This window comes from Macrotis lagotis, chromosome 5 (genome assembly GCF_037893015.1).
Source record: "Macrotis lagotis isolate mMagLag1 chromosome 5, bilby.v1.9.chrom.fasta, whole genome shotgun sequence".
Classification (NCBI taxonomy): Eukaryota; Metazoa; Chordata; class Mammalia; order Peramelemorphia; family Peramelidae; genus Macrotis; species Macrotis lagotis.
This window is the reverse complement of record NC_133662.1, coordinates 181,727,212-181,799,300: the sequence shown is the minus strand read 5'-3', so window position 1 is coordinate 181,799,300 and position 72,089 is coordinate 181,727,212. Positions and strand designations below refer to the sequence as shown.

The 72,089-nt window shown below is 34.5% G+C and overlaps 1 pseudogene; it reads left to right on the top strand.

The window, feature by feature from the left end:
• Nucleotides 1-19,084: 19,084 nt before the first annotated feature.
• LOC141489427 (small ribosomal subunit protein uS12-like) lies at nt 19,085-66,831 on the top strand (annotated as a pseudogene).
• Nucleotides 66,832-72,089: the final 5,258 nt, after the last annotated feature.

The following is a 72,089-nucleotide window of genomic DNA, read 5'->3' as shown; positions in this document are numbered from 1 at the left end:
TGCCCCTGTGCGCAGCCCACATTGTTCAAGGATAAAATTATCCAACAGCTTCACCTACCCTGTCCAGGCCTAGGGAGAGGGCCTCAAATCAAGGTCAAAGACAATCCAGAGAAAGCAACCAGCACTCCCTACTGGCCAGTCCACATGGATTTACTAAATCCAGTGAGCAAAGCTTCCAGGGTCTTCAACACCTAACCTTTATGAACCAGCCCCTCCCCAACACAAGATCTTAGGAAAATGAAGAAAGGCCAGAAGAAGGGGGGCGGTGTCCATGGAAAAAAGCCTAGAAGGAAAAACCCTAACTCAGAGAGATCTAGAACTTCTAGGGGAATATGATTTGGTCTCCAGCCCAGAAAGACTTCCTTGAAGAAAACAGTAAGGAGTTTAAAAATCAATTGAAAGATTTGGGGAAAGAAAACCAAGAAAAAAATTAACACCTTGCAAAAAGAAAACAAATCCTTGGAAAATACAATTGGACAAATAAAAAAAGAAAATAATTATCTCAAAACTTCAATTGGACAAATGGAAAATTCCTTCAAAAATAAAATTGACCAATTGCAAAAGTATCTGCAAAAGGTAAATGAAGAAATTCTTCTCTTAAAAAACCCAAAAAAGAATGGAGTCTGTGGAAACTAATGACTCCATGAGAAAGCAAGATTCTTTTAAAACCAAAAATAAAAATAGAAGAAAATGTGAAATATGTCATTAGCAAACCACTGACGTTGAGAAGATATCCAGAAGAGAAAACTTGAGAATCATTGACCTCCCTGAAATATTAAAGAGAGAAAAAAAGCCTGGGCTTAATATTACAGGATTTACTGATGGAAAATTGTCCTGGCTTCATGAAACCAGAGGGCAAAATAGTTACTGAAAGAATATATTTATCCCCTCTGGAAAGGGATCCCAAAATGAAAACACCAAGGAATGCTGTGACCAAATTCCAGAACTATCAGATAAAAGAGAAAATCCTGCAAACAGAAACAATTTAGATACCAAGGAACCACAGTAAGTATTATACAGGACTTGGCTTTATCAACATTAAGGGATTGAAGGGCCTGGAATAAGATATTCTATAGAGCAAGGGAGCTTGGAAGGCAGCCAAGAATTCACTATCCAGAAAAACCAAGCCTTCTCTTCTAGGGGAAAAGATGAACATGTAATGAAATAAGAGACTTCCAACTTTTCCTGATGGAAAGACCAGAGCTAAATAGATATTGTGGACTTCAAACAGGAGACTCAAGAGACACATGAAAAGGTAAAAGGGGGGGCAAAGAAAAAAAAAAACTGCTATCCAATAAGATGAAACTGGCTATATCCTGACCTAGGATAAAGTCTCTTATAAAGCCTGAGAATTGTAACTCTATTAGAGAGAATATACCTAGTCATAAATAATGAATAATCATGACTTAACTGTGACTATGATAGAATGATTGAAAACCAATATCTCCTTAAAAGGGAGGACAGTAAAGAGATGGGAGGATGGAAGAGATGGAATGGGCATAAATCACGTTACATAAAGAGGTACAAAGGACATATTGCAATAGAGGAGAAGAAGGAAGGAAATGAGAAAAAAACCTGAATCGTACTCTCAGGAGATTTGGCTTAAAATTAACATACACACACTCAGTTAGGTAAAGAAACTTGTGTTACCTTTCAAGTATTAAAAAGGGAAAAGGGGAGAAGGCAGAAAGAGGAATTAACAGAAGGAACGGAATGAAGAAGGGGCAAAAAGAGAAAGGGGAAAGAAAGGAGAGGGGGTTGGATATAAGGGAGTAAACACACTGAAGGTGGTGGTATTCATAAAACTGGGGAATATGGATAAAGTGGAAAAAGGGGGAAATTACAACAGAAGGAAGATAGCATGGGAGTCAATAAATAGTTAGTGATTATAACTTTGAATGTGAATGGGATGAACTCTCCCTTAAAATGTAAGCAAATAGCAGAGCGGATTAAAAAACAAATCCGACAATATGCTGCTTATAAGAAACTCATTTGAAGCAGAGAGATGCATATAGAGTAAAAGGAAAAGGTTGGAGAAAAATAAGTTTTGCTTCAACTGAAGTGAAAAAAGCAGTGGTGGCAATACTAATATCAGAAAAAAACAGCTCCAAAAATAGATCTCATTGAAAGAGACAAGGAAGGAAACTCTATCTTCCTAGAAAGTAACATAGACAAGGAAGCAATGTCAATACTAAATATGGATGTACCAAGTGGTATAGCATCCAAATTCATAAAAGAGAAGTTGAAGGAATGATAGGAAGACACAAACAGCAAAATTCCACTGGTGGGAGACCTCAACCTCCCACTCTCAGATTTATATATAGCTTATCATAAAATAAACAAGAAGGAAGTTAAGGAGGTAAATAGACTGTTAGAAATCTCAGGCATGATAGCTTTGGAGAAAAGTGAATGGTGATAAAAAGAAATATATATTTTTTCTGCAGTACATGGCACTTTCACAAAAATTGACCATATACTAGGGCATAAAAACATAAAAATCAAATGCAGAAAGGCAGAAATAGTGAATACATCCTTCTCAAATGACATGCAATTAATGGGCCAGGGAGAAATAGACCTAAAACTAATTGGAAACTAAAATAAAACCTCACTTTAAAGATGAATGGATCAAACAACAAATTGTCAAAATAATTAATTATTTCATCCTAGATAATGACAATAACAAAACAACATACCAAAATTTGTGGGATACAACCAATGCAGTTTTCAGAGGATATATTATATCTTTAATTGCTTATATGAATAAATTAGGGAAAGAGGAAGTCAACAAACTAAACATGCAACAAAAAAATTTAGAGAAAGAACAAATTAAAACCCCCAATTAAATATCAAATTATAAATTCTAAAAGTTAAAGCAGAAATTAATAAAATCAAAAGTAAGAAAACTATTGAACTAATAAATAAAAGTGTGGGTTTTATGAAAACTAAAATAAAATTTATAATCCTCTGGTTAATTTGATTAAAAAAAGAAATAAGAAAACCAAATTGCTACGATCATAAATAAAAACAGTGAACTCTCCACTAATGGGGAAATAATCTACTAAAATGGATGAATGTTTCCAAAAATAGAGGTTATTCAGGTTAAATGAAGAGGAAATCAAATACCTAAATTACCCTATCTCAGGAAAAGAAATTCAAAAAGATATCATTGAACTCCTAAGAAAAATTCTCCTTAGTCATATGGATTCATAGGTGAATTCTATAAAACATTTAAGGAACAATTGGTTCTAATTCTATATACACTCTTTGGAAAAAATAGGTAAAATGGAACTCTGCTTAACTCTTTCTATGTCACCAATATGGTGCTGATACCTAAACCAGGAAGAGTCAAAATAGAGAAAGAAAATTATAGACTTATAACCCTGATGAACATAGTTGAAAAAATCTTAAATCTTAAGAACATAATTACAGTAAGTTACAACTAGGATAACACACTATGACCAAGTAGGATTTATCCCAGGAATGCAGGGTTAGTTCAATATTAGGAAAACTGTTAGTATAATTCATTATATCAATAACAAACCTGTCAGAAATCATTATATCAATTACATCAATAGATGCTGAAAAAGCCTTTGACAAAAAAATAGCACTCATTCCTACAAAAAAAAAAACACTAGTGAGCATAGGCATAAATGGACTGTTCCTTAGAATAATAGACATTATCTATATGAAGCAATCAACAAAAATTATTTGCAATGCGCATAAGCTAGAGGCATTTCCAGTAAGATCATGGTAAAACAAGGATGCCCATTATCACCACTACTATTCAATATTGTATTAGAAATGTTAGCTTCAGCAATAAAAGAAGGAAAAGAAATGGAAAGAATTAGAATTGGGAAGGAAGAAACAAACCACTTACTCTTTGCAGATGACATGATGTTATACTTAGAGAATCCAAAAAACTCATCTAAAAATACTAGAAACAAATCCTCATAAATCTTCCATATTTCTATATATGACTAGTAAGATGCAGCAGAGAGAGCTAAAAGAGAAATCCCATTCAAAGTAACTTCAGACAATATCAAATACTTGGGAGTCTACCTGCCAAGGCAGACTAAGAAACTTTATGAACACAATTACAAAACACTTCTCACAAAAATAATATCAGATTTAAATAACTGGACAAATATCAACTGCTTATGGATAAACCAAGCTAATATAATAAAAATGGCAATTTTACCTAAATTAAACTACTTATTTAGTGCCCTACCAATCAAAATTCCAAAAAATTATTTTAATGAGTTAGAAAAAATTGTAAGTAAATTCATGTGGAGAAATAAATAAGTCAAGAATTTCCAAGGATTCAATGAAAAAAGGACAAAAGAAGCTGGCTTGGCCCTACCAGTTCAAAAATTATATTATAAAGCATCAGTCATCTAAACTCTCTGGTATTGGCTAAGAAATAGAGTGGTGAACTAGTGGAATAGACTTAGTGCAAAAGAGATAATTGGAAATGATTATAGTAATCTGCTGTTTGATAAACACAAAGAGTCAGCTTTGGGGATAAAAACTCTCTCTTTGACAAAAACTGTTGGGAAAATTGGAAGCTAGCATGGCAGAAATTTTGATCAGATCAACACCTTACACCCTATCCCAAGATAAGATCAAAATGGATACAGGATTTAGACATAAAAAACAATATTATAAGCAAACTAGGAGATCAAGAAATAGTTTACCTGTCAGATCTATGGAAAGGGAAGCAGTTTATGACCAAGGAAGAGATGGAGAACATCATTAAAAACAAACTAGATAATTTTGATTACATTAAATTAAAAAAAGCTTTTGCACAGACAAAACCAATGTTAACCAAGACCAAAAGAAATGTAGTAAATTGGGAAATATTTTTTACAACTAGTACATCTGACAAAGGACTCATGACTAAAACATATAGAGAACAAAGTCAAATTTATAAAAAAACAAGCCATTTCCCAATTAACAAATGGTCAAAGGATATGCAGAGGCAATTAACAGATAAGGAAACCAAAGTGATCCATATTCATATGAAAAAATGCTCTAAATCATTACTTATTAGAGAAATGCAAATTAAAGTATTTATAAGATACCATGTCACATATCTCAAACTGGCAAATATGACCAGAAAGGACAATGATCAATGTTGGCAGGGATACAGGAAATCAGGAAAACTAATACGTTGTTTTGGGGGTTTTTTTTAGGTTTTTGCAAGGCAAATGGGGTTAAGTGGCTTGCCCAAGGCCACACAGCTAGGTAATTATTAAGTATCGGAGACCAGATTTGAACCCAGGTACTCCTAACTCCAAGGCCGGTGCTTTATCCACTATACCACCTAGCCACCCCACACTAATACATTGTTGGTGGAGCTGTGAACTCATCCAACCTTTCTGGAGAGTAGTCTAGTATGTCCAAAGGGCAATAAAAATGTGCATACCCTTTGATCCAGCAGTAGAACTACTGGGTCTTTACCCTGAAGAGATCATGAAAAAGGGTAAAAACATCACTTGTACAAAATATTCATAGCAGCTTTGGTTGTGGTGGCAAAGAATTGGAAATTGAGTGAATGTCCATCAATTGGGTAATGATTGAACAAAGTGTGGCATATGTATGTTATGAAAAACTATTGTTCTATTAGAAACCAGAATTGGGACTATTCCAATTGGGAATTCAGGGAAGCCTAGAGGGATTTTCATGACCTGATGCTGAGTGAGATGAGTAGAACCAGATGAACATTATACACCATCAATATACAGGGGTTTGATGATCAATCTTAATGGACTTGTACATTCCATCAGTGCAACAATCAGGGATAATTTTGAGGTATCTGCGATGGAGAATACCATCTGTATCCAGAGAAAGAATTGTTGAGTTTGAACAAAGACCAAAGACTATTACTTTTAATTTTAAAAAAAATTTCTCATATAATTTGGCTCTCATATTTTTTTTTCCTTAAGAATTTGATTTCCCTCTCAAAACACATTCAACTTCGATGAAAGTGTAGCATTGAAGCAATGTAAAGACTAGCAGACTGCCTTCTGTGGAGGTTGGGGGGAGGGAAGCAAGATTAGAGAAAACATAGTAAAATTCAAAATTAAATAAACAATTTTTAAAAAAATCTCATTCATTATAATTATTTTCAGTTCTTTTGCCTTTTATTTCTTTTATTCATATTATAATTATTTTTGTACATTGTTCTCCTAGTTTTGCTTTCATCTCTCTATATACATCCCCCTATTCTCTGAAATCTTCATAATTTTCATTTCTTATGGTACAATAATGAGGCATTAAGAAAAAAAAGGTTTCCTCATCTCTGAGTTCTCTAAATCAATAGAATCATGTCTATTCCCTGTTTCCTTATGCATAATGATATTTTATTTTATATTCCCATTTATGCAGTCATTCTCCAATTGATGTTTCTTCATTTCTAGAGTTTAATATCTCAAAAAGTGGTGTTACACACACACACACACACACACACACACACACACACACACACATATATATATATAAAACATAAACCTGTAGTAGAATAAAAAGAGGAACTTTTCAGATTTATAGTTAGAAGAAAAAAATCACATAGGATAGATTACATATACAATTTTTTTAAATTCATGAAAAATAATAAGCATGGAAAAAGAAATTGTGGTCTGATTAGGAAAACATATTTATATCAAACATCTCTGGTAATGTCTCATATTCAAGATGCATAGTGAATTGACATAAATGTAGAAGACCAAGAGTCATTTCCCAGTCTAGAAGTGGTCAAAGGATATTTCAATAGAATTAATGCAAACTATCCAGAATATTCCAAATTACAAATAATTTTTAAAATGTACATTAGAGAAACTCAATGGAATCACTTCATATATCAATGCAAAAATGAAAATAAATTTATTAAGTACCAGGTGCTAAGTATTAAGGATACAAAGAAAAACAAGCAAGAGAATCATTTCATGCAAAATACAAAGATAGGGAGGGAGGGGAGGGAGGGAGGGAGGGAGGGAGGGAGGGAGGGAGGAAGGAAGGAAGGAAGGAAGGAAGGAAGGAAGGAAGGGAGGGAGGGAGGGAGGGAGGGAGGGAGGGAGGGAGGGAGGAAGGAAGGAAGGAAGGAAGGAAGGAAGGAAGGAAGGAAGGAAGGAAGGAAGGAAGGAAGGAAGGAAGGAAGGAAGGAAGGAAGAAGGAGAAAGCAAAAAAGGGATGGAGGAAATAAATATTTATTGTTGCTGTCAAGTCACTGAAGTCATGTCCAACTCTATGATCCAAAGCATTTATTAGCTGCCTATTATTTTCCAGGCACTGTGTTAAATGCTCCCAACAACTCTAAGAGGTACGTGCTAGTAAAATCCACATATTACAGTTGAGGAAATTGAGGGAGCGAGAAATTTAAGTCATTTGCTAAGTAGGCATCTGAGATTGGATTTGAATCTATGTTTTTTTGACTCTAGTTCCAACACTCTATTTACAATGTTACTAAGCTGTCTCTGGTCAAAGAAACTTCAGGGATGGCAATTAAAAATCATAGGGAATAACTGACACATAATTCCCAAGAACCACAACATGATTTTATAACCATTTTCTAAATTGGGGGTAATTATAGTTATGAATTGCTTCAATTTTGCCAGATGTTTTACTTATCAATTTTGGTTCAACATATGATAAAGGGATAGTGACGAGGACATACAAAGAATGAGAAGGAATGAAGAGAGTCAGAAAATAAAATTTTGTTTCTCAATCAAAGCTAGATTTGATCAAGATTTACTTTGAAATGTCCAAAGTCTCAGGACAGGAATTGAAGTTTGAGGTCAGAAACAGTTCACTGAAGGAAAATGGCGAAAGTGGGGCAAATTAGAGAAAATGATTTTTAAAATGACCAAAGTTGGAGGCATAATGGGAAGCTAGGAATGATACTACATTCTTGGTGAGAGTAGGTTTAATCACTCCAGAAAACAATTTGGAGAAAGAAATACTATGAAATTATTTGTTGTTTTAACACCTATCACTACTGGATTTACCCTCTAAGAATCATAGAGGGAAAGTATTTATGTTTACATATGCATGTATATGTAAATATATGCATATATATATTTAGCAGCATTTTTTGACAGAATCCTAGATATGAAGCTGTCACAGCAATTAGGAGATGACTGAATAAATATGAAAATAATGGAACATTGCAGTGTTAAGGGACAAAAATAAGGTACTATACCTATTATTTAATTAGTTTAGGAAACAAACTGAGGGAAATTCTTCTAATAGCACTCATTATTTTACCTTAAGAAATGAAAAATCAGGAAGAATTCAGAAAAACAAAAAAGAATATATGCAAAGAAAAAATGTAGAATTGAGGGGACAATATACAAATTAAATGAACACAACAGTACAAGGCATCCGATAGAGTGATTGAAATAAACAATCAAAGTTCAAATAAATAACATACTTCCTCATGTTAAAGAAGTGAGTGGTTAGGGAAGCTTCAGCTGTGGAAAGTTTCATTATTGTCAGATTTTGGTAGCTTTGTTTAGCAGTTTTGTTCAAATATATGGATATATGGAAGAGACTGTAGGGGCAAGTCTTCAGTGGGAAATATTTTAAGGAGGTTCAAGGCTTCCCCTCCCTTTTTATTATTTTATTTATATATTTTCATCCATATGCACATGTATATTTTTAAGTTATGAAATTTCCTTCCACCCTCCCTTCCTACCCCCCTCTCCTCAAGGGTGAAAAGTCAGGTTAGCATTGTATATACATACTTTGATAAACATGCTTACAAATTATTAATTTTCAGCATGAGGAATTAGGATTAAGGGAAAGAGATACAAAGATAATTTTTATAAAATGTTGCTCAGATTCATAAGGGTTTTTTGTGTGTTTGTGTGTGTGTGTGTTGTCTTGTTTGGTTTTGTTTTTCTTCCTCTGGATGGGGATAATATAATCCATAACCAACCAAATACAGTTGTCCTAGCTCTCTGGACTGCTTAGAGGAGCTTCTTCCATCGAGGTTGTTCATCTGATAATGTTGTTGTTGATGCGTTCCCTTGGTTCTACTCTCTTTGCTCATCATCAGATCTCATAAGTCATTCCATACTTTTCTACAGTCTGATCATTTATGGTTTCTTATAGAACAATAGTATTCATGTAACCAACTTGTTTAGCCATTCCCCAATTGATGGGCATTCCCTCAATTTCCGATTCTTTGCCACTACAAAAAGAACTGCTATGAATATTCTGGAACCTGTAGGACTTTTCTCATTTTTTCTAATTTCTTCTGGATATAGTTCTACATTTGAAATTGCTGAGTCAAAGGGTATGAACAGTTTTATTGATCTTTGGGCAAAGATCCATATTGCTCTCTGTTAACAACTCTTTTTTTTCAAATAACTTCATAAGGCAGAAAGGCACAGTGGATAGAGAGCTGACTTTGAAGACAAGAAAATATAGTCTATCTACTCTGTGAAAGTCACTTGATCTCTCATTACTATCTACGGAGTCATTGGTTACAGAGAAAATGAATACTTATATTGATAGAAAGAATTCCTTTTATCAGAGAATTCATAGATCTGGTCCTTTATCCAACCCTTATCTTTTTAAAACAATAATCCTTTCTATTGAACTGCCTGTATTCTCTCAGCATTTACATCTTCAATTTTATGCTAGATAATATATTGTGTATAGATGTTTTCCAAAATATTTCTCCCATATGTTGCCTGTATAAGTAATATGTCTTCTCACTTCTCTGCCTACATCTCCTAAATACATAGAGAATAAGTAAGTTCCTTACCAATGACAATGATTTCTACTTATTTTGCCTCCTCATAATTCCCAGAAGAACTACAAATAATAGGCATCAAGTAAATTGTAAACTAGTTTAAAATAAGTGTTAGATATAATGCCTAAGGCAAATATTAGCCCCTCATCCTCATGTCTATTATAATAATTCAATTGAAGAAAATGAGAGTGAATGATTTCACAGTATTTCTAGTTTAATTAAGTTTTTTTTTTCATACAGCCCTTTAATTTGTTTGCATGCCCTACTGATGGTTGGTAAGTAGCATTATGATTATTATGTGAATGATGGTTATTAATCTATTTGCCTTGAATTATAATGATATATGGTAACTGTAACTGAAATGACAACAAAGTTCAGTAAGACAAATACTTCTAAAGTTAAGAACATTTTATCTGCAAAATAACAACAATAGCAGCAATAATAACAGTAATATCTTTTTCTCATTTGCTTTAATAGTGTCTGGGACTCGGGGAGGCTAGGTAGTACAGTGGATAGAGCACCAGGCCCAGAGTCAGGAGTACCTGAGTTCAAATACAGATTCAAACACTTAATAATTACCTAGCTGTGTGGCCTTGGGCAAACCACTTAAACCCACTGCCTTGCAAAAAAAAAAAAGCTAAAAAATATTTTAAAATTTTTAAAAATTAGTGTCTGGGATTCAACTTGAAACTGTACTTTAATAATATAGTTATAAATTAAAGTATTTATAGGAGTAACTATCATGAAATGTGATCAATTTTAGTTCTGAATTTAGCAATGCTCACTAACTACCTATTTCTATCCCCTAGCAAGGCATAGAGGTACCACTGAATTCTGGTAACTTTTCAAGGAAAACACCAGATCTGAACAGGTTCTACCATAATAGAAATGATTTGAATATGGTTTCCATGATAGATTTTGTCTCTTATCCAAGACCCAGGCTAACTTTAAAGGCTTTAAGGCTCACCTTTTGAATTTTAGTTATCAGATAATTAAATGGAGGTTCTTTTGGATGGGGATAGGGCGCAATAACCTGTCTACTAAGTAGTCTATGAAGGTATTACATGTTCATACTGATAAGCAAAAGCACAAATAAAAATAGCTTTAACAAAACAAACCTTTATTATATAGATCACATTATGGTGTATGTAGTTCCTATACAAAATATCCCCTGGAAAGTACTTTGTATATTTCTAATTCATGAAATTAAATTTAAAATGTCCTTTCATGAACATTCATATACTCACTGATCAGAAATTATCAGTTTGCTTTACTGATTTATAAGTAGATATGTTTGGTCTTATAGTCAGACAATTTTTTTGTACTTTCACAAAAATAACATTGACAAACTTGTATTAAATTTTGTATAAGTAAAATATATTTTAAAATGTATAAGTAAAATACAAACTCTCAAGGGATTTTCAAGATTTTATATTTCAACTGTCAAAACAACTCATTTTTTTTTCAGTAGTTCTTTTACTAGTGAAGAATACATATGGGTTGGTGGAGAGTTATGGTTCTTGTCTGGAGGCATGCTGAACATAAATTTTCCTTAGATTTTAATTAAGTAATTAACAAAATCTCTTAAATTGTTCTTAGGTTTATGACTTGGAGCTGGTCGAATGACCAGACAACAAAAGGATTCACAATGTTTTAATATCAAGATGAAAGTGAGTGTCTTCTGGATTTGCTCAGAAATCTTTGCCATTAACATTGGCATTCCCATTGACATTTTTATCAGCAACTTAGAGAAAGCATATTTATCACATTTTTAGATATCACAAAGTTGAGAGGGATAGCAAACCTCCAGATGACAGAATTAGGATTCTCTAAAACTATGAAAATTTAGAACTTCAATGAATAAGATGAAGTTCAATAGTACTAAATGGAGTGAAAGAATGAATGAAAAAAATGGTGCACACTTTTTACTAGTTATTGTATTAAATTCATGTAGTGGATCACGTGTGAATTCAAAAAGTTCATTTCATAAGTACAACACTTGGAAGTTCTGGATAGTCATTAGTTCTACCTACTAGTTTAGTAGGAGTTAACCATATGCCATCATAACAAAAATGGTTAGGGAGGTTTTAGGATATCCTAAGAGAGAAAGAGTACCAGAAGTCTGTGATAGTACAGGTATATTCTTCCCTCATCAGATCATATCCAAAATACTGTTTTCAAGTCTGAGAACCACATTTTAGAAAGAGATTGAGAAGTTTCAAAGGGAATTTTATTATAATTTTTCAGGAATTTAGTTTTTTTGTATTATGAACTCCTTTAGCAGTCTGGAAAAGTCTAATTCCTTATCAGAATAATGTTTTTAAATGTACAAAATAAAATGTACAGAATTCAAAAAGCTTTCAATTAAAATTAAAAAGCTTCCATAAAATATTCACTAATCCTGGATAAGAAGGAGGATGGCAAACTGGTTGATGAAGGGCCTTAGATATCAAATTAAATCACAGTATATGAGAATGGGTTAAAGAAATTATTTACATCTACAATGGATAAAGAATATGTTGAGAAGATAAGATAAATATTTGAAGATCTGTCTCTTAGAAAAAGTTGAACCCCAGCAAGAAATAGGAGTAAGGGTAGAAATGGAAAAGGGACAGATTTTGACCTGAAGAAGATAACTAATTGTTCAAAAATAGAATGGACTGTCCTCTGAAGTGATGGATTTGCTCTCTCTGGAAATCTTAAAGCAAAGACTATCTGACCTTCTTATTCAAGGAAGGGTTAGTTGTGAAGGCTTCTAAGGTTGTTTTCAACACTGAGATTTTATGATTCTGTGATTTTTGTCTCTAGAGTGTTGAGTTGCAGATAAAACTGGAATAATTAGCAATGTTTGAATTTGATAGGAGATGTGGTGCTTCCTGACATTTTCACTGGCTGTCTCCCATGCATTGGAATGCATTCCCTCTTCATCTCTGCCTTCTGGCTCCTCTGGCTTCCTTCAAATCCAGCTAAAATCCCACCTTCTATTGGAAGCTTTTCCTAATCCCTATTAATTCGAAAGCCTTTCCTTCATTGCATTGATTATTTTCAACTTATCTTGTCAAATGCCTGCATCCCCCATTAGACTGTGACCTTCTTGAGAGCAGGGATCTTGTATCACTAGTATTTAGCATGATGTCTGGTGTATAAAAGGTGCTTAATAAATGTTTAATAACTATGTGTGTTTGTGTGTGTGTGTGTGTGTGTGTGTGTGTGTGTGTGTGTGTGTGTAAGGGTTGGACAAGAACCCCTACACATATTTTGAGCTTTAAGGCTCATTGAACTTGATGATTCTATGCAAAAGATTACAAACTTGAAGAAGCTGTATATGATACAGAAATAAAAACTGGTTCTGAATGACCAGATCCAAAGAAAAGGTGGGGGGGATAGTTCAGTAAAACCAACATATCCATCATGTATAACTTGGCTGGAAATATTCTATACCTATAATTCTCCATCTCTACAAAGAAGAGAGGATGATAAAGATGAATAATTTTTAAAAAAATGAAAACAATTCCTATTTTCCAAAAATGTTTTCCTTTTCAGATAGTGATGTCACTTTTTAATCAGGATCAAGCATAGTAATAATGGGGCAGAGAGAGTATACAGAAACATATCAGATGAATTCCAATGAAAGTACATCAGGGAACCATCTATAATTTAACTTCAAGTACATTTATTTTTTAAAAAATTATATTACTTGGGCTATTGAGACAAATAAGCCATGGTAAATGTTAGATACTATATGGTGAGCTCTTTATTGTACACATTAAAGATCTATATTCTATAGATTTTGCAAATGATGAGTACAGTTCTGAAGCCTAGATAAAAGTTTTTGTCTAAAGTTAAAGTTGACTGGTTTATATTTTTTAATACTTTGACAAAAAGAAAACAATTACCCACCCCACTGAATACATTTTCAACTTAATAGACTTCAAAAAATCTAAAAATGAGATTACAATTCTTGATCTTAACAGAAGCACACATTGGCACAGAGAGAAAATAGGTTACAAAATGAAAGTTGCCCTATGCCCAGAAGATTGATTAAGTTTACTGCTGTCAGAGCTCACAAAGGAGGAAATTATAACATGCTCATTTTCCTCAAAGAACTGCCAGTCTATTATGGACAAACAAATTTATAGTAAAGTGGAAGGAGGACTGACTTACTGATGTGGTGGTTGTTTATAAGTCATTTCAGACATATCCAACTTTTCGTGACCATTTGGGATTTTCTTGACAAAGATATTGCAGTGGTTTGCCACTTCCTTCTCCAGATTATTTTACAGATGAGGAAACTGAGGTAAACAGGGTTAAGAGAGTCCTGGTACTGAGGAACAGTAATTTTCTGGGGCAGAATTAGAACTCAGGAAAATGAATCTTTCTGACTCCAGGTACAACAAACACTCTACTCACTTAGTCACTTAGCTGCCTCACTACTATTAGCTATTAACAACCATTCTGAGTTATGTCTTCTAGCCATTTCTGGATCCATCTGATTGTAGAATCATCTTCCACCTCTCTGTCTCTGTCTGTCTCTGTCTCTCTCCCTCTCTCTTTCTGTCTCTCTAGCTCTATCGCTGCCTCTCTGTCTCTCTGTCTCTGTCTCTATCTCTGTCTCTGTCTCTCTTGCTGTCTCTGTCTCTCTTGCTGTCTCTCACTGTCTCTCTCGCTGTCTCTCTCTCTGTGTCTTTCTCTGTCTGTCTCTCTGTCTCTGTCTCTCTCTCTCTCTCTCTCTCTCTCTGTCCCACAAGACTAATACAATATACTTTATAAAAAGCTGTGCTAAAATCTACGTAAACTCTACCCATATCATTCTCTTCATCTCTTAGTTTAGTCATTTTGTCACAAAGTAAATTAGGTTAACTTGAAATAATCTATTTTGTGATGAATAAATGCTGACTTTTTGTAATCTTCTAGTGACTTTCTGGGGCAGGAAGATGGTGATCAATGGAACTGGAATCAAGAAGACTATTCTTCATGAGCTCAAATCTAGCCTTCATCATTTACTAGTTGTTAGACCATGGACAAATTACTCATCTGTAAATGAGCTGGAGGAGAAAATAGCAAACCACTCCACTATCTTTGCCAAGAAAACCCCAAATAGGTTGGACATAATTGACACAGCAACAACCCCTTTCTAGATTTATTCTAGATTTATTCACCATCATTTTAAGGATCCCTTCTAGATTTTTCCCTCTAAGTTAAAATCAAATTCACTGACCTATAGTTTGCAGTTCCTATTCTCTTGCCTTTTCTGAAAAGTGAGACATTTACCCTCTCCAGTCTTGCAACACCTCTTCTGTTTTCCATGTTCTCTCAAAGATGACTAACAGAAATTCAGCAATTACATCTTTTATTAGTTACATAGTACTCTAAAATATAGTTCAACTGGACTTGGTGACATGAAGTCATCAAGAGCATCTGAGTGTTCTCTATCTCCTTGTCACAACATAAAAACTCTATTAGTTCTATCAATCAGTCAATAAGCATTTATTAATAACAATAATAGTCTTATTATTAAGAACCTACAATATATCAGGTATTATGCTGAGCACTGGGAATACCCAAAGAATTAAAAGATAGTCCTGCCTTCAATCTGATGTCTATGTAGTTCTATTATTTTTAGTGACAAAGTCATTGTCCTTGGTAGAGAAAAGAGTAGTAAAATAAAAACTGATTGGCTTCATATTAACTTCAATTAAAACCAATGTCTGATCTCTCCTAAGCTCCAGTGAAAATAAACAAATAAAACACCTTTAGAATTAGATTCCTTCGTTTGCTTTATTACCTTTCGTTCCCTAGCATTAAAGACATCCCTGCCATACTCTCATGTTTTGTTTCCTGACTTTTTCTTCATCTTATCTGCATTTCTTTTTTCAATCTAACTTAATTGGTGAGGTCCCTGTGCATCCACATTGGTCCCTTCAAATAGCCAAAAAAAAAAAATCACATTTTTTTTTCTCCTTTTGCCAATTACCGCTATCTTTGTAATTTACTCAGAATCATTTAGGCATTGACAAAATCAAGCATTTTATGATCAGGTTTTGGGGGTTCCAAATCTTGTGCTTCCTTACCTCTATTCCATACACCATGCACAAAGACATAACAATGGAGTAGATCAAATCTGAATTCTCGTATTTAATTATCCCATTCACTAATACTCCCCAGAAATCTGCACAGATCATGACTTTCCCCAGAATCACACATACAACAAAATCAAAGTCACTATACTCAGGTCTTTTGATTCCAAATTCAGCACCTTTTCCATTATAATATATAGAAGGAAATAATTGAAAAATAGAAGAAATCTTACTTTTCTTTAGTCTGTACTATCAAACCCTTCATCCTACCCAGAAATGTTTTCAAAGCAAGTGTTGGAATTTCTAACCACAGCATTTAGAAAAAATAAATTTCCCTGAATGAAAATAAGTTCAATTGTAAATTGTGATTAACCATTTTAAACAAAATTTCAAGTGCCTATCAAAGTACTTCTCACCACAAGAGGGCACTCGAGGACACGGGTCCATGGTAATGATTGCTAACATATCATTAACAGAACTAGCAGAAAGAGGCCAGTCAGAAGTCACATTCGACAGTGGTTATCTAGCTAGTTATAGAATGGAGACAGTCTTTGGCATTTATTGGTGACCTCTGACATTCACATTATCATAAGATCAAGGAATTCATTGAACTTGTATCAAGCTTAAGCACTTTTAGACTCCTGGTAGCTTAGTCATGCTTGGGGTTTTTTTAAAACAAGTCATCCTCATAAAGGTAAATTGATAATGTAATGAATGACAATTGGAAGTAAAATCTGCTTTAGTATGGTGCCTATGCTATACCCACAATTCTTTCAGGGGCTCATTGTCCCTTCCACCCCTCTTCCACCTTCACCATGTCACTGGTTACGAAGTTCCTCACTGGCTCAAATCAACTGATAGGAAACCAAATTACAAGAGATTAAAATAGGGTATTATAGATATCCTGGGGCATCAGGGAGATTTACATAGGAGCTCTTGGAAAAAACACAGGGAAAGGGTCACTGACCCATACCTAGAACTGAACCAAGCTCTCTCGTCTTTGCCATTGCTACTCCAGTTAGAGCCATGATGAGGCCATGCTTGCAAAGGGAACTTGTAAAAGAGAGGGGTGAAGGTGGGAAGGAGAAGGGTCACTGACCCATACCTAGAACTGAACCAAGCTCTCTCGTCCTTGCCATTGCTACTCCAGTTAGAGCTATGATGGGGCCATGCTTGCAAAGGGAACTTGTAAAAGAGAGGGGTGAAGGTGGGAAGGAGAAGGGTCACTGACCCATACCTAGAACTGAACCAAGCTCTCATCTTTGCCATTGCTACTCCAGTTAGAGCCATGATGGGGCCATGCTTGCAAAGGGAACTTGTAAAAGAGAGGGGTGAAGGTGGGAAGGAGAAGGGTCACTGACCCATACCTAGAACTGAACCAAGCTCTCTCGTCTTTGCCATTGCTACTCCAGTTAGAGCCATGATGGGGCCATGCTTGCAAAGGGAACTTGTAAAAGAGAGGGGTGAAGGTGGGATGGAGAAGGGTCACTGACCCATACCTAGCCTTGAGCCAAGCTTTCTTCTTCACCATTGCTACTCCAGTTAGAGCCATGATGGGACCATGCTTGCAAAGGAAATTTGAACAAAAGAGGAATGGGGAGGGAGGGAAAGGGGTTTGGAGGAAGGGGTGGAGAAATCATTTCCCTGTGAGTCAAAAGACACCAGCTGTCACCCCGAATTGGGGGGGGGATGAAAGGGGGAGTGTGGAAAACTGGATCCAGCCTCTCCCTAGAGCAATGAAAGCTGAGTCATAATAAGCAGTCAGAAACACGAAGCCCTTAAAAAAAAAGATACAGTAATTCATGCTACATCAAAGCAGTGATTAGCACAACTTCCTGGCTGTCTCCTTCTGTTTATTTATGGTGCATTACAGGTTTTTAATGCTATTTTCATAATGTGTTTCAGCTGCCCCAGTTCCATATTTGGGTAGTAAAGGTGTCTACATTTTAGGGCACCCCACCACCACCAAAAAAAGACTCTACAGACCCATAAACAGCAGCACAGATTTTCCTTAGGCAGCACCCACAAAAACACTAAAACACAGTGCTGTAAAAAGGCAGCTGTAGGCTCTTGACTTTTCAGGGAAAATAGATAGCTCTGACCTAGTCCTGATCTGCTCTTTTGGGAATGGACAGAGGTCATTATTTTTTTTTTTTAGTAGAAATGATGTCACCCTTTTTTTTAGTCCATTCTTAACTATGCCATCCAGCTCTGACATTGCTTGGGACAGATTTCTTATTTGAATCATCATAGTCTCATTTCTGGGAAGGGGAAGGGGGAGGGGCATAAGAAGAGAAGGGGAGAGATCCCTATAAATTTGCTTTTTTTTTTTGCCTCTCTTTCAGCTCACTCAAGAAAAAAAATGATAATGGTGATGATGATCCTTTTAGGAAAATGCAGTAGCAATCCACCCTATGTCAAACAGGCAAGATTTATTTCTCCTTCCCATAAATTGAGCAATACTCCCCCTCCAAGCATGACTTCTCATTACAGTTATTCTTCTCCTGAAATGCAAAGTCATTTTATTTATGCTATGGGGAAAATGTATAAATATATATATATATATATATATATATATATATATATATATATATATATATATATATATATATATATATAATATGTATACTCTCTTAGTATACAAACAAAAAGAAAATAGTATTCCCCCAAAAGAAAAGGGGGGATATAGATCAATCAAGAGAACTTAAGACATTTTATTTTCAGCTAAGTGAATGACACATGGAAGGTTGCTGATCACCTCCTGCTGAAATGTTTCTACCCTGGTGAGTGGGAGTGAAAGTTTCAAAAGGCTTGTTTTTAGGTTTATGAATATTCAGTGTGTCATTATAAGCATAGGATTCTGTGTCATAGTTTCTATTAAAAAAATCCCCTGTCCCACTCCCCAGCCCCCAAAAGTATTCAATGCTCATGAAGGGCAGCAGGGAGAGACAGCTTTGCGTACCTCAAGGCCTCAGAGACAATTCATCCCCTGTTCCACACAGACTGGGTGACCCTGAACAAGTCATTTAATCTTTTAGAGTCAAAGCCCCCAGGCAACTCTCTAAAACTAGAATTTGCTGAGCAGTTATTGACCTATACCAATGAAGTCACTGGCCAATTTAACTACCCTACAGAGGTAGTTGATAAATTTATTGACAGTGCCACATAATTTTTTGAATCGTTTTTGTATCCCCAGTATGTAACACTGTGCGTGGTGTGTAGTGGGTGCTTAAGAAATATTTACTGACGGATGCAGCTAGCAGAAAAGATCCCACTCGTTTCCACTTGTACTACCATAGTTAGCCCAAGAGCTGCAGCCATGAAGTATTGCCAGGTAAGTAAGAGACATTGCTTCAGGCTCTATGACTTATTCTGACTTTGATATGTCTCCTAGCCTTACCAATTTTAGTGCCATATTCTCGAGTGGACACCTGTCCTAGCAACTGAGCTGGAACCTGAAATGCATTTCACATTGACTGCCCCACAATCATCCCAAGTTAACCTGGGTCAGAATTTGACCAGTCATCTATGAATAAAACACATTCCATTACCTAGTTATGAAGGCATTCAGGACTCTACAGTCTCCTATTTCTATCAGTTGCATCAGCCATAAAAATATATTGCATACAAGGACTTGGTGTCTAAGTTCACAGTTTAGTAGTGTGTTATTTTCCCCCTCCAACTTCCTAAATCAAATGGAGGTTTTTGAAAGTATCTGAAGTTATAAGTCCAAAAGAAATACCTCAATGATTAATTTGTTCTTAATGTTCTGTTAATTTTGATAATGACTTGTTGGTCCTTTTTTTAATCTAGCAACATTCTACAATTGCAAACATATTCAGCTCTCTTGGGAAAGAGAAGTAAATTCTCATTTGTCTGATAGGCAAACAAGACCAAATATCAAAACAATTTAATCTAACCCTCAATTGGAAGTGAAGGTTATATACTTCAAGACTCTAAATACTGCTAAGCTACATATTTCAGGTTAGTTCAGAAATACAGGCATCAAGATTAATTGATTAGCATCAGTTCTCTGACCTAATTGCTAAACAATCATCTTGATAGAAGAAAGTGAGGAGGGATCCTAATACTGCCCACTTTTCTCAGTGTCATTCCATCTCCTTTCAAATATATAGTATACTGGAAAAAATCCTGAATCTGATATCAGAAAAATTTGCCTTCAAGTATATCCTCTGAGAAACACTAATTGTGTAACCACAAGGAAATTCCTGAATCCCCAGTCTCCTTTTTCTTTCCTTCAGCCATATAACTGGTGGGCCCTTCAATATGTATTTTCCCTGATAATTCAAATGTGAACTTTTTGAGAAACGAGACGGGATTTTCTCTATGTATTTCTAGCACTTGGCACAATGGCCGGTTATGAGGACTAAATAATTGCCTTTTTGTTCATTCCTTCATCAACAAAATAAAAAAATGGGTTAGGATAAAATCTAAGGCCCCTTGCAGCTCTAAAATGTGTGTTTTCCTGTCCACCCCATCACTATAAGCCAATCCAGAGGAAATTTAATAGATTTGAAGTTAGAAGAATTGAGTACTCTCTCAAATTACTTAGTAACTGCATTATTCTAAGCACCTAATTTCACAGTTTCTTCTTTTATCCAATGAAGACATTCAATTAAAGAAAGGGATATCTAAGGTTAATTCCATCTATGAAACCTCTGATCCTTTGATCTCATAAGTCCTAGTAATTATCTTCAATAAAACATAAGGTCATAGAGATATGGGTGGGTAGGAAAAGAAGAGTCAACTGAAAAGGTCTTCATGCTATACCTGAAAACCTCACACTTGTTTAGGAAGTTGTTTGTGTGGGAAGGGATGGGGAGTTAGAGATTGCTAAACCAACCCAGAATCTGGGACTTTGTGGGGAATCTTTCTACAAACTTCTCTGAGTTTAGGACAGAAAAAAAATTATATGGGTCTGAAAGAAAATGAATGTGATTTCTGAACCAAACAAGGTGACAAAGGCTTTTTTCTTTCTAAAATCTTTTTCAATGTCCAATTTCTTTTCTTAGAATCAGGACTTCAGGACTGTCTTGGAAAAAAATCTAAGACACATGGTCATCAAAACTATCAGCCAGTAGAGGGAGCCAGTTACATTGGTATCACTTTGCCCACTAGGGTTCATTGGGACTCGAAGGTTCACACAAGCTCCCAGACACCCTGCCTATGGAGCTTATTAAATTTAGAAGAAAAGAAAAGAGATACCCTCCGGATCTGGGCTCTCTCTTGAATTGATGGCCCAGTGCATTTTCCCTTGGCAGTCTTGGTGTGAATAGACAGTGGCCCCCAGCACTGTACTTGGAGCCAGAGCTCCACAGGAGATGTGACAGATTGCCAGGTTAATAACTGAGTTTCTAAAAGAAACCCTAAGTACACATTTAGGTAAGGGACCAAAACAATTCCCACAGAGTGCTAGGGTCTTTTGACTCAATTAGTTTACTCACAACTGGACTGCGTAAGGCATGGTTGTTACTATGAACCCTAAATTTCCTGACTTCTTCATGACAGAAACTCAACAACAGTCAATGCAAGGAAAACATGGTACAGGGAAATCAGTATTGGATTTGAAGTCTAAATATTTACTCTTTGAATGGCTACATATGTGAGCTTTGCCAAATCAGTTGGCCTCAGTTTCCTTATCTGTGAATGAGGGAGAGGTGGACAATACATTATGCCACAATATACCCATCCTAAATTAACTTGGACAGATTCAATTCTAGGTGGCACAGTGATTAGAATAAGGAACTCAAGAATCAAGAAGACCAATCATTCATTCAATAAACATTTATTAAACACCTACCTTGTGTCAGGCACTAAACTGAGCCCTTACTTCAGATATTGCCTAAGAAGCAGCTAGGTAGTGCAGTGGATAGATCCAGTCTCAGATACTAGCTGTGTGGCCTTGTGCAAGTCACTTAACTAGGATTGCCTGCCATCCAGGGCCATCTCCAGTCAGCCTGATTCATATCTCTGGAGGAGAAATTGAGACTGGTAACTTAGTACAGCACCCCCTCGCTTACATCCAATACATGTGCTTGTCATGGCATCACCTCTCTGATGTCATGGTCTTCTTTGAGAATGAAGGACAAACATCATATTGCCTCTGGCAATATTTACTTATTGCATGACTCCACAGTTACTAACTCATTTACAAAATGGAGATAATAGCATCTACTTGAGGGCCACTGTGTAGATCAAATGAGTTTACATATGTAAAGTCCTTTGCAAACCTCAAAAACCTAAGTAGCCAAGTCCTAAATAATGAATTCCCCTAAAATGGTTATTCTTGCTGCATATTTCTATTGGGTTAAAATCAATGATCACATTTTATGTAACTAAAACTTTAAATACATATGAATTCCAATACATGAGACCACGTAAGGGGATACTTATCATTGCCTAAGGAAAACATGATGACTCAGTTTCTCCAAACTGTATGCATAGCATTTATTTTTTTCTGAAATTAGTTTTGACAATATTGACCCATTTTGACTCCAAATGAGTTAGAACTACTCTTTCTTACTAAAGTAATAGTACCTGCTGGAGTCTGGGCATATTCAAGGATGACTTGTACCTTTGGTGTAAGGGCATTAAAGCATCAACCTTTGGGGTCCATCTACCACCTAAACTCTTACATATGACTCCAAGAAGTTGTAGCATGTTCAGTGATTGCACCCAGATAAAACCTCAGCTAATGGGATTAAGGGGAACCTATGAGTCTCAATGTGTTGGACAGTTATGAAGACATCCAGTCCAAGTATGTGAAGACTCTCCACCCTGAAATTTCCACTCATTTCTTCTTTTTTTTCTGTCCTTTACAACCCTGAATTCCTCTTCTGGTTATGGATCTTTTGGGACACTTTTTTATTCATATCCTTTCAAAAATGTCAAATTTAGGACAATAAACTAATGTAATCTGAGGAAGACTAAATGTGAGGATGCTGACATGGAAAGGTTAAGTTGAAATACTTTGGTTTTAGAAAAACTCATTTAGTACTTACTCTCCTACTCTTCAACTTGATAGCAGAGGATCCAAGGATAACAATCCTTGTTTTGAGTTCAGAGACAATAAAAACCTTATCATTCCTTCAACTTTCACTACCCTGATACTATCACCCTCCTGCTGTATATGACAGTTTCAGTGAGACTGGTTGTTTCAGATCAATGCCTTTTAAAGCTTAAAAAAATTATAGCTGAGTTAAAATAACAATAAAAAAACTCAAGCCGATATAAGCTTTTATATGAGTCTGACATCATGGCTTAAGCTTTAGTGAGTTTCTAAAGGTGAATATAAATTAGAAATAGAAGCTTTTATTTAAAAAATTAATTAAGTTTTTTTATTAAATAAAAAGAAAAAGGCCAGAGTCCTTTTCCTCCTCTAAATGCTGAAGAAAATTAGGTATGTTATTCATTTTTCTTTGGATTAAAAAAAAACTATGAAAAAACTGTTTTTGAGTTGAATTTTTGACAGAAAATGAGTAATGTTTGAAAAGAGCTTCATAGTGCATACAAATAGTGACTCCAACAAGTATTAGAAATAATCTAAAAAAGTACATTAGTTATGCACTATTTTATTTTATTTTGCCCTGTTTTCAGGTAGAAGAGGAAGGAACTGTGGATAGGTTTTGAAAATAGTTTAGGAATCTCATGTGCAAAGGGCACTAATATTGTAATTACTGGTTTTCTTTTATCAGCCTTAATTCTCTTTGTGGCTTCCGCTATTTAAAGTTACTTGTTCACCTACTGTAGCTAATTCCCTTTGTTAAATTTCACAGTCAATGCTGCTTCCTGAATATTTGTTATTTCAGTCCTATGGATGTGGGCTTCTCAGATAAAGGAAAAACTGGGTGCATCCATCTGTGGGTAAATTAAAAATGAATTTAACCCCTTCATTCCTGTGAATGCATTTATCCTGAGGCAACCTGTATTCATTTTTTTTACTTACACAGAGTAAAATTACTGGTAGCATAAGTATTGACAAAATCTAGCCAATATTCTGTACAGTCTGTACTACATTACCATGAGATGACCCCTTAAAACAAAAGTTGGGAAGGGGGACAAAGAGAGAAGGAGCAAAATGTTAAGAACAAGAACAAACAGCTAAGTGGTTATAACTTTAGAGTGAATAATCTGTTTTCATTTCCCATGGTGTGCTCCCTGTCAAATTATGTGCTTATTTGCAACTTGGTGAGAGTTTATCATGTCCTCGAAATGCCACTTGCCTTTTACAGTGATTTGAGAAGGGAGAAATGAAATGTGTGTATCTCGGGAGCTGAGGGGGAAGGGTGAAGTGGGAGAAGGACATGGAAATGACTTTAAGCTGAGAAACTTGGACACTAAGCCTGGAAATGGGCAGTTCTGTCTGGTGACAGAGAAACTGAAGTTAACAAGTATTTATTACTTAACCAGGGGTCAAATTCTGTGCTAAATGTGAGTGTGAAGGGTAGACTTCCTTCCTTCTGCTCCCAGAATCTACTGTCTCATCAGAGTAAGACAAGAAAATTGGGAGTTTGGGACAAGTATGGAATCAAGTTACTATTAAATATTCAAATGTGTCTTTATTTGGGGAAGGAGGGAAAGCTTAAACACCCTAAGACAGGGGAAACAGATTTATTCACTAGAGTCAACATTTATAGGAATCTGGCTCAGGATTAATTTAAATTTCCCAAAGTGTATCTGGGAATAGGATCTTCATGGGAGCACTAAATTTTGGTTTCTCATTGACTTTTTCTCACAATTTTTCAAGGTTATTTAAAGAGTCTGAGCATCACAGAAAAGGCTGTTGCTGAGGGTTCTAGAGGCCTTGAGAGTGAAATGCAGTTTTTGTAGTGTTTTTTAAAAAAAAATGCTCCCCATGAAATGGACCTGCTATTTAATGAAACCTTGCAAAGACCTGTGTTCTAATCAGCAATCTCCTTCCAATTTGAGTTTTTCACTTGCTTTTTAATTGAAACTGCTGAAGGAAGCCTGTGCCTGTATGTACTTGAGTAAAAGCATCATGTTTCCAGTTTTCCTCTACCTTGAATGGTACTATAGTAGAACACAAAATAGGGGAAACCATAGTCGACTATAGTCAGTGGACCTGGGTTCAAGTGTAGGTTCTTCCACTTATTATGAATTGCTTAGAACCAGCTATTTTATCTCTTGGAGATTCCATTTCTCTGAATCTCAGCATTATGATAGAGTGGGAACCCAAGCTAGGATTCCTCACTATGTTACTTGTATGACCTTGGACCAATCATTTACCCTTTCTGAGTCTTAGTTTCCTCATCTGTATAAATGGGGTTGAACTAAAGGACCTCAAAACTTCTGTCCTGTCCTATTCTAAATCTGTAATTTAGTCCAATGTGTTCAGTCAGGAGCTCCTGTCAATATCCCCTACACTTGGACATCAAACATCTGACCAAAAAGATTTCAGTTACAGAAAACTCACTCTCTCTCTCTCTCTCTCTCTCTCTCTCTCTCTCTCTCTCTCTCTCTCTCTCGGCAGGCAATTCTACTTTTAGAAAACTCGTAGTTATTAGGAAGTTTCCTCATAAGCAAACAGAAGGGCTTGAGATAAGTTGGTAACAAAATCCCACTGATCACAATTCTAACATTCTGTGAATCTTCTTACATTCCCGAGGCAAACTGCATTTGCTCCACATTAAAGATCTCTCTTTATGCAGCCTATGACATCCAATTGCTAGGTGACAAGTTTGACCTGACTTGCCCATGCTGAAGAGCTAACAGCTGTTTATAGGGGATGGGGTGGGGTGGGGGGGGGGGTAAGGAGGATATTGAAGAGAACTGAAATAGCATATCTGGAAGCAGAGAAGAAATGAAAGCTGTGGCACCAAAATTAAGCAAAAAATGGAGCTTTCAGAATGCCATCACCAAGTAGGGGTGCATAAACATGAAGCTAGGAAAGGGTCTGGAGGAGGAAAAAATCCAAGAACAAACTCAGGTCAAATCAATGTAGGAATAATACAGATACGAGAGGTCAGGATAATCATGGGAAGCAAGATCATTTTTCTTCATGGAGAGCTTTAAGTGGTTCTTTCTTTTGATGATGAGCCAGCACATGCCAGCCACATACCTTAAAAGATCACACAGAAATTAAAATCCAAAGAAAGCCAGCAACACAGTTCACAAATAGAAGTTATTACCCACACTACAGTTTGGTTTTCATTTCTGCTTTATTCTCTTTCAGTCCAATGTTTGTTCAATGCTTTCTTCAAGAAGGTACATGAGAGAAAAAGAAAGGGTAAAGGGGTATTAGAATAGGTTGTATTTTCCCATGTCTCAGAATCCTTCTCCCTTCTAACACAGTCCCACATGGTGTCTGCTTGGCAAATGGTTCATTTTCCCAGGAACTGATGTACATTTCCCCTGCCCTGACCCACTTCTTTTAACCTTACTTTCATTCAGCCAACACAAACTCTGTAGTATAATGCAGAGCTTACAATTCATTTGAATAAATCTATAAAGTAACATTGAATCACAAGAAGAAAATACTAAGATCCAAATTAAAAGAAGCAGAATATTAAGAGGGACATTAAATTCAAATATATTTGCCATTTTTCACTGTTTCCAATTATACTAATTTTGTAAAAGGGAGAAAAAGTAGAAATATGTTTAGCCTATTGATGACTCCATACAGATAACTGGGCTTACAAATTTGGCATATATTTTAATTTCAAGTGAATATAACTGGACACATATATAAAAATGGCTGTGTATAATATATGAATGTTTACTGCATGTGAGCATAATCAATATGTGGAGAAAGGCAACATGGAAAATGAGAAACACCAATCCTGAAGTCAGAAGATGGGAATTCAATTGAATCTTGATTCTGCAATTTATTTGCCATTTTGCTAGAGTTGAATTATTTAACTTGTCTAAGTCTTAGATTCCACTTCTGCAGGGATAGAAACCTACCTTGTAGGATTGCTGTGAACATCCAGTAAAATCATGGAGATAAAGTGCTTTGAAACTGGTAAGTGGCATATAAACATGAGTTATTATGAAGGGAAAACAGATGAGAAAATCCCATGGAAAGCAATGTCCTACGTTAAAGCTCTGGGAATCATAGGATGGAGGACTAGAAGAAGCCTTAGAGATCATTTAGTCCAATCTCCTCATTTTACAGGTGAACAGAGGAGGAAACAGAGACCCAGAGATAAAATGACCTGTCCAAGTACTATGTTGAAAAGTCAAGATTTTCTTACAGATCTTCCAATTCCAAATCTGCTATTCTTTCTACTTTACTATTTCCTTTATTATCTAGCTAAAATTTAAAAGGGGAGATGGGGTGAAGTTAATTGTTCATCTTTTCAAATCCAGTCAAGGACCACATTATTGTATCTGACAATGTTTCTCATAAGTTAAAAAATAGTAACCCTGGAATCAAACATCACTGAAACCAATAAGATGTAGTGATTAATAGTTCTCCTTCAAAAAAGACAAGGACACACATGGATTTGAAATTAGACTCTGTTGCCAAAGAAGGCCCAAGAGGATATCTGGGAAGAAATGCGGAAAATATCATGTCTCTGAATGAAGGCCCAATGGCTGATTCCAAATGACATTCCCCAAAGCAGGGCTGAAGTTCTTGGTTTAGATTGAGAAGACTGTCAAGCATTTTGGGGAACAAAAATTGCTTTCTGTCCTTCAGCCAAATCTGCCCCTGAACTATTCAAAGAAAAGCCTGTTCTTAGTAGTTTCATTCTTAATTGTTTTGCACCACCCACTCTGGTCCAAATCATTTTCTACTTTTCTTCTATCTGCTCTTTGCCCCATAGACTTCCTGCAGACTTCCCAGTATAATTCTGAGAAATATTACTCTCTTATTCTGTTTTGTGTTTCTTTTACCCACGAGCAGCTTTCTTTCTTTCAGATGAGTGTCCATCTGAATGAAGCATTTTTACAACCTCAAAAAGCCTTGTTTAAAAAGTTTACTTGTGCATGCACATCATTCCTTGGGTGGTGACTCAAGCCAGATTATCCTGGCAAGACTCAGGTCTACTATTTCTTCACCTAATAGTTCCTTGCTGCTTTTAAAAGTTGGGCCGAAGGAAGGATAAGAAAGAGAGGAATAGTGTGGGAATGACACTGTATTTACTCTATAATTTTCATAATTTTTAAACACTGAATGTCACTAAGTCTTTCAGATATCTAGATAAAAATAAACTATCTCTTTGTTATTTTCAAAGGTAAATTTACACACTCAAATACGTGGGGGATGAGAGATGAGGACATTCCAAAAGTCTTAGTGCAGTTTAAAATAGTAAAGCTCAGAACTATACTAATACATTTGGAACACTCTATATATAAACATTGCTGTCCTTCATACTTGAAAATGACATTGGTGTTCTTTTTGCTATTCTTTCCTATCAACAGTCCTGATGATGATAGTTCTTGAGTGGAAGTATGCAGTTGAAGATAACAGAGTGTGACTGCCTCACACTAAGCTCACTCACAGAATGTCCCCTGACTCTTGTAGTTACTTGTATGGCTAATGCAGTTTGCTTTACTTGTTTAACTCTAAAATTATTTGGATCCCTTTCCCTCAGATATACTGTTATTATTCTCATAACTGTTGTCTATACATATTTCTTCCCACTCCCCTCATCTACAATAACTCTCCAAGCCCTACAGTTTCTCTCCCTCATAAGAGGTTCAGGATGGCATCAAGACTCTGTGTATACAATCCCAAACATGCGGGTAAAAAAGGTAATGCTCAAAATTATAAATTTAAGAAATGTTATTCTTGGAAACATTTATATGCACAAATGGTTTCTCCTTGTCCGAGGACATCCTAGAAATCTGATTTAGATTTGTGCTTTCTTACTCCCCGTTATTGAAAAAGGTAACTCATAATTTTGTAGTATTTTAGTATTCACAATAGCCCTATGAGTTCAGTATTATAAGTATCAATGTTCCCAATTAACAGATAATGAAACTGGGATCACAAAGATTGTCACTTTCCCAAAGACACAGAGCTAATTAGCACAAATGTCAATATTTGTATCCAGGTTTCCAAAATCTAAATCTAGTACTCAGCATTATTTTATACTGTTCTCATAAAGGAAAGTCCCTGACTGAGAAGTTTACATTCCAATACAGGGTGATAGGGTAAAAGTAAGACTATGTGATGTACTAGAAAAAAAAAATTTGAAATACGTGTTCAAGTGTGCAACACACATTACCTGATTTTAGCCCTTAACTACTATCTTTTTTTTATTCTTAACTATTCCAATGACTTTCTTTTCTTAAAGTAAATATATATATATATATATATATGCCAATGACTTTTCTTAAATATATATGTATACCTAATATATATATATAAATATTGAATATATCTAATATATATGAACATCTATATCTATAAAGATATATATATATATATATATATACATATATATATATATATATATATTCACCATTACATTTTCAAACATTTTCTAAAGTTTTGAGTTCCAAAGTCTATCCCTTCCTCCCTTCTTTACCTATATTTGTTTGAAATATGCTTGGAATGTAGCATTCTCTTTTAATACTTTGCAACTGAAACATTACAGCATCTTGTAAGAGAATCAAAGGTTAGGATTTATTTATCTTTGCCCAGGTTGTTCTACCTATACTTTTGGGGTTTTGGTACTATGTTTTATTTTGGTTTTGATTTGTTTCCCTCAAAAATCCATCCATATGAATTTGAGGGGTTTGCTTTGTTGGTTTATAAGTTAATATATTTTTTTTACTTGTTGTTTGGGCTGGATTGATTTTCCCTCTGTCCACTTTGTAGCTGCTATGTATAGTGTTGCCTTATTCAGAGGGGAAGTGGAAGTCCTAAAACAACCTCCAAACAGCTGCTTTGCAGTATTTCCTGTCCCGGGAAGCAGGAAAGACTGGATGTTTCATGAGGAAGTCTGCCAGCATTAGATTTCCAAAATTGTATGGGTTGTATTATAGGGCCCAGCATGGAACCCACAAGCTGAGGCACAGAATCTCATCAAAAATGGATGTCTGAGCCTCTGAACTCCCCTCTTCTGTGATCATATCAGCGGAAACTCTTCATGTGGAAGTTTAAATGACTGAATCACAGAGAAATCAGTGCTCATCAATGTATCAGAAGCATTTCATAGTTTCCCAACACATAATGTTCTTTCACAAAAGCAGTTTCATTTAAAGTTGAAAACAACTTAGAAACTAGCTAGTTCCATCCCATCATTTTACAACTAAGGAAACTGAGACCCAGAAGAGCGAAGTTGTAGATGAAGGTTTATAGTATGGAATAAAGTTATTATCCACTTTCGTGCTAAGCATTTCACAAAGATGATTTCTGATTCTCACAATGACAATTTGATTCTCAGTAGATGTCACTATAATCTTATAAAATTGAGGGAACTAACACAGATCAAAGTTAAATGACTTGCCCAGGGTCACAAAGATAATATCTGAGGCTTCTTGAATCCAACATTCTATCCACTGATCCACCTACCTGCTGGCAAAAAGAACACTGGATTTAGAGACAAAGGGCCGGGGTTAAAATCCTGAATTGCTTTGTTGCTTGTGAACTTGGGCAAGTCACTTCATTGTTCTTAGCTTTCATGTCTCCATTAAATCTATGATCATATGACTTGATCAGGGTCATACAAGCAATAAGAAACTGAATCAAGATTGAAAGTCAACTACTCAATGCTAAATGCAGTATTCTTTAACATGACATTGTTTTAAGGAGAGATAATATTGTGCTAAAATATCAACTGATGTTCCCTGAAGTTCTAAACTATAGATCAAAATAAAATTGTTTTTAAAGAAAGCATCATGAACAAAGGAGCACGTGATTTTTCTTTTTTGGTAGCATGGTTGAAAGTTTAGTTCAACTGGTAACAGGAAAGACAGCATGTTAGAACATAATGTACAAGTCATGGACACATGTAAAGAATGTGCAATTTTGAATCATTGGGGGAAAAAAGAAAGAAAATCCTGTTTAGAGGGAACGGATGCTATGAGAGAGCACTGACCAACAAAGAGCCATCAGGGAATCTGGTGAATGAAGGTCATTCAGATGCATTCCAGATTGAACCATTTATCCATCCAGAGATGAAGTTGTTCCCTGACATCTATCTTAAATTAGAATACAAACGAAAATGGACTTAAAATAAGAATACAAGCCAATATGGACTTAAAATAAGAATACAAACCAATATGGACTTATCCAGAACAAAATAGCCTCACATAATCCAAGATTGAATGTACCAAATCTAATTCAAGATAAAAATCAAAAACTCTAACCTCCTGTGTCATGAGCTCCTATTCAATCCAAGACTTCCTGTATATTTTGAGGTGGCTTAGCCCTACTTTACCTTAGTCATAGTCTTGTCATTTTGGCCAACTCCTCCTTTGATGAGATAGGTTTATATTTCTAGTTGGTGCCAGAATTCCAATGTTGCCTTGATTTGGGAGGAAGGGAAATGTAATATTTCTTGGTTCCAAATTGGTTCAGTACTCAATAGAATATAATTAATCTTACTTCCTGTCTACATGTCTTACATAATTCTGGGAGAAAACAATTTCAGAGACTCTTGATAGTATCTATTCTTAATTATTGAAAGTTGCTTATCAATGCAGGAAAGAATCCTGACTAGGGTGACTGGAATGCCAGCAGTTTCCTCTTCTTCCAATGTTTCTAGAGGTGGATTCACAAGCTGACAGGATTTCAAAGAACAAACTCACCCAATTATTCATATTTATCCACAGCCTCAGAGTGATTCAGAGGATGTAAGCAGTATATGGTGACATATCATCACCCAAATCATTTAGCAACATGGGCTGGAGATCTTCAGAAGGGAGAGATGAGTCATAGAAGTCTGTAAACTGCTTAATTGACCCCTTTTGTGTAATATTGCAGAAGAGACTATGAGGCTGTTTAAAGAAAAAAATAATACTGTTTACTATTGTGAGACATATGACCTGAAAGAGCTCCCTCTAAACAGAAGCAGAGAGGAGAATGGTGGAAAATCAGCAGCAGAAGATAGAGAAAAGTAGCAGAAGACAGAGCTCCAGTCAATGACAGCTATGGCAGTAGTCCAGGCTCAGTAGCAGCAGATGTGAGGTAGAGGAAAAAAAAAACCTGACAGAATCCTTAGAGTACACCATACCAAAGAACAGGAGGAATTTCCAGGCAAGATGTGAGGCATACCTCCAACCTGTAATGAGAGTCCTCCAGGATCTTTTTATTTCATAGTTGATGGCATATTAACCTCATAAAGTGCTGTGGTTGAGTTCATTATTTAATTTTTCTAATTTTTTAAAACTTTATGGCATTTAAAATAAGTAGTTTGCATTATAATGTATTATTTCTGCTTGTTCCATTGATAGAAATTGCATAGGATGCATATATGAGTCAAATATTAACCATGTACATGTTCACAAAGAACTCAAACAATGATGTCATTCCAGGGTTAAGTGGGATGTTTGCTAAATTTGTAACCTTCTAGGCCTCTTGCCCAATCTGGTTGTTCGTGGCTCCCACTAGATATACTGGTCCTTTAACTGTTAACTCGTATTCCCATTTGAAGATGGAAAGAAGAATGAAAGGAGTTAAATCTCAAGGCTGCCTGCCATTTTTTTTTTACTTGTTATAGTTTCTCTTGAGAACAAGGTTGAAACTAATGATTAAAACAAACTTTTGGGATTATCTGTGTTTTTCTTTTATCCATGCTACCTCTGTTCACAAAGAGCACAGAAAATTAAGGGTTCATTTGCTATAAAAAGATGCAAAGGAAGACTAGTAAACAGCTCAAAGGAAAATCAACAACATACTAAGACCTTCAGAATCAAGGGGAAATAGAAAGATATAAAGCCTTGAAAGCAGAGAAAAGAAGGAAAAGCAATGAACACTGCTGATAGGAGAATGAGTTCAGGCAAATAAAGAGATAGAAAGGGCCCTACTGAAACAGACAAGAAAACAGGTCATCTAAAGACAAAAAATAACAAAATTCTTAATGTGAAAGTCAAAAATCCTATTTTGTTAAACAAAAAAAAAGCCAAATTGAAAGATACACATTAGATAATATTTGGATATTTTTTCTACTTTAAGAAAAATGTCCACAGTACAAAAGATGGACTTTAAATATACAAAGACAGGAGAAACATGAATGGAAATAGAAAGGAGTATACCTTTTTCTCAGCTGTAAATGGCACCTTCACAAAAATTGACCATGTATTAGATCTCACAGCCAAATACAGAAAATGAGGAATAATATATCTTTTTCAGGTCATAATTCAAAAAAAAATGTATTCAGTAAAGGACAGTGCAAAGACACATTAAAATTAACTGGAAAATAAATGATCTAATCCTAAAGAATGAGTCATAACAAATCTTAGAAACAATCAATAATTTCATTAAAGAGAGTGACAACGAGACAACATGACAAAATTAATGGGATGGAGCCAACACAGTACTTAGGGGAAATTTATTTCTCTAAACTCTTATGTCAATAAAATAGAGAAAGAACAGATCATTGAATTGAGCATGAAATTTCAAAGACTAGAAAATGAACTCATTGAAAAACCCCAAATAAATACCAAATTATAAATTCTGAAAATCAGGGGAAAGATTAATAAAATTGAAAAAAATCACTAAAGTAATAAATAAAATTAGGAGCTGGTTTTATGGAGAAAAACAATAACCACTGGTTAGTTGGATTTTAAAAAAGAAAGAAGAAAAATTACCAGAATCAAAAATGAAAAGAATGGAATTCATCATCAATGAAAATGAAATTATTAAGAATTATTTTGGGGGCAGCTAGGTGGCACAGTTGATAAAGGACCAGCCCTGGAGTCAGGAGTACCTGGGTTCAAATCCAGTCTCAGACACTTAATAATTACCTAGCTGTGTGGCCTTGGGCAAGGCACTTAACCCCATTTGCCTAGCAAAAAAAAAATTATTTTGCATAATCACAGTCAATAAATACAATAATTCAAGGGAAGTGGATGAATATTTGAAAAAAAATGTCCAGATGAACATAAGAGGAAATAGAATTTTTAAATAGCCATATCTTAGAAAAATAAATTGAAAAAAGCCATTGATGTGCTACCTAAAGAAAAATTCCAAAGACCAAATAAATGGATTTACAAGTGAATTCTCGGGGCAGCTAGGTGGCGCAGTGGATAGAGCACCAGCCCTAGAGTCAGGAGTACAAGTAAATTCTACCAAATATTTAAAGAACATATCAATCTAAGCCTAGATAAATTATTTGAGAAAACAGGCAAAGAAGGAATCCTACCAAATTCCATTTATGACACAATTAAGATACTGATACCTAAATTAGGAAAAACAAAATTGAGGAAAGAATGATAATACCAATTCCCTTAATGAATATAAATACAAAAATTTAGATAAAATATTATCATAATAAATATTATGAATAAAAATAAAATTAAAAAGACAATAATAAGAAGGCACTGTTTGCAGACAAGAAGATATTTTTAGCGACTCACCTAAAAATCTATTTGAAATAATTAACTTTAGCAAAATGATGAATACAAAATTAACTCACATAAATAATCAGTAAAACCCAGCAGGAAGAGATAGAAAGAAAAATTCCATTTAAAATAATTGCCAAGTCAAACCCAGGAACTTTATGAACACAAAAAAGCTTCACACAAATAAAAATTGGATAAATACTAATTTCACATAAATGATGGCATCATAAGCAAATTAGAGGATTGTGGAATATTTTACCAGTCACATCTATGGATAAGGGAAGAATTTATTACCAAACAACAGATAGAGAGTATTATAGGATGTAAAATGCATGATTTTGAATACGTTAAATTAAAAAGATTTTGCACAAACATAACCAATGCAGGCAAAGTTAGAAGGAAAGCAGGAAATTTGGAGGGAGAGGTGTAAGTTTATCTGATAATGATCTCATTTTTCAAATGTTAAAAGAAAGAATCAAATTTATAAGGCTATGAGTCATTCCACAATTAATAAATGATCAAAAGTTTATAAATAAACAGTTTTCAGAAGAAGAAATCAAAGCTATCTATGGTCATATGAAAAAAAATTATCTAAAACACTATTGATTAGATAAATACCAACTAAAACAGCATCAGATTTGCTAATATTTAAAAAAATGACATGATGGTATTGATATGAAGAAATTGAGAAATTAATTTTGGTAGAGTTATAAATAAATTCAAGCATTCTAGAAACCAGTTTAGAAATAGGTCCAAAGGATAAGAAAATGATGCGTACCCTTTGACACAGTAATATCACTACTCGGTCTGTGTCCCAAAGAGATGAAAGAAAAAAGAACAGGACTTATGTTGTATTCAGTCCTGTCTGACTCTTTGTGACCCCATTTGGGGTAGTATCTTGGAAAAGACCTTGGAGAGTTTTGTTATCTCCTTTTGTTTGTTTTGTTTTGTTTTTACAAGGCAAGGGGGTTAAGTGACTTGCCCAAGGTCACACAGTTAGTGTTAGGCACTTGTGAATCTTCCTGACTCCAGTTCCAGCACACCTACTGTATCACATAGCTGCACTAAAAGTACCATAATATACAAAAATGTTTCTAACAGTTCTTTTTTTATTTTTAATTTAATTTATTAATTTATTATTTGCTATTTTTAATTTATAGAATGAAACAAAAATTTCTATAACAGTACAATGAAAAAATATGATTGTACATGAAACTGCATAATTTGCTATTCCTTTCAAATATTCAAGAAAATTATCATTCTGTTCCTTTTTTCTTTCCCCTCCAAAATGGTTACCATTAGACACCAATGGATATGTGTGTATTTAAATTCATTTTTGCATGCTTCTTTTTTGTCAGTTCTTACTCTGAATGCAGATAGAATCTTTCTTGTCCTTTATGGTTAATTTGAGTATTTATAACAGACAAAAATAACTTATTGCTAATGGTTGTGGTTCTGCTGCTACTGTATAGAATGTTTTCTTGGTTCTATTCATTTTGCTCTTCATTACTATGAACAAGTCTTTTCATGTTTGTCCATTTTTCTATTTTTCACTGAGCTCAGTATTTCTTATAATACAATGATATTCCATCACAATCATCTACCACAACTTGTTTAACCCATTAATTGAAGGATGGCTGAAGAAGTTGTATAATATGATTGCGATGAAATACTATCATGCTATAAGAAAAATGAGCAAGATGGTTTCTAGAAAACTTATGAAGATTTACATGATCTAAAGGAAAGGAAAGTGAACTGAGCAGGACCAGGAGATCAGTGTACATAGTAATAGTAATTTTGTACAGTGATCAAATGTGAATGACTTAGTAATTCTCAGGATTGCAATGATCTAAAACAAGTCTGAAAGACTTATGATTTAAAAAAAAAAGACTATGCACTTCCAGAAAAAGAACTGATGGTGTCTGCATATAGAGCAAAGCTTATCTTTTTTTTTTTTAACTTTTAGGCTGTTTTCTCTTGGAACATGGCTTATATGAAAGTACGTTTTACATGACTATACATGTGTAATCTATATCAATTTACTTGCCTTTTCAGGAAGAGAAAGGGAAAGAAGGAGGAGAATAAAAATTGTTTTTACATATAATTAAGAAAACTTCTTTTAAAAATACACAGAAAGAGGAGGCAAACCATTGCTAATTATTGGAAGAAAGGGGGAAATTGAGACAGACAGTCAGAAGGAAAGAAACCAAGACAGAGACAAGGAGAGAAAGAAAATGAGAGCACATGCAAAAAATAGACAGAAAAACAAAGTCAGACCCAAATAGAAACACAGTCAAATTCAAAGAGAAACTGATAAAAGAGAGATTCCAAAGAGTGTATTTGTATGCACATATAACTATATATAAATAACGTTTCCAAGAAAGAGAACATGGTATGAATGAACTTGTACAGTCCTAAAAGTGAAAGATATATGTTTAAATATAGTGAAATTTGTGTGTATATATATATATATATATATGTATGTGTGTGTATATATACATATATATATATACATATATATATATATGTATATATATATATATATGGATTCTGTTATGTTCATAAAGCTTTAGAACTGGAAGATTTAGTCCTAATACTGGGAAGTACAGAGGATTAATTTTTAGGACTGTATGATATACAATAGTCAACAATTTAATAGATATTTATTAAGTACTTACGATGAGCCATGCACTAGGGATTCAAAAATGAAGACAAAACTTTTTTTTTACCCCCATTCTTATCAAAGGAGTTTATGGGGAGAGGGGTAGATACAAAATATAAGAAAGTTAATAGTATATACAAAATAAAAAAGTAATTTCGAAAAGGAGAAAGAACTAATATTATAGTGTCTGGGGAGTGGGATAATCAAGAAAGGCCCCATGGGAGAGGTCAAAGCTGAATTATGCTTTCAAAGTAAGGGATTCCACAAAGTAGAGAGTGCATTTCAGACCTAGGATACTACTGCCCCAAGTGGAGATGAGAGACAGAATTTCATGTGATGGGAACAGTCACTAGGTCAGTGTGATGGAACTAAGTATGTAAGAAGGGGAATAAAATAATTTAAGACTGAAAGGGTAGATACGAACAGTGAGAGGCTTTTTAAAATGTCTAATGGATGGGCGGCTAGGTGGTGCAATGGCTAGAGTACTGGCCCTGGAGTCAGGAGTGCCTGAGTTCAAATCCAACCTCAAATATTTAATAATTACCTAGCTGTGGGGCATTGGGCAAGCCACTTAACCCCATTGCCTAGCAAAAAATAAAAAAAAAGTCAATTGGAAGAATTTCTATCTTATTCTAGACTGATCAATCAAAAACCATTTTTTAATTATTTCCTAACATTCTGGATTGACTAAACACTAGGGATACAAGGAAAGGTAAAAATAGACACTGATCTCAAGGAGTTTATATTCTAATATGGAAGACAGTGGATAACTAGACAGTTATGGAAAGATAAATAGTTTGTAGAAAATAACTAATAAGGAAGAGGAGGAATTTGTAGGGAAGGAGAAGAAAGATGATGTAGGGGAGGTCTGCTGATTCTTTAACATAAATGACCCTGTCATTAATATTCACATAGTTTTCATGCTACAGTTAAGTAAAATCCTCAAATAAGACATCACACATAAAATTGTCCAGGTGTCCAGGTATTCTAAGGAAGAAGGTTCAGATTTCTTTTTACTTTTATGTTCCATAAAAACTGTTCTATTGCCTTAAAAGAATGTTAGATAGCTTTGAAAGTGGGGGGTTTTTTGTTTCTTTGATTTAGGAGACAAACCATAGGCGACTGTGTTCTGCATCTGCTGTAGTTAGCTAAGTATGAGGAAAGCTAAGTTCAATTTTTAAAATGCATTGGAGAGGGAGCTTAGAGATCTATGCTATGCTGCAGTCAGCTATATGACTAGAAAAAATCAGGAATAGAGAGGCCACCTGTAGGCTTACTCAGTTCCTCTCAATATTAAAACATATTTACATAGTGTAATGGTGAGGAGTCAGCAGTGCAAGTATTTTATCCTCATTTTAAAAATGAGTGAATGGACATTCAGAGAACATGTATCAGTGCGGTTTGTAATTTTGTAAGCAATATGGAGGACAAGCAATGTCACATGCACATGTATGAATGGTTTTCCTTCCATGAATCTAAATGAGTATATATAACCTCTATATCTTATGAGCTTAATGATATATTAAACTGAAATAGAATAACAAAACATCTGGTTTAGATAGATTGATCATGGCAAAAAAATTCAGTTTAGTACACAGTGAAGGCTCTGCTTATTTGTATGACCTTAGGCCAGCCATTAACTCTTCTAGAATATCTATGGCAATCGCATGACTAGAGCAGAAATAGTCAATGAAAAGCTGATCCCTCTTTAAAAAAAAACAAACTACTTTTGGGCTATCTTCTCCTTAGAGCTTCTTCCTTTTCCCTCTTCTATCTGATAGACTTCTCTTGCTCTCTCTCTTCAACCAATAACACATGTTATCTGCAAGAGTAGATATTCAGTGTTACCTTTTCTCTTCTCTACAGAAAGGGAATGCGAGAAAGAGTCTATCTGGTGGAGTTTTAAAAAGCCCTAGAGTCCCAGAACTTCTGAATCCCCTTAGTTGGATCCGATCATCTCTAAAGTTTGTTCCAAATTTCAGATTCTAATGACCTAAACTATTGTTGGTTTAGAAATTCCCCCTCCCCATCCATGAAATCTCTTTTATTTGTTTCTTGTATTATTTTTACTTTATTAATGAGCAAAGGGAAACCATCTTGTTGTTTACCTCAAATGGTGCTGCTTTCCCCTGCATTCTTTGGCATGAATATGTGTATGTGTGTGTGAGTGTGCACGTGTGCATGTGTGTGTGTGTGTGTGTGTGTGTGTAGTGAAGGGCATGGTATCTCTTTGACAGCTGGAGAGAAGGGGAAAGAGTAAAAATAGATCATAGTCTTCTGTCTCCAGGAATCTGATCCTCCCCATCAATACTTATTACAGCCTTTAAATTTTCCATCCAGAGATGCCAAACTGGTTACAACTCTGCATTCGTTATTGTTGCCAATATGGCTGCCATCTTCATTTTTCTTGTCACTCATTTTTTGTTCTTAATCTTTCTTAAAATAGCTGAGACCACTTTCCAGTGGTCTCCAACCAACACTTTAGCCTTGAGTGATAAAAATGTGTCCCCAAACTTTTCAGAACATATACATTCATGCATGCAGTGATTTGATTTTAAACCAGAGTAGAAACCAACTAGTAGAAAGACCACCCAAATGATTGCTGATCTTGGCCCTTGAGCTAATATTCTTTGCATGCTTGTCATTATAGACTATGTGTCACATATTGAATAATTACATCAAACTTTCATTTAATACATGAACATTTTAAAAGATGAGAACCACATTGGGAAAAACATCTTAGAAACTTTAATCTTCCTGAATGAACCAAGAAAATCACCTGTTCTATATAGCTTAAATATATACATAATCAAAGATTAAACTTATTTTTTAAAAAAATCACTTTGTTTTTATGGTATTGTTTGCTAATGATAAGCAAAAGGATGAAGATACATTTTTCCCAGAGTATTTCCAGTAATGGATCAAATTATCAGAAACGTACCCTAACTATCTATGGTATTTCTTAGGTATATGAAAATAGGGCTAGATACACATGAGAGAAGGTACTTAGTTTGTGCCCCAGGGAAGGGTGACAGAAGGGATGTTTGAAATATCAATAAACCAACTGTCTTTGAGTTTGAGAAAGGTCACCTAAAAGTAGGAAAAGTTATTTCACTTTCCTTGGAAAGGGGAAAGATAGTTTATATAATAGATTAACAATCCTTTCCTTTGTTCTCCTTGAATTCCCAGATAGAAAAAGGAGATGTCTTAAGAACTAAACAATGAAAGTGACCTGCTCCTTCACCTTGCAAGTTTCCATGCCATATTTACCAGTTTTGCCAAACTAATCCATGAATCACAGATGCTGGTCGTCACCATATATAGCACATTCATCTCCAGTGTCATCATTCACCCAGGACACTGAATAGTGCCATTTGTCTCCAAATATGGACCTCAGAGGACACCCATCAGCCTCATACTAATTCCTAAGACCTCATCAGCCTCTGCTGTTGATCATTCTACTGAAAAGCAGGAAATCATACAGCCTGGGAAACTTGGGAAAATTTGTTGACACATAAAGCAATCTTTTAGGTTCAGAGGTTTTCTGGTCAGAGCTAAATTTTTTTTCTTTCCTCCTCCAAACCACTTTAGATCCTCATATTCAGCAGCAAATCAGTCCAGCTAATATAAAAGCTATTTTCTTTCATTCCTTTCTCTTATTTCCATTCAGCAGTATCCCTACCCCACCTCCCCCCACCCAGTCCCCTTCAATCTGCAAAGCTCGCCTCCGGTGCCTCAATAGTAGTTAGGACTGTGTCTTAATGAAATAAGATGGATAAAATATTACCATAACCTCAGAAGCGGGAGTAAAGCCCTTATTAGAATTCGGGACCTGCAGCTGGAACTTTCAGCATGGGGTGGGAGATAAAGTTAACTATTGTTAGCTCACAAGTGGTTCAGACTTCCTGGCAACTGCAGTGAATTACTCAGCCCTTTATGCAGGCCTTCAGAAACAGGCCACTGTTTCACAACAAAAAAGGCATTCAGGCAGGGAAAGATGGCCTCCCCAGGCTCTAGAAAGCTAGCTTTAAGGCAGTGAATGGACACTGCTGCCTCCCAAGTGAATGACCACTGTGGGAAAGGGTGATGATGTCAGCATGAATATATTTCCAGCGTTTTTGTCCCGCTTCTCCCAGATCTCTCGCCCTCTTGGGCTGTTGCCTTGTTCTCTGACTGTTTTTCTACCTCCTTGCCTCTTTCTCTATGTCTCTTTGTCTCTCTCTGTCTCTTTCTTTGTCCTCTTTCTTACTCTTTTCCCTCCCCTCTATCATTCTTTCTCTATTTCTCTCTTCTTTTCTCCTCCTTTCTCTATTTTTAACTTCTTCCTTTTAACTGGCTCTCCCATTTTCTCTTTTTATCTTCCTTCCCTTTATCCCTCTTCTGCTTTTCCTAAGTTTATTATCATACATCATCAACATCATCATTATTTTAAAAGTTAGAATCCCCATTATAACCACTATCAAATGACCACCATGGCAAAGTTACTTTAAGAAAAAAACAAAAAACAAAACCAAAAAACCCTTCTTTTTCATTAAAAGTAATAGAAAATAGAAAAATAGAGCAAGATTGGAAGGATGGGGGGAGTCCTTCAGTTTGGTCCCTCCTAGTATTTTTTGGGAAAGGACAGCCTGAGAAGAGGGAATGACAACAAAGAATAGGGGAGAGGGAGGGGAGGTGTGACTTTTGAGAAACAAATTTGTAATCCTTCACACTGGAAACTCCTGAAAGGAGCTGCCCTTCTCATGGTTTCCAGGAGCAGAAGAATAACATTCTTGACTAAGGCTTCACCAGCAACAGAGCCTTGCTTTTGAAAATGTACCCAATTACCAAGTTTGTAGGATGCTTTCAAAGCTTTATCTGGCTTTTAAATTAAATGAAAAACAAAATTAAAAACAGAAAAGGAGAGAACAAGGAAGAAAGGAAAAGACTTCTAAATGTCTTTGGCCTGTGACAGAGCCAGAGTATTAAACAAGTTGACATATTTCTGGAAGAATCGCCCATGTCCTCAGGTTCCCTAGTGTGGAACCCTACAGTAATAAAGGTTAAGAGAGGAGGCTTGTCAAGTAGACATTGTATAATCGATGATAAATAGACATATTGACTCCTTTATTTTGTTTACTTTAAGCTCCCTGGAAATTCTCTGTACCAAAATAAATGAATTATTTCTTTGAAATGTTTGAAGTCCATTTTGTAGAAATGTAGGCAATAAATGCTCCTTTAAAACTTCTCCTGGTAAAATCGAATACCATGCTTCTCACCCATAAAACTTTAAGAGATGAGCCTTTTGAGCCTGGCCATTAGGAAATGTATATACCTGAATAAGTCACTACCCAGTTCCTCTAAATCTCTAGCCATACTTAACGTATACAGTTTTAACTATATGATTGGAACATATCTATAATTCGTTTGTCTCTCATGGAAACAAGTTACCACACATTTGTTCTACAGATGGATAAAAAGATAAAGAACAATGGGAAGAACTGGACAATAAAGGTCCAGTTAGTTCTAAGAATATGCCTCTGAATATTACCATCCAATGAAGGGAATTTGGAGAGAATGCTTCTGAAAAATTTGGGATGATATATTAAAAAAGGACTTTAAATCCTATCTCCCTACCCCCCCTGTTTATAATTCTATGTCTGATTCTTTTATACTTTTGTTTGGGTGAAGAAAAACTTTTTAGTTGATTATTTATAATATCCTCTTTAAAAAAAAACTATGTATTTTCTTTGTTTGTTAGAAGGATCGATCTCTCTTTTTATCAACAACTACAGCAAGGCACCCAGTTCTTGGACGGGAAGATTCTCATGCTTTGTGGAAGTCTTTAGAATAATTGATAGAGAACAAAGATCCTGAGTTGGGAGAGAGAACTCCTCCAGACCTAATGGAACTTCTGATAGTGTCTGTTGAGAGCCACTCTCTTGAAGGACAAGCATAAGAACAGCTTTATCAGATCCTGTCTTCTGATTTATGATTCTATGTAAAATATGCTTCTCCAAAAATTCTACCTTAGGGTCCAATTCCCAACTAGGCTCCATGTATACATAACCTGCCAGCTTAGAGAACCTACAAGGCACTTAACCATTTTCCTCATTTCCTCCTCTGTAACTTTAGCTAAAGAAGGAAGTGGCAAAGCATTCCAGTATCTTTGCCAAATAAATAAATAAACCATGTGGGGTCATAAAGAGTCAGACATAAATTGACTAAACAACAATATGCAGTTAAGTCATAAAAACTTCTAGGGAAAGTGAGCTTTAAGATAAGTCTTAAGAGAGATGATAGGCATAATCTAACAGAAAACAATATTTTCTTTATAAGATTATAAGGTCTTTAGTTTTAAAATAAATTGTCATTTTTTAACACCTCTAAAATACCTTGCACAACCCTGAATACTTAAGAGGTCCTCAGTTAAATGCTTAGCAATTTTCTGACTTGTTCATAAAATGCCACAAGTTTTAAAAAGTTCTTTCTATGTATTATCTTACTATTCCTCACAATACCACAATGAAGTCGTTGTTATTATTATTATCATTATTTTTCCCATTTCACAAATGAGAGAAGTAGAGCTGACATAGGTGAATGACTTGCCAGGGTCACAACAGTTAGCAAGAGTTTGAAATAGTATTTGAACTCATGTCTTCCTGATTTCAAGTCCATAAGGTCAAATTGCTGTGGTACCTGGCTGTCTTATAAATATACTTTCTTTATTTTTAGGGGGTTTTTTTTGTAGGGCAATGGGGTTTAAATGTCTTGCCCAAGGCCACACAGCTAGGCAATCATTAAGTGTCTGAGGCCGGATTTGAACTCATGTCCTCCTGACTCCAGGGTCCGTGCTCTATCCATTATGCCACCTAGCCACTCGAATAAATAACTTTCAAGCAGGTACTTTTTCATATCAGTACCTGTGAAGGCCACTTCTCTACCTCAGAGAACAAAAGCAGAATTCTCCTCTGCAGAATCATTTATGATCTGAAGTGCACATTATTTCAATGCCTTTCCATGGAGTGTGGCATGTGTTCTAGGAGCTTTATGGTGTCAATATAAAGTAAATCAAAGAACTCTTAACTTCTTCCAAACTTCTTAAATGTATTCTCTAAAGAAGTGTCAGCAAAGAACTATAAAATGTTTGTCCAGAATTTTAGATTGTACACTTAGAACCACAGAGTTCTTATGCTTAATAAATTTTATTCAATTATATTTTTAGTTTTTAAAAAGGTATGACAAGGCAATTCACAACCAATGAAAATCAATGTAATCCAGGGCAGGGTGTTGGGGGGGATGGAAGGGGGCAGAGGAGGCAGCTAACAGTACAGTGGATAGAGAATTTAGGTCTGGAGTCGGGAAGACTCCTCTGTTTTTAGTTCAGATCTGGCTTCAGACACTTACTAGCTATGTGACCCTGGGCAAATGACTTAAGCCTGTTTATTTCAGTTTCCTCATCTATAAAATGAGCTGAAAAAGAAAGTGACAACCATTCCAGTATCTGCTAAGAAAACCAAGTGGGATCACCAAGAGTCAGACTTAACAAAACATAGCAAAGTTTTCATTCAAACTATTCTCAGCTCCTGAAAAAAAAGATTCTGGATATAGATATTGTGGTAGTGTTCCTAATTAAAGGATCAGAACAGGTTTATAGGAAAAGCAAACTAGCAAACTACAACTGGACCTTAATGGAATAGGATGCAAAAACCAAATAATAGACATGGATGAGGAAAGAGCTTGAAACTTTACCTAGTTATTAGTATGCCATCTCTCAGCTCTGAGCATTTTCTCTGGTTTTCCCCTATGTCTGGAATACTATTCCTCCTCACTGACCTTACTAGTTTCCTTTAAGTCCCAACTAAAATCCCACCTTCTACAAAGAACTTGCCACAACCCCTCAATTCCAAGGGCAGCTAGGTGGTGCAGTAGATAGAGAGCCAGCTTTGGAGTCAGGAGGATCTGAGTTCAAATTTGACCTCAGACACTTGACAGTTACTAGCTGTGTGACCTTGGGCAAATCACTTAAGCCTGATTGCCTCACATCCACAGGCATCTCCAGTAGTCATGATTTAAATCTGGCCTCTGGACCTAGATGGCTCTGGAGGAAAAAGCAAAGCTGGTGACTCAGCACTTACCCCCTCAATTCATGTGCTTGTCATGGTATCACCTACCTGATGTCAGGGTCTTCTTCAAAAATGAAGGACAAACATTATCTAAATACTATGTATAGCTTGCTTTGTATATATCTGTTTGGATGTCCTCTCCTCCATTAGATATTGTTTCTTGAGCACTGTGATTTCTTTTCCCTCTATTTGTATGCTTAATGTTTAGCAAAGTGTTGGGCACATAGAAGCATTTCAATAAATGTTAATTGATTGATAGTATGGGATGTGATATTGAAAGGGGAACAAAAACACTCAGAAGAGAGAAATGGGGGGTGAAAATATTACAATTGCAGACAGTAAGTGATATTAAAGTGTTTAGATGATGAAATGTATCTAATTGTTCTCCCTTCTGGTACCAATAATCAGATTCTATGATTCAGATCATTGTTTTCTGTTTCCGGTTAACATTGGACCGAGTAACTTACAGAGTTGTTTCCAAATCTGGCACTCTGGGATTAAGGGACACTCTAATCTTCAAAGTTGAACCAGTTGATTATGGTGGCAAAGGGCTTAGCATCAGCAGCCTCCTATTTATACCTGTCAGCAATACTACCCTCATCTCCAAAATATTTCTTCCTAGGCCGGGGTCTTTTCATGCTGGAAAGATTTAAAAAAAAAAACTTGATTCCCTTATGGAGAAAGTAGAGAACTCTGTAGTAGTAAGCAGAAAATATATAGGAAAAGCAAAAAAAGATAGCAACAACCGTATTTAACCTTAGTCCCTCTAAAAACATAACTGCCTTTGCAGAAGTGTCTGGGCAAGTCTGAGAAACTGTTTTGAAATTGCATCCTCACTTCTTTCTATAAAGAGTCTTGAAATGGACAATTTGTTAAAACTAAACACTAAAATTGATCTTGTCAGTATGAGAACAGACACATGTGTTTGGCATCTGTTTCCCACAAAGTATCTGGGGATTTGTATTTTCATATAAAAACAAACAAAAAAACAATATTTATATGAATATGGGACAGAGAGTGGAGAAGAGATACTTTTGCTTTTCAGTGCTCAGGGCTCTAGATTTCTACCATATTGGAAGAGCACAGAAGCTTAGTCATATCCAGCCCTTTTATGTCACTTATGACCCACATCTACAGATAAGTACCAAGAATTTCCACTTGGATCTATGCCATTACTTGAAAATCAGCATATCTGAAATTAAGATCAGCTTCCCCCCACCCCCTGCAAGCAGCTCCCACCGCCAAAAAAATTCTCTGTCAATGTCACCATTCTCTCATTCACTTTTCCTAAGCACTTGAAGTCAAATCTACTTCACAAGATTGTCAGGAAAAAACCTTCAGTAAAATATTTCTAATGGAAGGTTTTTTTTGCTATTTTTGTTTCATTTAAGGTTTTATGGGTGAATCTCACTTAAAAAACTTCAGACATAGCAAATTTGCCTGTCTGAAAAAATCTTCACTTTACAAATTAGCAAGGTCTCCTTCTTTCCTATTTATTCTTTCCTCTCCATTTCCCACTGCATCCCTAATTTTTCAAGTTCTACTTCACATAGGATTGCTGCAACAGCTTGCAGTCTGTCTTATACTCCCTCTACAATCTATACTGCATCTTTCTATTTGAGGGGTAAGACACTGGTTCTTGCAATTCTCCTTGTATGCTCCACTGTAGCTACTTTTATAGCGAGCATGCAGTAGGTATTTAATACATATTTACTGACCTTGGCAGCTCTGAACATGGCAAAGAACTTAGCCTGTAGGAATGCACAATTCTAAAAGAAAAGGGTGGCTCGGGAGAGTTATTCTAGTTATTGTCACTCACAACCATTTATTAGGGAAATCTCTTCTGCCAAAATCTTGAGAGTTTATCACTTAGGTATATCTTCTAAAATTTGTTCCTTCCTTAGGTTATATATAAAACTCACTCCCATTTGGAGGGCTTAATCTATTAGCAAATGTATACAACCCATATAGGATGGACCTACCCTCTGAGTTAACATGATCAACCCTACCAATTAACTAGACCTACATACAGTGCACTCAAGAAACTTAATGACTGGGTCTGAAATGAGAAGTCCTTTAGATACTAAGGTCACAGGGTACAGAATACTCAAGATTCATCAGTTATCCAAGTATAATAAGAAACAAAATTGGAACGTCATGGATGAAAAGCTAGAAAGAAATGGAGTTTAGTATAAAAGAGTCAAAAATCTTTTAGAGTAGCAGTTATAGCTTTATCAAAGTAACATGCTTTATTTTCCACATAACTCTAAAATATAAGATTATGCCAAAACAAGATATGCTCCCCTTTTCCTAAGCAAGGCTGTATGGATTGCCTAAAATCTACAGAGAAGCTTCCTGTAGATTTAATAATGAGAAGATATCAGTTTCTCTCTTTCTCCCATTACTTCCAACAGCAGAAAATATACTTCATTTAGATATAAACTGTCCTCAAAGGGGCTTTGGCTATGGTGGGGGAGGGATAGAATTGTGAATGGAGGGAAGTAAGATCTATCATTCAAGACGAATTTATATCTTTCACATATCTCTAAAGACACTCTTTGGGATCTCACAATGACTACATAAGATATATGGGCAGGTGCTGGCATCACCTTTATACAGAGGTAGAAACAGGTTCAAACAGGTTCAAGTGATTTGCCCAGGATTATATGAATAGCGAGTTCTTACATGTAGTTCCATTGTGCCCCTTTCATTTTACAACCTTATTGTCATCTTTGTCAAATAGGTATTTTTCACCTGTAAAATAACAGGGATCAAATAATCGAGATAATACTTTCATAAGCTATCTTTAAAGAAATCATAATCATTAACCACAACTTAAATTGCAAGGATTCATGATTTTACTGCTCTTGGTACTTTCTCCACCAATAGAACTTTTTATTTCTTATCCACTGAGGAAGTATTGTGAGCAACAATCTTCCTTCAAATCTCAGCTAAAATCCAGTTTTCTGCAAGAAACTTCTTTTCATCCCCAACACCACCTCAATAATGGTGTCTCCCCTCTGAGATCACTTGTTTGTGCATAGTTCTTTGCATGTTATCCCCAATTTGAGTACAAGCTTCTTGGGACCATTTTTGCCTTTCTTTGTATCCTGTGCTAGAATGTCTGATACATAGTAGGCACTTTAAAAAAATTGATTGTTAACTAACTTAACTAGATTCCTTTATTTTGTCCTATGAATAAGCATTGTTTGCTTCTGAATCTTCATCTGTATGATTTTTTTTTGAATTCCTGGTGCTTCATCTGTTCTGATCATAGTTTCCAATTAACTTCTAGTTCTGTATTGTATTGAATTTAATATAGCCTTCCTAACTCCATCCCCATTTGGGCACCTCTGCTTTACAGTCAGACATACCACAGCACCAAAGTTCCTAGTAGCAACCAAGTACTTTAAGAATTCTAGCAAAACTAGCAAACTTGATCCAATCTAATCCTGAATGTATTGGACATCTGCTCTTTGAAATCAACTACTTTTTTTATTTAATTCCTTACTTGCTGTTCTCCCAATCAAATATTCTAAGGGAGTCTAAAATGACTAATAAATCTCTGAATAGTTGAAGTGTCTGCTTTATTATTTGTTTATGTAGCATGGTGACTAATACTATAACCTAATGGAATTTCTCTTAAAAATTATAACAAGGTTTTTCTTTTGCCCTTTTGGAAGGGCAGAGGAAGCAGAATAAAAATATCCAAAACCACTTATTTTCCTTTTTTTTATAAGGATGATTCGAGCAAAAGTAAATTACACAGAATCCAACAAAAATTGGTCAATTCATTTTTCCCAATGAATTCATCATTTTGACATTGACCTGCAAATGGTCAGTCATGAATACCTGGCCTAAGTATCCCAGAAAGAAATTCAGTCCAAATCTTGTAAAGTGTGCATCAGAGACAGTTAAGTAATCCAATCAACTTTCAAAGGAAAAAAATATGCTGCTAATAAAACTGCAAATTGCAGGCGTTAGAATGAAGGTTTAAGAAGATAGAATATTATACTAATAAAGGGACAAAGTGAAACATCCAAGTTTTCAAGCTAGGAAGATTTGAAAAGTGCTCTTTATGCCAACTACTATAAAAATGGTTTAAAGAAAAGGGTTAAGAATATAAGCCAATTTGCTCTATGTGACCCATCCTAGACCTCCCTTGTTTTTCTGCATATAATTGGTTACCTTGCCCTTTAAGGTACCCATGACTCTATGACCCCATGGATTGAAATATAAGAATTACCTGCAGGGTTCATTTTTATTGCAGAAGACAAATGTGTCATCTTTATTCCAATATAAAGAAAGTGTTACTGCTGTGCGTAATGGTCCAAATCCTATAAGAGTACAATAGTCATTTAATTCAACTGAAAGACTTTCTTCCTTTCTCAAGTTTTACATACCTCACCATTATCCACTTTTGTTAAAACTATGGTATATAGTGAAAAAGTTTTAATAAATAATCAAACACTTGATTGAAAGTTGCCAATCATTTATTTTCCTTACATCTATATTCTAAGAGTTGGTTTAGAAAGGAAAATTATCTTCAGAAATATAACTTATAGGATGTTCACTTTGGGGAAATTGAATTTATCAGAACATACAGAATGAAGAAACATATAAAAAACCAGCTAATTAAAATATTAAAATTATTAATCTTAATAATAATCAAAATCTGGTAATTAATAATAATAATCATGTACATTGTACTTGATAATTTATAAAATTAACTTTCTCACAACAACCCTGTAAAACTGACAGTGTTTGTCTTATTATCCTCATTTTACAGATCAGAAAACTGAAGTTTAGAGAGGCATCCCTGTGGAGAGATCACTATTATGAGGAAGAATTCTGTCATTGTACAGCAGCAGAAAGTACCTCCATTTTTTTTCCTAAAGTAAGCTAAGTTTCCCCACCCATTCTAGGAAATATCTTTACCATAAAAAAATAAAAAATAAAAAAAAAAAAACATTTGCTACCTGGTTCCCAACCTTCTGGTGATTAACATCTTCCTGCTTAGTTACAGTAGTACAATAATACCTAACACATTTTCTGTTACCATGTTCACATTCAAAATCTTAACCCCATTAGCACTTGTTTGAAGATGCAAGGTTAACACCAGTCTTTGATGAAGCAATCAATAAAGTAAGATTTTGATGGAAATGGGACATAATTCAAGGCAGGTATTATTAACCTCTGGCTCATGAAATTTAATACATATGTATTTTTAGGATTATTTCAATGTAACAGGTTTTCTACAAAATTTATTTTATGTCTTTAAAAACATTATTTTGAGAAAGATAATATGGGTTTTAGAAGATTGCTAATGAGTGTCCATGGCACAAAAAGGAAAAAAAATTAAGAACCCCTGAAGTAAAGTATTCCCTAGAATAATAATAAAAACAAAATATAGACTATATAGTGCTTTAAGATTTGCAAAACACTTTGCATTTGGTTTCTCATTTTGAGATGAGTTACTTTTATCCCCATATATAGGTGAGGAAATTGAGAAGCACAGAGACTTGTCTAAAGCTAAGAAGGGTCTTGCTTATGTCTTCAATGTTTTGCATGCCATCTATTGTACCACTTAGCTACCCTCATAAGAGAAGTTCTAACAGAAGATATCCTCAATGGAATTAGAACCCCCCCAAAAAAAGATTCCCTATTGATAATGATATTCTCCAAATGATCCTGTTTATAACTGATACTGCAGTAATTAACATGTCCCTGAACACAACAATAAAATCTCCTCAACAGAATCCACAATAAAGTAAAAGAATTTGATTGGTTATATCCATACTAGAAAAGCAAAGTTTAGATAATAGTCTGGTCTATGAAATATATCTTAGAAGAGTAAATGGGCATTTAGATTATCACTTGTCTAGTATGCTATAGTAGGAATTCCTTGAATGTATAGATTGAAATAGCTAAAACCCGAGGTCTCTTCCTCCACTCTAATTCTGTGACTCTGTAAATTATTGATTTACTTCAAATATTATATTTCATATATAAATGCATATACATATATATACAATATACATATAGGTATATTTTGATCATGAAATATGTATGTATACATATAATATACGTAAATCCATGTATATTGAAATTCCTATAAAAGTTAGAATTTATGCATAAACATAATTAGAAAAATATATATAGGTATATATGGACAGACAATTGTAGATACAGAAGTAACTATAACAACACCTGCTATGTGTTTTTTGTAACTTGATCTCTATTCATTGATAGTCTTTCATACTTATATAATGCTAGTCATTTCTCTTTACCACAAAATAAATAAAAATAATAGTATTTATAAATATTTTAAGCTTTGCAAGATTTTTAATAAATCTTATCTCATTTGATCCTTACAACAACCTTAAGAGGTAGGAGCTATTATTCTCTTTTTACAGAGGAAGAACAGAGGTAGAGAGTAGCTAAGGTTGGTAGTGTCACTCAATCACTATCTGAAATCCAATCTGAATTCAGATCTTACTAATTTCAAATTCAACACTCACTTGAACAAGTCTACAGTCAGAAAAAGAGGAGTGTACATGAAACAATGAGTCTCTATTGTTTTTTAAACATATATTAAATCTAAAACAAAAGTTCCCATGCTATTCTGCTAATCTATATCCTCTTTCTATATACTTTATATGTACTCTCTTATTCATTTTCATCTCAATGTTTTATTGAAGCTTTTTTCTTTCTTTGTCATTACTATAACCTATCCATTCCTCACATGAAACTTTCATCCCTCATTTTTTGTAATAATTAAATAAAACAAAGCCAATTTCCACATTGCTTTTTTTGAAGATACAATGTTTCATTCTACACCTCTTGGACATCCTTTCCTCTCTGCCAAGAAGCACATATACTTTTAATGCAGGCTTAAATTATTCCTCTTGGGATAAAAAATGATCTGAAGTTAATTTGAAGGCTATAATAATATTAATCCTATGGGAGGAGGGGGTTGACTATGCAGGGAGAAAATTAGTTTTTATTATGGATGGATAGATTTTATATATAGCTCAGGAAGACCAGGGCAACCACAAGACATGTTTGAATTAGAAGATATAATCTGATTTAACAGGAATTGCAGGTAAATAGTTTGTAAGAATATCACTGATTGGAGACATTCTGTCTAAATGAAAGAAAATATTTCATATTTTAGATGGAGATCAGAATGGAATACAAGATAAGATCAATCTGAATCTGTTTGGGGAAAATTATGTAGTACTTTCAATAATGCTATGAAAGCTGATCTTACTCTTCACACAAAATGATCTCCTGGAGATGGTATCCTGCTGTAAACTCATGAAATATTAGCATAGTATGTAGATAAAATGGCTGTCTCTGAAGTTAGAGAATGTGAATGGGTTTAAATCCTTACTCAACTACCTCTGTGACTAGTATGGAACCTTACATATAACAGGTACTTGATGAATATTTGTTGAATAGTATGAAGTCAAATGTATGATGGGAAAATAAGATAGATTAGTCATTAGTATAAATGATAAACCTAAACCGTGCAGTGGCAACTGTGTGACATTACTCAATGAGAGGAAGTAATCTAATAAGCTGGGGGAAGAACTTAAAGAGTTTTAGACAAGATAGTCAAAATTTGCAGTGGATGAGAAAGTATGCAGGATTTAAAATGTGAGAGAAGGGAAGGAGTGCTCTCAGCAATGAAAGCATAAGGTTATCAAAGTATCAAATATATTCATATTTTTCTCTAAAATTTAATATACTTTCTCTTTTTTCTGGTCAAAATTGCTCCATGCACATTTCTTATTTAAGCTTCTAATTAGTATTGTTCTCCCACATTTAAGTATTGCTAATCATTTCATTTTATCATAAATACTTTTGAAGAATGCTTAAATTATGCCTCTTGGGGCAAAAACGTCATCCAAAGGTTTGGTTGACAATTGAAATAACATTAATTCCTTAGGGATGTGGGGTGTGAGAAAAGAAAATGGTTTCATTATTGGAGGATTTATCAATATCACAGGCTTAGAGTTTCTAAATGTAAGCTAGAAAGTATCCGAGTTAACTTGATTCTCTCAACTCATATCATTTAGTAGAATTGCCTACTTTATTAATAAAAAAGGCAAGACTCAGGAGAATATAAATCCCATTAGCATCTTCAAAGTATACCAACCTTCCTACTCATTCAAACCTTCTACATACAATTCATCAGCTTTAAATTCAAAACATTTACTTAAGTACATACTTTGTGTCAATACTTTTCCTCCCAATATTTCTTAACTATACCTTGAAAATAAAATTTTAATTTTAGTCCAAAGTAACTTTCTAGATTTGGTTTAAGATGGTGGCTTATAATTTTTCAAAACTTTTTCTTCTCTCTGTTCACAGTGGTTCAGATCTAAAAGACCTCTTCTCATTCATTCTCTTCAGTCTCATGTACTACAGCAAAAGTGCATAGGGCTTGTGGGATTCTTTCATGTGTTATGCATATCTGTCTATTACCAACTAGATTAAGACCACTGTTCTATTTCTCACATGTCAACTAATGAATTATAATGGCATTGAATTGTGTAATATGACTTTGATGTTTTTTCTGCAAAATTAAACTAATGCTTTCAAAATTGGATATCAAATATTCCTTAATAAGGCATAATCACTAAGACACTGAGTTAGTTTAGAGGTTGTTTCATCCAATTTTCATAGAGGAATCAAGCTATAATAAATGGAAAAATTCTCATCCTCATTGCCCTTCTATAAAAAAGTACCTACAGCCAGTGAAGGGGTATTGACCCAGAACAAATAAATTAATAAGCCTTAGTAATTATATTTGGGTCATTTTATTTTAAACCATGAAATCAAAAGCTCTGTTCACATTAGTGCATGAATTGCTGTAACTAGCTACTGGGGCTCCCCTGATAGAATACCATCTGTGAATGTATTCAAGGTTTTTTTTTCATCATCCAGACAAAAGTTTAATATCTCTCTCTCTCTCTCTCTCTCTCTCTCTCTCTCTCTCTCTCTCTCGAGTTCCATCCTTTTAAAACTACTCAATTCTCCTTCATCAGATAATCATAAAATGACCATTAAATACTGTCAAAATGGTATAGAAGCTTGGCATTAATGACACTTCAATAGACAATCCAGGACAATCCAGGAAAAAATTCTACTTTGAAAAATTAAAGGAAGCAGAAGTTTGCTTTCATTACTAAAAGACTTTTTTTCCTGTTATTCCTATTTGAAGTTAATAATTTCTTTGCAGCTATTGCTAGAATTGTAAACTGGTACAAGTATTCTACAAAGCAATTTGAAACTATGTCCAGAAGTTATTGAATGTCCATCTCCTTTGTACCAGTGGTACAATTACGAGGCCTATAGCCCTGAAGAAATCAACAAAGAGGAAAAGGGCCCATGTGTACAAATATTTTATAATAGTTTTTTTGTTGAGTCAAAAAACTGAAAAGTGAGGGGTATCCATCAAGTGGAGATTGACTGAAAAAAAATATAGCCTTATGAGTGTGATGGACGATATAAGAAATAAATAAGTGGATCTTTCAGAGACACTCAGGAAGAGCTGATTGAACGGATGGGAGTAAGGTGAGTAGAACCAGGAGAACTCTAATTTCAGCTTATTTACCTGGACCACCAAATCTGAAAAATAGTATAGTACTTAAAGTGAGCATAAATTAATATATTTTACTTATAGCAAACTTATCCAATATATCTTGGGAATATAGTCTTCTCATATTGAATCCTTTTCTCTTTTTTCCTGTTATTAATCAATACTTCCAAAATCCCAGCCCTGGTTTACTTCTACCATTCATTCATGATGGAAGAAGTCTAGGCAACTTCAACTTCACTGTTGAGTACAAATTTATTTTATCTAATCTCATCCAGGTCCACACTTCTGCAAAGCAATCATTATGTGTGTCCATTATTAACTTTATAACACTCTCCATAACTATTACTCCAAATTTTCCTTTCTCCTCTCATTCCTGTTATACCATCCTCTCTTTACTTCATCTCAGCAGAAAACCTAGTCTACTTTTTGTTACTAAGAAAATAGATTCTATCCTTAATAAATATGTTCTATTCAATTTTTTTTCCCCAAACCTTCTAAATCTCTTGGCATAACCCTTTTCCATAGTCTCTCTCCCTTTGCTTTGTTCTTAGTTCTTTGACAAATCTAGCTCTCTACGTAACATTCTTGATTCCATGTTTTCTTTTCTTTTCCACCAAAATATTTACCAGACACTGTGTTAAGCTATTGAAGCCTGCCTGCTTGATCATCCTCTCACTCCTTGTGATCACTACTCTCTAAATATCAGCTCAAATTCCTCATCACCAACTGTAGCCATCATCATCTGAATATTCCAATGGCATTTCAAGTTCAATATGTCTAAGCTGGAACTTAACATCTTTCTTCTTGAATCTATCACCATTCAATTTTCTTTTCTTTCTTCTATAAAACACAGCTGTCCCTTCAGTAAATCTATATTCTTGATGCTTCAATCTTCCTTACTCCCTTATACAATTAGCTTCTTAGTCTTGACAACTTTATCATCATCTTATATCCATCCCCTTCTCACCACCTTAAATTTAGGCCCTTATCCCTTTTCTCTTAGCCACCTTAGTAGTCTCCCAATCAGTCCCCTTGTGGCCAGTTGCTTCCCTTTCTAATCCATCTTCCAAACACCTGTCTGACCATGTTCACACCCACACACACTAAAAAAATATTTAGTGTTTTCTCATTGCTTCTTGTATGAAATATAAAATCTTTGGCTGGATAGTTAAAGTCTTGGATAATCTGGCTTTAATCTTCCTTTCTAGACTTATTTCACATTACTTTTCTTCAGTCAGTTTAAATTTCAGCCAAGTTAAACCCTTCCCCTTTATCTACTCTTTCATCTCTCTCTCTTCCCTCAACCCCTTCCAAACATGGAATTCAATCTCAATCCTTTGTGTCTTTGAATAGGCCTAAAATGCACTTTCCTCACCTAGATTTATTTATTTCCTTCCTATGTCCATATATGCGGTTGCATACTACAGGAAACTTTTCTTTAATCAATATAGTTTTTAGTCTTTTCTCCTTCCTCAAATTATCTTATATTCGCTCATTCCCTACTAGAATGATTTTCATCATCTTTGTATCCCTAGCCTTTAGTATGGTCCTTAAGCTTAAGAGGCCCTCAATGAAAGTCTACTAAAGTGAAATAAATGCAGGCTGGTTTACGACTGTTATGCTTTTGGGGGGAAAGGAAGTGCAGAAAGTATGTTATTTCTCTACTTAGCCTCTATTTACAGCATTATTTATCAAAATTATTCAGGATTACATCATTACCTAATTCAGACTTTTATTGTGAATATCTAATATTAAAAAGCAGAAGGTAAGAAAAAAAATGAAAGAAAAGGAAAATTTCAATCAATTTTATAGATGGCTTAAAGAATAAAAATTATATTCTCCAAGAGATAGCAACTTGTTTCATCCCAAAGAGAAAGTAAAAAAGATCATGACTTAGTGGGCAGCCTCTTGGAGGAAATTACTTGGAGCCTACAGGGTCTTATAAATGGCATTCCACCAATTTTGAAAATATACATTGCTATAAGGAAAATACATTTAGATTATTATAAAACTAGATAATATCTTAACTTTTGAATAGAGAATAATAGTAACAAAATGGGATGGCCAGTAGTTTAGTCTCCAACCTCCCATAGTTGCCAATGAAGGATGCTTCAGAGGACAACATAAAATTCCTGTAATTATTACTTAACTTTTATTTGGCACCATAAATGTACCCAGTGCAGTTTGATAAATAAAGTTGTGCCAAGCCAATAACAAAATCTCTGCCCTGAGGAGTTTAAAGCCATGAATGATGGTAATAATACACCTAATTGGGCAATACTATACCATGGAGGGAAATTTCTTCCTAGGAGGATTTGTTGTTTTCATGACATATTTAAGACTATATAGCTGAATGTACCCTTTCTTAAATTACTCCTCTATAAGTTTTAAAAAACCACAAACCAAAACAATACAAAATAAAGCAAAAAAGACACAACACTGTTGGCCAATACAGTCCTAGAATTGAAGGCAAAATGGGTTCTATGGTCCCAGAGAGGATCTCTCTGGGTTCAAAGACATTAAATTGAAATCTCTCATCTGAATCCTTTCTCATCTGGAGCAAATTGTGTCAAAAAGCATCAATTAAACTTTCATTTTGAGCCCAGTAGTATTGTTCACCTGTACCCATCTTAACCCAGGCTCTGTTTAAGGTGAATTAGTGAAAAGAATACTTAATGTGGAATTATTCTGTCTTTCAAACTTCCTACACCCTTTCCTGCCTCCACACACTTACAGTAGCCATCCAGGAGAATTGTAATGTATTCTATTTTACTACTCTTCCGTTCTTCATATGTGTGTGTGTGTGTTTTGTGTGTGTGTATGTGTTTATTCACATATATATGCATGTGTGCATATGTATATGTGAACATATATATAATCTCCATCTATAGAACATAAGATTCAACACTATAAGAAATGATAAACTTCATAATCTTAGAAAACATGCATAGACTTGTACAAAATAATGAAGAGTAGAATGAGCAGAACCAAGAGAATATTGTATATAGCAACAGCAATATTATTTTAATAACAATTAAGTAAATAAGCCATTTTGACTATTATTATAAATACCCAAATTGACTATGAAGGACATATGAAAGAAGATGCTACATGCACTCAGAGAAAAAAACAGATAAAGAGAATTATATATAGAATGATTTATATATATATATATACATATATATATATATGTGTGTGTGTGTGTGTGTGTGTGTGTGTGTATTTGGATGTATGTGCATATTTGGGTCTATGTGTCTAACAGTAGCTGGCTCTGGTGGAGAAGGGAGAAAAAAGAATATATATATATATATATATATATATATATATATATATAATGGATTTGAAGATTCATGCACAATCATCTTTTTTTTATTTTACTGTTACTTTAACAGTATTTATTTTACTTTTATAGTAACTATTTCATTCCATAAATTAAAAATTAAATAATTTTTAAAAGCATAAGCTTTGGGACAGCTAGGTGGCACAGTGGACAGAGCACCGGCCCTGGAGTCAGAAGTACCTGAGTTCAAATTTGCCTTGCTAAAAACCCTAAAAAAAAAAGCATAAATTTCATTAGAGTAGGAATTCTTATTATTCCTATTTATGACTGCTTATTGACTTAATAAATGCTTATTGACTGATGGATCAGTTAATAAATTGATACATAAAATATTTTATAAACCTTAAAGGGTTATGTCTCAACTTTCATCATTATCCTATAATTCAATCCCAAACATCACACTTTATTCCTGTATATTTCTTTCTTTTTTAGGTTTTTGCAAGGCAAATGGAATTAAGTGACTTGCCCAAGGCCACATAGCTAGGTAATTATTAAGTGTCTGAGGCCTCATTTGAACTCAGGTACTCCTGACTCCAGGGCAGGTGCTCTAGCTATCCACTGATCCATCTAGCCACCACCTGTATGTTTCTTAAAACCTAAATGTTATCATCTTGGATTAGGTTGTGGTATATTTTACATGCCACTATATTTGTTTATTTCTGTATACATGTTAGTGTTGTCTATTTAAGTCTTATGAACTTATAAATAGAAATTACCACATCTGTTTTATGTATCTATTTGAATGCAAGGAGAAGGAGGAGAAAGAAGAAAAGAGGAGATAGGCAAGACAAAAAAAGAGAAAATAAGGGGAAGGAGAAGGAAGAATAATGATAAGTAGAGAGAAAAGAAAAAATTAAAGGAGAAGAAGAAGGAGGTGGGAAGGAGGAATAGAAAAAAGTCAAAGGAGAGGATAAGAAGAGAAAAATTAAAAAGGGAATGAAAAGATTAAAAAGGAGAGTGATGAAGTAGAAAAGAAGTTAATGGAGATAATCAGAAAGACAGCAAGAAAAGCAAAAGATGGAAAGCAGAAGGAGAAAGAAAAGGAGATGAGAATAAGAAACATCAAATGTGATACAACATGACTTTTTAAATTTATTTATTTTTAGCTTTTTGCAAGGCAATGGGGTTAAGTGGCTTGCCCAAGGCCACACAGCTAAGTAATTATTAAGTGTCTGAGGCAGGATTTGAACTCAGGTCCTCCTCACTCCAGAGTCAGTGCTCTATCTACTATGCCACCTAGCCACCCCTACAACATGATTTTTGATTGGAACTGTCATATGTGAAATACTGCAAAAGTCAGCACTGAACTTGCCAATCTTGTGTGTAGTGTGGCCTGTACGCTTACATTAGTTTTTTGGCCTTGGACTAAGAGTTCTTGGGAAGCAAGGAATATACTGACATTTTGCTTTGTACAACAAAAAAGCTAGTATACAGTCTTGCACACAAGTGGACCAATGCTTTTATGGGTATATTGTTTAGGTTAATAATAATGTGATATTTAATGAATTTTTGTTTCTTCCAGATGACAAACCAATTGATAAAAATAGTGATATAATTTTGCCATAAATTTTCTTTCTTATCAAACCAATCAAATGTCATACAGCAGCCCTAATCAAGCTTTCCAGAGGCAAGGGGTTCAGCTTTTCTTATTAAAATTGGACTTTGTCAACTGTGTTTCTCCTGAATGCCACAAATTAAAAATGTTTCAAATAATCTATGAAAAGAAAGTGTTTCTGTTGTCACTTAGATTATATTCCCATTTGAGAAAATGTTATCTTTAATATTGCCTCCTTTCCTTTTTTAAAAGAGCACCATTAAGTGCTCAGAGGATTTTCAAAGTTGTTCTCCCAAAAAGCTTAAATTGACAATATGTATGTGGATTTTTAAATAGCATGATATAGTTGCATACGTGGAACAAAACAGAAATAAAAAAGAAATTCATCTTTTTCCCTTGGGGATAATTTTAGGCAGCATCATTGCCAGAAAGTGTAGGTTTTAAAGAAATGGAGCCATTAAAAAGAAAGAGAAAAGTATACTAGTTGTATAAAATATCATTAATTGATTACTTTTGAGTGCAACAAAAAACATAATAGCAGGATAAAAAGAATAAAATGAATACAAGCACTTTGAATCTAAAAAATGATGAATAGCTTAAATCATAGCTATAACATATCAAGAACTCATACTTCAATAATTCTGGGATCAATGTTCTTCAGTATGAGAATCCACTCATACCTATAATTGATAGGATTTTGTGCAATTATCTCCTTATTAATCTTCCCTAGAGGTCTTGTACCAATGTGTTAGATGTATTCCCCTGCTTCATCCAAAATTTCTAAATAACATTATAGCAATCAAAATGTTCTTTTATTGTTCTTCATTGTTGTCATATAGGTAAACTATCTCCTTTACTTGAATTCATCTCCTAGTCCTGCATCTGGTCTTGTAAAAGTTTTCATTTTGCTATCATGATATTTCATGTCACCAGATGCACTTTTACAGTAGCAGACAGTGCAACTCAATTTCCCAAATGGAATTCAGCCTGACTGCTCATCAGAGATCAGAGTGGTATAATGCATAAAAGGCCCTATTTCAAAATTCTGACTCTATACTAACTGAGTAAACTTCACTGAATCTCACTTTTCTGATTTATATGATAGGGGGATAACAGTAATTATAGTTGTAAGGATCAAACAAGAAGATAAATGTAAAATATTGCAAATGTAACACATAGTAAATGTTTAATAAATGTTTATTCCTACCCAATCTATATATTTTCATTATTGGTTTTATTGTTATTCTCCAATGTTGACTTTTCCAAAATATGTGTATTGCTGAATTAACTCAATAGGCTATGAATACTAAAGTCTCCCAAAATCTGTTCAAAAAGTGCTTTATTTATTTGTTTGTCTCATTCCAGATTATCACTCTCTTAAAGTGAGCTTGGATATTGTTGGTAAATCTCCATAGAATTCTGGTACTTAATAAAACCAGTAATATGCCATCTGCAAGCAGAAGAATCCAGAGAATTCCATTATCAGTAGGGAATCCATCTTCCAATTGGGTCTTGTCCAAGAATAATATCCCTCCATGAAAGTGGTCAACAGTTTTGAAATTTTTTTTCCTCTAAGAATTTCATTGATATAGATGCTCTGAGGATAACTGAATAAACTTTATAACTGACAAATAACTCTTTCTCACTATTATCTTACCTTTGAGGGGTTGGGGAATCAAGGTGCCTTTCTGGTGCTATAACTCATAAGCTTCAGTTGATTTGCTTCTGCTATAATATCAGTTAATGTCAATGTCAGCCATAGTTAGATTTTGGAAAGTATATCAAAACAACAATTTTACTAATCACAATAGTTGACATGAGTCACTTCCTCCACTTTCCCATCCCCAAGGGGGAAAAAAAATCTGCAACACATTTCTACAAGTATATACACAGAGTGTCCTAGGGAAATGGACTGAGGCTTAGAAAGTTCATGTGACAAAGGGGTAACTTAGCTTCTCAAAATTCTTTTGTTGGAGTACTCAGGATGTTCCCATTAAGTATAGTATAGTTTTATTTATTTTGTTTTTCATTTTCTTCCCTGCTAGGTAGAGCCTGGAATCTGGTTTCCTCATTTCTTCCATTCTGTACTCAAAGCCTGATAAAGACAGTCAATGAGAAAAATGGAAATTCCAAAATTTTCTAGATCTCTAAAGTTCACAAGGTCAAGGGGATGATTACAGAAGTCAGAGGTTTGAACCCTTCCAAGTAATTGTATTCTTGTGAATATGGCTGATATTCTCTCTCTTGGCTTATTATTCATTGACTTCTTTGATTCCATTTTAATCATTTATGTAGGCCCTAAAACATATCCTTTATCTAATTCTGAACAAACATTTATTGCATCTAGGGGAGTGTCTAAATCTTGTATACATAATGAGCAACTGAGATATATTTTCAGCTTGTTTAAGTGTATTAATGCGAAAAGAAGTAGATGATTTTGATTCCATGCTTGGATACTGTTCATGTGTTCATATGTGACTACAATATCCATACTGGAGATGCTTTTTGGAGGACACCTCATATGTCTATATTTTGTTCTGTCAATTTTTTTGTAATCAAGAATCAATAAAAATGGGAAATTATAGATTCAATATATAATTCTTCTTAATGATATATCTGTAAAATTGTGCATTATAGAAATTTATTGGAAAAAACCAATATTTTTCTCTCATCTTTCAATTTTCTAAAATTCTTTGATATAAATTGAAGGTTGATCACCAAGTGACTTTACCATTATGGTGTCACAGTTTTGGACTTCAGTATTGTATTAACCAGAAGAAACCATTTTTATTTACTTTTACTAATTAGTAAGATATTAGAGTCTAAAAATAATAGTTATAAAATGCTGTAGAAAATCCAATAGATCTGTTTAATTTTATAGCTATTTGGGTTTTGTTTTGTTTTTTCTTTAAAATTTTAATTATAAGTGCTATTAGGATGAATTTTCATCCTTTTCATTTTTTATCTGAAAACATACTTTTCAGCAATTTTTTCATCTTTTATCTCATTTATATTTCCTCACCAGACAAAAACCTTCTGAACTGTCAAGGGAACCATCATACATCTAATCACCCTGAGTGACAACCTCATTGTCATCCTTGATTCCTGGTTCTCACTTATGACAAAAATCCAATTGTTGCTAAATGTTCTTATTTCCACCTCCACAACATTTAGTGTTTCTATTCCCTCTTCTCCACCCATATACCCTATAGTTTTCTTCAGACTATCATCATCTCTCAACTGTTACATTGCAACAGCCTTCTTAATAGCATCTATGTTACATCTCAGGCTACCCCAATTCATTACCACACTGCTACCAATTAACAGTCCCCTACTGAATTAACACTAGTAACTTCCTATTACCACCAGGAACAAATATGAACTCCTCTATTTGATATTTGAATGTTTCCTTCACAAAATAACTCCAAGTTATTTTTTCAGTCTTATTACATAAGATTTCATCTACCAATGAGGTCAATACCTTCCTTGTAACTTATTGTCATATATGGCAAATATAGCATAGTCTACAGAAGGAGATGAGTATTTATTAAGTTTTTATATTTGTACATAGGAATCCAAATATGATATATCTATTCTAGAAAAATACCTACAAATTTCCAAAATACTAATCAATTAATTAGAATATTTATTAGTGGACCTGTCTTCATTTAAACTGTAGAATAAGTTTCCACCTCTGATTTTTCTCTTTACTACAATGCCTTTATCAGTTTTAAGAACTGATCACTTTGGTTTGGACAAAGATATTCCAAGTTAAGTATGGCTAAATGTTTCTATTCAGGTCCCCATCTTGGACTGCCTGTATATCAGGTAGCGTGAGGGGATTATGGATATGGTTCACTAAAAGGAAGACAAGATGAATAAAAGTTTGGATTCTCAAAATAAAAAAAAAAAAGTACATCATCAGAAGCCAAATAGGCACAGTCAAAGATGAATGCAATGCATGAAAACCACTTAGAGGGAATGTATCAATCTTATAGTTCTAATTACAACGAATCAGGGCTACTGTGAGCATGATTCATTTAAGAAATACATGGATTAAAAATTCACTTTCACAGTTTGGAGCAATTCATTCCAAATGTCAACATGAGGAACAAGAAAAGATGAAATATACATACACAATGTATACATATGCTCATATATGTGGGACAAAATTATAAAATATTTTAATACTTGCACTATGCAAGTATACCATTGCCATAAGTTATACTAAATAGCAGTGGATATGTAAATTAAACATATAATAGAAACATGCCATTATTAACATCTATGCTTATGCTTTTTCCCCCAGTTCTTCGCATTTTTTTCAAGAATGCTTTACAAGATACCTGAGTAATTTTTACAATTCAAGTAGTCTCTTAATGTTAGAATTTTACAAGTCACAAAAAATGGTACCAATACTATTATAAGATATTTTACTTGCAAATCAGTTTATCCATGTTCTCCTAGAGCAAGTGGCATAATGTAGTTGCAAACTGTATTATAAGTAGATTTTCTTCAAATAATTATTTTCTGTTCCAGACTCACAACTAAACAATTCTTAAGTGTTTCTTTCAGATGATTTTTGGGAAATAATAATTATAATCATTATAATATTTCCTGAGGAAGCAATAATCAAGCAAATTAAATCTAGTAAGGTAAAATATGTCAATGTTGTCTTTTTAATATTGGTGAAATAGTTAAGGGTAAAACAAGCCATAATTCAATAAATATCAAATAAGTGCAGCAATGTTGTTAGACTTGCAATACTAGCCCTGTAGCTATGACTGAAATCTGATAATTAGTTATCCTATGATTCTGAAACAAAACTTGAGCAAAGAGCTTTGGATCAAGTAGGAACTGACCTATATACCTTTACCCCAAATAAACCAATATTATTTTTACCTTCAAAATAACTTACATAATTTTTTAAAAATAAATGTCTTTTTTTTACCAAAATCTATGCTCCTTGCACAGACTTCAAAACTGAGTCACAATAAGAATCTTTCTCTAATGTAAATAAGATAAATAGGCATCAACCAAACACTGAACAGTAGTAATGACATGACTAGAATGAAAGGAAATTTAACAAAGCTAAATGCAAAATCTTACACTTGAGCCTCACCCCCTCCAAATATCACAACTACAGGATAGGAGGGTGTGACAGAAATGCTAATTATCAAGGTTTCACTTCCCACCCACACTATGTCACAATATTCCTTTCCTTTAAAAGGTATTCCCACCCACACTATGTCACAATATTCCTTTCCCTTAAAAGGTAAAGAAGTTGTCCCCAAGACTGGATTGGTCAAGGAGATAAAGGCTTAAAACCATTACCTTTAAGGAACTTTTTGATAATTTCAGAACATTTTGGCAGCCTAGGAACCTAGAGGCATAAAGTGCTCTGTGGAGGTAGGGATTTTCATATTTAACATATGCCCCAAGTCCACTAGGAATTACCACAGCAGATTATTGCTGTACAGAACAGAAGGGAGTCATTTCTACCTGAGTTCAGTAATTTTGAGTATCTTTTTTAGACTATGGCTAAGTAAACCACCTTTATATGTATCTCTTATATGTCCCAATTTCATATTAGAGTCCATTTTGTCCAATAAACTGCCAGAATAACAGATTGAGTCAGATATCACCAAGTATCTTAATTAAAGCCACTATTTTTATGAAAAGGATGTTTGTTTGTTTTTGTTTTTAACTCTATGTGAATCAAATGGGAGATTTTAGAGTATGGGTGTCCAACTTTTCAGCTATTCTGGGCTGCTTCATCCAACAAAAACTTGTCAGAGTCTGCATATAGAATTTAATATTTTATGACTACATATAACTACTATACATATTAGTAACCCAAATTACCAATGATTATAATAACAACAAAATATAATAATGTTGCATGAATGGGCTTTGAGAATCACAAGCAGCCCATAGGTCGTAGTTAGTTTTTAGCCCTATATGAATCAAATGTGACAAAGCAGCAAAAATAAACTAATGATATCTTTGTCTAACTCGATAAAGGCATAAAGTTGAAAATGAGAGGGGATAAAATCTTGCTGAACTCTATTACCTTGGCCAAATTATATCTAGAGTATCATATTCAGTTTTGGGCAGCACATCATACAAAGAACATTGGACAGTTGAAGAGCATGTTTAGGAAGATAACCAAGAAGTTAAGGGAACTTCAACTAAGACTGGATAAAGGAACCTAGGAAGTGTGACATGGATAAACCAAAAAAAAAAAAAAAGAGAGAGAGAGAGTGTGTGTGTGTGTGTGTGTGTGTGTGTGTGTGTGTGTGTGTTTGCAGGAGAGGTATGTGACAATTGCTTTCAAGTATTTGAAAGTAGTTGAAATACTATCACTTCAAAATTGATATAATCTTGTTCTTCCTGGTCCTAGAAAGTATAATCAGTAGCAAAGAGTGGAAGTAATGTGCTTGATAAAATAGCTACATTCCTAGGAGTTCAAACTATGTTAAAGTAGAATGGGTACCTCAACAATTACTGAATTCACCTTCCCAAAATCATTAAACAGAGGGTAGATGATTACATGTCAGAGATGTTAAAAAAAGGGATAAAGATAGGAACTAGACCAGATAATCTTTAAAGTCTTTCCAATACTAAGAATCTGTGATTCTGTCTAGGGAATAGTCCTATGGGATGTCTCTATGCATCCATGGATAGCCCTAGAGAAAATAGTGGCAAAAATGAGAAAGATAAAAACCTTCCTATCTCTCAAAAGCTCAGCTCTTGCCTTCTCTCTGTTCTCTTGGCCTGGACAGTGGCAGCCTGGGTAAGTTCCATGGTCTTCATACTGCTAGGAAGCTCTGTAGCCACAGGAGAGACCAAAAGTGGCATGACAAATGATATAAGAAAGCACATTTGGGCACTGCCTTGAAGGCCAACCTATTTGGAGGAGCATCTCGTGCCAAAGGGATTGTCTTGGAAAAAGTTGGTGTAGAAGCCAAGCAGCCCAATTCTGCCATCAGGAAGTATATGAGAGTTCATTTGATTAAGAATGGCAAAAACTTCACTGCCTTTGTTCCCAATGACAGCTGCTTGAATTTTATTATTAAGGAAAATGATGAAGTTTTAGTTGCTGGATTTGGTCAAAAAGGTCATGCTATTGGTAATATTCCTGGAGTCCACTTCAAGGTTATAAAAGTTGCAAATGTTTCTCTTCTGGCCTTGTACAAAGGCATGAAAGAAAGACCAAAATCATAAAAAGTGTATGATGTCTCTGTCGTAGTAAAAAACTTTCACATTAAAAAAAAAAAAGCTCAACTCTTTCATCCTCTTTTATCAAAATCTGTTCTCAAAAAGGATCCAAGACTCGTCTACAATTATTTATGAATTATAGTTAACGATGTAAAAAGCAGGGGGTGGGGTGGGGCATCTAAGTGGTACAGTGGATAGAAAACCAGTCCTGGAGTCAGGAGGACCTGAGTTCAAATTTGACCTCAGACACTTATTAATTACCTAGCTGTGAACTTGGGCAAGTCACTTAACCCAATTGCCTTGCAAAAAAACAAAAAAAATTTTTTTTTCAATTAAAAATAAATAAATAAATAAACCAATTTAAAAGCAGGGTAATAATCATCTGATAAAATAGGAGTATACCTATCTAGGCAAAGTTTCAGACCACATCTATGATTCTATATAGATAGTAAATATTTGAAATTTGGACTTGAAATGGACTAACAAGGACAAAGTGAGTAGGATGAATCTTAAGGCTTTCTGGTATTTAAAATGTTCATTAACCAGAAGTAGGGACAATGACTGGAAGCTATTTTCACCATTTTCCCCCTTATTTCTTATGTTTCAAAAGTGACATAAAAGATTATTGCCCGTTTAGAACCATTTGATATTGGTAAGTTACTCAACCTCTTAGATTTATTACTTTGATAGTAAGTAACATTTTTCTCATTTCCTTCCAGAATTGTTGTAAAGCTAATGTATGTCAAATGATTTGTAGTTAATCAATGATAATTTATTAAATTTCTGCAGTGTACCAGGAACTAGCCTAGTTGAGCACTATGAACTATGTAGCACTGAGAACCATTTAAAAGTCTAGTTATATGGTTTTGAAGAAATCTACTTTCCTGTAACTTCTACCTATTCCTCTTAATAATAACTCCTTGAATAACACAACCTAAGTCTAATCATTCTTTTGTAAGATTCCTTTAAATTCTGGAAGGTTGTTATCATTTGCCTCTTTTATTCTCACAACCTCTTACTTCTTTTCTTCTTCATAACAGACATTTCCAATTACTTTCATTGTTCTTCCTATGACATGATTCCATAATCTCTTTACCATTTCAATGAAGACACTTGCAAACACTTCTTGTAGATTTATTCACAGAGGTACACTAATTTTAATGCAGTTCAGATTCTGGGTCTACTTGACATAATTGATTGGCTTACCCACACTCCCATACTCACCCAATCTTAACTGACCCACTGCTCCCTACCCCCACCACACATACACACACACACACACACACACACACACACACATTCTCTCTCTCTGTCTCTCTCTCTCTCTCACACACACACACACACACATATTCTCTCTCTCTCTCACACACACACACACAAACATGCACACACAGAGAGAGACACACAAACACACACACAAATCCTAATTATGGAGGTCATTGCTGACACAATTTACCACTTAATCTTCATTGGATACTTCAATGAACCATGATTTCCTTGCTATGGGTACTGCTTCCATTAAAACAAATTGAACCTCCTCTATACATACCAAGTTATAAAGCCAAACAAATTTATCAAAACCATACTATATGCAGATGCATGGACAATGCTAAGTTTCTAGGAATGCAATGAAAGACAAAAGGAGCTCCTTTTCTTGAAAAATTGCCTTCTACTGGAAGAGGAAAATATGTAGATATGTAGTTATATACAAGATATAGAAAGAGTGATGGAAGATAACGTTATAAAGGTAGGCTCTAGCATCAGTAAAGAATGGAAAAATTTAATACAAAGAGAATACTTGAGTTGATTCTTGAAGGAAATCTATATACTAAGAGACCAAAGGGAAACCACAAATCATTTCAGCCTTGAGGCATAACTAGTCCAGTCAAAGAAACAGGAGACTATGTGAGAAAGACAATGAGTAGTTTGATGTGGTTGGATCAGAGAGTTGGATAGAGAGGAGCAAAGGATAAAAAGATTAGAAAGTCAGGGAAAGGCCAGGTTGTGAATAGCTTTCAATCTCCAACAAAGGACTTCATATTTGATCCTGGTGATAATAGGGTGCTTCTAGAGGTTATTCAATTGAGGAGAGGAGTGCTTAGGAAGGCAGCTGAGTAGAGGGAAAGGAGAAGTTATGTGTCAGGGAAACCAAACAGAAGTTTATAACTATAGTCTAGTCTTGATTTTGTTGATGAGAGCAACACCAGGATAGTAAATGGAGAGAAGAGGACATATACAAAAGTTGTCTTGAAGGTAGAAATGACATAACTTGAAAAAATATTAGGTATGTAGAGTGAGTGTACATTAGTAGACATGAATAGCACCAAAGTTGAGATAACTGGTTAACTGAAAGGATGGTGGTGGTGCTCTTGAAGGTTATGGACAGTTGAATACTGAATTTGGAGGGAAAATAATAAATTTGTTTTGGATATGATAAATAACCAGCTTAAAATGCCCAAAAGACATTATCGGTGCTCAGGAGAATGTTTAAAGCTGTTTATCTGCATCTGGAAGAAATCTGCACAGGGATGAACATAAATGTAATCAGATGCATCAACTGACTAATCTCTAGAAGCACCCTATTATCTCCAGGATCAAATATGAAGTCCTTTGTTGGAGATTGAAAGCTATTCACAACCTGGCCTTTCCCTGACTTTCTAGTCTTTTTATCCTTTGCTCTTCTCTACCCACTCTCTGATTCAGCTACTCATTGTCTTCACATAGATAGTCACCTCTTTCTGTGACTGGACTAGTTGTGCCCCAAGGCTGAATCTTTGAGATCACCAAATGAGCTAATATAAAGAACAGATTTTTGAAAATCACTTTGGCAGGTGTGTAGAGAATAGATTACAATAGAGAGAGTCTTGGCTTAGAAGGACCTACTCAAAGATCATTGCGATAGTCTTCATGATTTGCCATGGCTGAAGCATTAATAACCCAAGTAATAAACCTCTTGGGACTAAGGATAGTCTTTATATGAGAAGATATGTATATTATCACTTGGTCTCTCCCTGAAGCCTTTTTACCTTGGCAGAACACATTAGAGTATAGACTGCATTAGAACCACCCATTCCCAGATAATGCATCAGAGACTAAGAGGAGGTCATTTAATCACACATATTCATTTTCAAATTGCTTCATAAAAATAAGGTTTGCATCCTTAATCAACTTGGGACCTGAGATAATATTTTATGTTATTTTTGTATAATACATAGTATCAAAACCATGTTAGATTTGTGGTAATTGCTTAATATATACTTGTTGATTGATTCACAGTAAGAAAATATAGCTTGCCTTTTAAGTCGATGACCCTCAGTAAGATATCTAGATGTATTTCCCAGAGTAAGAAGAATAATCTGTGGATGGGAGATTTGTCCAAATGATAGGGAAATCCCAAAAAGGAGGAGAGGGCTAAAGAAGGTTTTTAACCCTAAATAAGATGAAAAAGAAAATGAGAAAAGAAATGTCTCTGTCGATATGTGTGTGTATGTGTGTGTGTGTGTGTGTATACATATATAGGCCCATAGAATATGAAAGATTAAAAACCTTATCAACAACTAGTCTGCCTCAAACACAACATTATATATATATACATTATGACATATATGACAAGTGACTGTTCAGCCTCTAAAGGGGGGATGAAGTGGAATTACATCTTTAGTCAAGTCCACAAACATTCATTAAGCAATTACTACATACAAGGTACGGTGTGAAGTGAAAGCACATTCCATTTCCTAATATGAAGCAAAATTGGCCGCTTTATAATCTTCTACCAATTGCTTCTGATTCTATCCTGTGGGACCAAACCAAACAAATATATTCCCTCTTCCCTGTGGCAGGTCTTTAAATAGTTGAAGACAGCTATCCCCCTAGGTCATCTCTTTTCCAGGCTAAACATATTCAGTTTCTTCAAATGATAAAGATTTTCCCTCCTTTGGGTAGGTTAGGGCAATGAGAAACTGAGAATATAAGGATCACTAGTTTATAGCATATTCTTTCTTCTATTAGAAACACCTTCTATTGCAGGACTTTCACTGATATAAAACAAAGAGGAAATACAGAAAAGATAGAAATTCTGGTAGACCTCTTCCTTACCATTTACATATTCTATGCATACTCCTATCCTCAGAGATAAAAGTACTATCAATAAAATACCCCTAAGTTTTACTAACTCAGGATAAAAGGAGGTCAATTATTTTTCCCAGTCCCAATGACTTCATTGGTGCACATATAGCATCAATATAAAAAAGGTAATTACCAATCTTTTAGCAAGCCAAAATTTGATAAACTATAGGAGCTTTCCAGTAGAAGTCTTACAGTCACCCATTTGCAGCAATAAATCTATGGGGGGCAATCTAAATTAAGAGTCTCTTCATTATTGAATTTGTGTTGAAAAAGTGACTTTATATATTAGCATTACTTATGCTAGCAAAGTTAATGGATATTACTACCTTATGGGAAAAGATTCTTAAAAATAATGCCAAATTCAGCCAACTTGTGTTTGACATTATGAAAAAATGTAATGTCTTTGACCACTATGTGAAGGTACTTTATACTTGAATATGCTATTGTTGATAATATTGCTATGCAGTGTGAATATTCAAAGCCCAATCTATAATAAACTTTGTAGGACTTCGAGCCTCAGGCCTCTCATATATAAAATGAAGATAATAATATTTTCTGACTCACAGGATTGTTGAGAGTATCAAATCAGAGGTTTGAAAGAGCTATTATTTCATGAGAATGAATATTTTTACATATACTCTAACAGATACTCTCTAAAACTAAACAATTTTATTCTTATTGATTTTTACCCATTGGTAATAATACTAATTATAATATGTTCTGTAAATCTTAAAATGTTATTAAAATATTGGCAATAATGATGATGAGCTGAATATGTTCTCTTTTAGTAACTGATTTTACAAACTTTATAATATTTGTCTTTGTTCCTTAACATTTTCTACACTATAGAAATCAAATTTCCTCAAAGCAATTAAAAATTTTGAAAGGCTTTAATATACTAAGTAGCAGGACTTAATTTTTTCTATTTTATGAAATAAAAACATAAGAATTATTTTTGTTTGGGACAAAATTATTTCCCAAAATATTAATCCCTTCCTATTAGTCTCTGATTAATTTAACAACTATATATTAAGCATCTACTTTGTACAAAGCAACATATTATGCTCTGAAAAATGGAAAAATGAAAAATAAGCATCCTTGATGATTGTATTCTCTCATTTGGAGTAAATATTTAATTT